At 38.2% G+C, this 72,089-nt stretch overlaps 2 protein-coding genes across 2 annotated transcripts; both read right to left on the bottom strand.

The window, feature by feature from the left end:
* Window positions 1-15,143: 15,143 nt before the first annotated feature.
* LOC148192218 (uncharacterized) lies at window positions 15,144-27,542 on the bottom strand. The gene is made up of 6 exons (XM_088100053.1): window positions 26,198-27,542; window positions 25,722-25,981; window positions 25,566-25,647; window positions 24,909-25,456; window positions 16,370-16,766; window positions 15,144-15,679 (listed from the first exon to the last, which is right to left on the bottom strand). Exons 1-6 carry the CDS (start codon window positions 27,540-27,542, stop codon window positions 15,144-15,146), a joined length of 3,168 nt encoding a protein of 1,055 aa, XP_087956179.1.
* A 15,584-nt stretch (window positions 27,543-43,126) lies between these two features.
* On the bottom strand, window positions 43,127-47,365 carry LOC148192217 (uncharacterized). The gene is made up of 3 exons (XM_088100051.1): window positions 45,936-47,365; window positions 44,029-44,372; window positions 43,127-43,812 (listed from the first exon to the last, which is right to left on the bottom strand). The coding sequence occupies exons 1-3, from the start codon at window positions 47,363-47,365 to the stop codon at window positions 43,127-43,129; spliced, it is 2,460 nt and encodes an 819-aa protein (XP_087956177.1).
* Window positions 47,366-72,089: the final 24,724 nt, after the last annotated feature.

Genomic DNA, 72,089 nt, shown 5'->3' with positions numbered 1-72,089 from the left:
GCAGTTGTGCAAGTGTTTTTGTAAGAGTCTCCAGTTGTTGAGTTAGTATCTTGTTCTGTGCTAGCAAGGCATCATTGGTTTGTAACTGTAGAACTCCTTTTTGTTGAATAGGAGCTCCTCTTTCACTGTTCAGCTCATTATCACTTGTAGCCATATTTTCAATGATTTCTGTAGCTTCCTCTGGAGTTTTCCATTTGATATTTCCTCCTGCTGGGGCGTCAAGCATCATCTTGGTTTGTGAACCAAGACCTCCAAGGAAGATTAGGACTACTTCCACTTCGTCAAATCCATGCGTGGGAGTCTTTCTTAATAAGCTTTTATATCTGTCCCATGCATGACCCAGTGATTCCTCCATGCCTTGCCTGAATGATGAAATCTCTTGCTTTCCTTTATTTACCTTTGATTGTGGAAAGTATTTGTTTAGGAACTTTGTCACCATTGCTTCCCACTCTGTAAAGCTTCCTTCTGGAAAAGAATTCAACCAAAGCTTAGCTTTGCCTCCTAATGAGAATGGAAACAGGCTAAGTTTGATTGCTTTGTCCGACACCCCATTTATTTTCACCGTGTTGCAGATCTCATTAAAAGTTGTGAGGTGCTCATATGGGCTTTCGTGAGACAACCCATTAAATTGATTACTCTTCACTAGTTGGATTAATGCCGGTTTCACCTCCATATTAGCTGCATTGACTCTTGGTCTTGCTATGCTATTGAAATGCTGAGGTCCAGCTATATTAGTGTAATCTGCAAGAGTTCTTCTAGCATTATTATTCTTCATATTCTCAGTGCTATGGTCAGAACTTTGTGGTGATGGTTGTAACAGAGTTTCCGGAGAAGGAAAAAGTTCTCTAGATGTACAGATTCTTCTCCTCCGTCTACTCTCGTCTAAACCTTCAAGAAGAGGTTCTGTAATTTTCTTGCTCCTAGTTCGGATTGCTTCCTGCATACACAAGAAAATAAATCCCTAGAAAAATTGGTTAGCACAAAAAGATATAGAAGAAGATATAAGATCAGACATAAGAAGATAAAATAAAAACAGAAAAAAATAAAAACAGAAAAATAAAATAAAAATAAAAAAATAAATAAAAACAAAAATTCAAATTTCAAAATTCAAAATTCAAGTCAAAGATAATCAATAATCACACAAATGAACTAGTTAAACCACGAGTCCCCGGCAACGGCGCCAAAAACTTGATGACAAATTTATGAACACCAAAAAACGGCGCCAAAAACTTGTTTAACCCTCGGCAAGTGTGACCGAATCATATCAAGTAATAAAACTAGGTAAGACCAAGTATCGTTTTCCCAAAGGACTCACGGCCTAGTTAGCTATATGATTTGTTGATTATTTGAGACTTGTAAACAATTAATTGTAGGTTTTAAATGCAAAAGACAATAATTAAACATGTATGCATGAATTTGATCAATGGAAAAGAGGAATATAAACACTTTAATGAATTAGATGGATGAGTATGTTGTTAGGGTTATCAATTTCATCTTATCCACTCTCATATACTTTTGGGAATTCATCATTCTTTTCATCAATGTAAACGACACTCTCTAAATCATTCTTTTCATCATTCCTAGCATCCCTAATAATTAATTCTGAAGTGCAGAAGCTTAACGACAACCAATATGCTATTGGGAGAAATTCCCTGGATCTAGATTTCCCCGTACGTTCCCATATTGACAAAATCAATAATCATGGCATTGAATGAGTTAAACAAAGCAAGCTTTAAGCAAAGAGGAAAAACCTTAACTAATGATGAAATAAAGCATATATCTTAAAATAAGATGTTAAAACACAAATTCCATATATGAGAGTTTTACAAGACTACATTGATTCCCCAACAACAATACAAGGTTTAGTTTACCATATTAATGGTGAAACTAGATGAACAATAATGAATGAAAGAAAGATAGAACCCTAGAAAGATGAAGAGGTAGCCTGAGCATCCAAGATCTTCCTTCAAGGGGTGGAAAAGTGAGTGTTTGCTTCGTCCTAGCCAAATATACAAACCCTAGGAACACCTAAAGCTTATATACTATTCGTAATATTACAGAAAATTAGGCCCAAGCCCAAAATAGTGCCGCTCAGCGGTATGTGCGTGAGTTGTTTCTTCTCCTCAGCGTCATTTTCACCCCTCAGCGGAACCAACGTGGGTTTCTGAGTGCCGCTCAGTGGTAAACTGCCGCTGAGCGGTAGTTGCGACTTCTCCTTTTGCACTTTTTGAGTTCTTTTCTGATTCCATATCTATCCTTCTTCACTTCTTTCACCAAATTCACCTTAAAACCTACATAAAACACTGAACAAAAGTATGATTCCAAGCTAGTTTCTAAGTATTAAAGGTTGCTTTTAGTATCAATTTTAAGCATGAAAATTACAGTTTTTCAACTCTTATCACTCTCCACCACCGCTGCTCTCCACCACCGCTGCTCTCCACCACTGCTGCTCTCCACCATCGCTGCTCTCCACCACCGCTGTTCTACACCACCGTTGCTCTCCACCATCGCTTCTCTGTTGCAATCCACCACTGTCCACTTTTGAGCCTTTCCAACAAGCTCAACTTTTCCGGCGATCGATTGCAAAGTTGATTTTTGCGATTAGGAACATTTCTCTTACAAATCTGAGAATTCCAGAGAAACTCTCCATGATTCCCTATGATTTTAACTATTGAAAATAAATTGGTTGTTTGATTCTTTGGAAATTAGTTTGTTACTGGCGTGATGCTTTTTTGGTGGCGGAGGTCATGAAAACGAAAAAAAAATGACAGAGAGGAAGGAAGGAAGGAAGAAGAAGAAGAACCAGATCGCGGTAATTGCCGACGGATTTACCGAAGGCCAGAAGCCTTCAGTAATTACCGACGGCTTAACCGAAGGTCAAAAGCCTTCGGTAATTACCGACGGCTGAAATATTCGTCGGTAAAGGTTACCGACAATGTTTTTACCGACGGTATTTTGACCGTCGGTAAGTCATCGGTAAACGATAATTACCGAATGATTTGATACATTACCGATGAATTAGGACCGTCGCTAATATCAATTATTCTTGTAGTGATTTAATTTTACTATATTAGTTAATTTTTATTAATCTTGAATTTATTATCTTATAGCAATGATGACATAATATATCACTTTTGCATTTAATGTATAATAGTATGACTATTATGATAAATGTTGGTTTTGCAAAGTTTTAATAATTATTGCAAATTGATTCCTTTCTTATTTTTCTCCATCTATAACTTCAAATACTTATTTTTCACTAATATGACTAAAAGAGATAAAATAATTTACAAGATTTAAAGGTGTTTTTGCTTAAGTGGGATGAAGATCTCCGACTAATGTCTTCTTGTCGCGGCCGAGCGTCCTCCTGTCGCGGCCGAGCGTCCTCCTATCGTTGTCGAGCGTCTTGCTGTCACTGCCTAGCGTCCTGCTTCTCCAAGTTCCAGTTATCCGAACATCGAAAGGGGGGATGACTTGCAAAAGACCCTCTGACGCTTAAGTCAGAATTTTCTTTGTAGGCCTTTTATAATTTTGTAGTGAGTAAAACGTAAGTTTACCTCGAACCTAAACCCTTATTTATAGAGTTTAAAGGAATCTGACCAATTAATTTACCTCTTAATGGTCATTAATACAAACCTAAATTGTTTAACGATAGCCGTTATCACATTTATTTGTGCATTAACTCTGCTCAACAGTTGTCGGGACCGAACGGTTGAGAGTGTCTTTCTTGCACGTTGACCGTTCGGTTCTTTAAGGTCGTATGTTGTAACATCCCAAAATACAGTAATTACCATAATCAGAATTAATTACATTAAAACAGTAAAACAGTGCAGTCTTTATAATAATGGATCAAGGTTCAAAAGCCGAACGGCTTGGTTACAAAAATAACGAACGAAAAACATGAACAGGGATAAACTGGGACGAACGGTTTTACAAAATATTTAACCGAACGTCAAAACTGAAATTAACATCTACAACCCTAATCTAAACTAGCGCTCTAGGGCTCGGCCTTGACTTCCACCTCGACAAGATTTTCTTCTTCAATGACGTCCTCCAGAGTGGCCTCGCCTTCTGCTCACATCCACACGGATGATCATTGCAAGACAGGACGTACGTACATAGACAGTTTGACAACACAAGGAAAAACGAAAGGGTAAGCTTAAGTACTTTAATTTATACATCAAACATACAATAAACATTTCATTTCACACAAGCACAGAGTTTAACATATAACATCATCCAAATTCTATATGTATATATATATATATATATAAGACGACCGTCCGGACTGTATGAATCTGTGTAGTTACAAGCGTCCTTGCACCCGAGTGATGTAGTAACTGGGATACACCAAACAGCTGCCACTCGAGGTTAGTCCGTTCTTACGTCGCCCATGTTAACTGATGGACTAAGGATCTCCTGCCGTTCCCACACATGAACTATCCTCTTCTACGTGAAGATGAGTATCACGGAACATCAGGATGGACAACGAGTCTTAACTTATCCACAGTCATACTTTACCAAATTTAATATTGAATATATGTAAGAGTCGTTCCTCCCTGGAACGCTCGTCCAAAATCCATAATCATAGAATCACTCAATGTAGTGTTCACACTGTAATTTCTTATAATTTATCATCATTCTCATCTTTAGATTTAAGAGCATAAAAAGACGAACGTTCAGTCCTTTAAAGAATTAGGACGAACATCCAAATAAGGTACTGGATGGACGAACATGACTATCTGTTTGGTCAGTTAAATGAAATGACTCGATTGAAGGTATACTGGTACTTAGAAAAATTTCATAATAAAGATCTTGGACCAGATTTAATGAAAGAAGGATAGTCAATAATACTTAGAATTTTCTTTGTAAAGTTTTGTATATGGTAGAGCGATGCCAGTATTTGAACGAACGTAAGAAAATGAATATTTTAATACTTGAACGAACGCTATTTTATCAAATGGTTATTCAACATTACGAGCGCTTGGTATGAGACCGAGCACCGCTTATGACGAACGCTAAGTATAAGACCGGGCGCTATTTAGGACGAACGCTTGGTATAAGACCGAGCGTTACTGATTTTAAAGTTTAAAGTATTTATATACAACTGAGCTGAACCGAACGCTCAGACAATAATTCAAATGAGGACGCTCGTTCTCGATCAGAATTCTTTCCGAATGAAAGAATTCCACTCTAAGTCAATTTCAGGAAAACCGTACGGTGTAAGACCATACGATGACGAACGTAATTTATCATGGGAAGAATTATCATATCCAGATTTTTCAGCTATCTTAACTCAACATTTCTCTTGTGATTCATACTTTGTAAATTCATATCCATTATTAATTCTCATACTATACAGATTTCATCATATTAATAAATCAAACTATACTATAGTCATACACCTTTCATACGTATCAAAATCAACATTCATTTCAACCAACAGAAAACATATTTAATATCATTGATCGTTCATCGCAGCTCAATCAGCATACTTTTCATGCATCCAATTTATATCATACAACATGCACGTATAAATTAAATTACTAAGCTTCCCTTACCTAGATAGCAGTGTACTCCCCAAAAAGACAAGGTTTAGTTCGTCCTCTAACAGAGTTCTACCCTCAGGTTTCGCTCAACAGCTTCCACTTAATCTAAAACACCAGAAATCAGAAGCAACTCAGACCTATAACCCATGCATGCAACCAAACTAGGGTTCGCATGAAACCAAATGGACGAACGGTTAGCGACTAGAACTTACCAGTTCCAATCCCAATTCTGTTCGGTCCAGAATGACGTTCACGTCTCCAGGAACGTTTCTACGGTTCTTAAACGTGATCGGAGAAGAAGGTGATGAGTTACAGTAGAGAGAAGGTGAAGATTTCTAGAGAGAAGGTAGAGAAAATGAAAAGTTGAGTTTCGTGAGGAAGAAGGTGAATGCAGAGAGTGAGAAGAAATGTTTTCAGAAAAATCATTTTTCTTCCCAACGTCAAACGGACGTGCACTCTCATGCGGACACCTGTTTTCCACTGCAGATTCAGAATGTTCTAACGTGACAAATGGCAGGCGTGCAGCAGAGAATATGAGTACGTTTTAATGAGACTGAGGGTGTGGCACGGTGCATTTAAAGAAGCAGCCAGGTGATTCAGCAGTGCATTAATAACAGATTAGACATGATAATTATGGTTTAATTTTCCGAGGTCTCACATTCCTCCTAACTACAAAAATTTTCGTCCTCGAAAATTAAGGCTTACCCGGAAATAAACGAGGGTACAAGTCCTTGATGGACAAATTTATGAACACCAAATTATGATGTCACAAACTTGTTTTCAATCGGCAAGTATGACCGAATCGTTCAAGTAATAAAACTTGGTAAGACCAAGTATCGTTCTTCCCAAAGGACTCACGGCCTAGTTTAGTTATGTGATTTCTTAATTAACTAAGACTTACAAACAAATTAATTGAGGTTTAAAATGCAGGACAGAAAATAAACATGTATGCATGAATTGTGATCAATGGCAAAAAGCAAAAGATAAACACTTTCAATGAAATTTATGTATGGATATGTTGTTGGGGTTCAATTTCATCTTATCCACTCTCATATATTTTAGGAATTCAACGATCAAATCACCATTGTTAATGCCACTCTCTAATGTACCTTTCCAGAAGGCTTCTCCCTAATCACGAGTTCATACAATTCCTAGCATTCCTAATGATTAGTTCATAAGTTCAGGAGCTTAACGACAACCAATATAAAATTGGGAGAAATTCCCCGGATCTAGACTTCCCCGTACGTTCCCGTATCGACAAAACCAATAATCATGCATCGAATGAGTTAAACCATGCAAGCATTAAACAAAGAGGAAAAACCCTAACTAATGATGAAAGAAAGCATAAGTCTTAATTAAAAGATGTAAACACAGATTCCATATATGAGAGTTTCACAAGACTACATTGATTCCCCAACAAACATAAAGAGGTTAGTTCGCCATATTCATGGTGAACCTAAATGAATTACAATGAAAGAATGAAAGCCTTAGCATCCAAGATCCTCCTTCAAAGGGGTGGAAGAGAGAGTGTTTGCCTCGTTCCTGCCAGAGATCCTTAACCCTAGGAAACCCTAAAGCTTATGTATCATTCGTAAATTACAAAAAGTCAAGTCCAAGCCCATTAAAGTGCCGCTCAGCGGTAAAATACCGCTCAGCGGTGAGTGCGTGACTTGTTTTCTCCCCTCAACGGCCAATTTGCCCCTCAGCGGACCTCCCGCAAACTCCTGAGTGCCGCTCAGCGGTAAACTGCCGCTGAGCGGTGACTTCGGCTTCTCCTTTTGCACTTTTTGTTGTCTTTTCTGATTTCATCTCTCTCCTTCTTCACTTCTTTCACCAAATTCACCTTAAAACCTGCACAAAAACACTGAAATCAAGCATAAACCTGTCCGGCTCTCTTATTTCCAAAAATATAAAGAAAAGCATGATTTCAAGCTAGTTTCTAAGTGTAAAGGTTGCTTTTAGTGTCAATTTTAATCATGAAAATAACAGTTTTTCAACTGTTATCACAACTCCAAACTTAAAACTTTGCTTGTCCTCAAGCAAATAAGATGTAACTCTATCTTCAACCAATTCATATGATGATTCACTTCATTCAAAAATCTTCTTTTCAAGATAAGCAAAAACTTCACTCAAACTTATGACCAAGAGTTCAATCAAGATGTGCACATGCTTTAGTGTTCACAAAGTCATTTAAATTCCAACAAATGCTATTTTCATGAATGATCAATCAATTAAACATGGATGTTCATGTGTTCATGTGATATTTCCTCACTAAGTCAAGTGTTTCACTCACACTCAAGTGTATAAGAGATGATCACTCATTCACTCTACTATCACAATGTTACATGAATCAACTTTGCCTTTCATTTTACCACAATCAAAAACATTCACAAGCATGCATCATCACAAGGACTTTTCAATGGCTTATAATGTGGCTGGGCTAACAAGAAAATTGGTTTTTCTGGATCACAAAATCCTTGAGTTAATAGAATCATAACAACACAATCATCTTATTCATTCCCAACTTTCTTTTGCCTTTGCATTGAGCTTTGCTTCTTTTTCTTTTATTTTCTTTTTCTTTGCATATTCTTTTTTTTTTTTCTTTTTTTTAACTCTTAGCTCAATGCTTTTCATGTTTTCCCAACAACCCCAAACTTGAACATTTAACAATACCACACAAGATCTTCTACTTAACTCAAGGTAAAGATTTTCAACTAAGGGTTTTCAGTGTATATTCAAGGCTAAGGGTTCAAAAGGATTGAACACAAAGTGTTCTCTTTTAGTGGGCTAATTTTATGAATTTGGCCAATAAAAAAGGTTTTCAACAAATGGCCTTGATCACATGATGCAAAACAAGCAATTGATTCAATCATAGAAAACCTGGGCAAAATCATTCATGCTTTCAAAGTAATAGCATTCAACAATAACAACTCTGGAGCTCAAAATCTCACACATAAGCTCATTCACATTTAACATACACATCCTGCTTAATTTCACAATCACAATCATGATATCATGCATTTGTTCACAAAACTTGTGAATCACCTGTATAAGCATTTTAATGTGCACATCATCTCAACATCAGTTAATCATAAGCATCATTCAGAATTACTTATCACAACATCACAGTTAATAGCAAACCATCACAAGAAACCAGGTTTCAAATAGAGTACATCAGCCCTAATCTAAAAACAAAAACAAATAAGTTCAGAAAACTTAAACCACAAAGCATAAACACATGATAGCATTCATCAGTAAATGCTATTTCAGCTCCTCATCAATCTGAGCTGTCCTCTGTATCTTCCTCTTCCTCCTCATCCGCATCATCTTCAAATGCATCATCCTCATCAGCTTCATCTTCTTCCATATCTCTAGCTGAAGCTTCAGCTGCTCCAGCTCCTCCTCCATGCATTGGCTCCTCTGGCCAAGCTACCACATTATGGAATTCATCCATAGTCCACCTGTGGGCTGGAGGTGTATCATACATCCCCATAATCATCTCAGCAGTGGCCACCTGCCCTCTGTGAATGGACTGCAACTGAGCCCCTATAAGAGACATATACATGTCCCTCATCTGGAATGGCTCTGCTTCATGTGTCTCAGCAGATGTCTGGCTCTGTGCTGGCCCTCTCTCTCTACGAGCACGGCGTGGTGGAACTGGCTGAGCTTCATCATCACCTCCACAGTACTGTCTATAGTAGGCCTCATCAATAGCTTTTCTTGGCCTCTCAAAAGGTGGAGCAGAAGTGTCCACCCTAGCTATCTTGCAAAGGTGCGTGATCAAAGAAGGATGTCCTAGTGGTGCTTTGTTGTTTGAAGTATTAGCGCACACACTAATCTCATCAGCTATCACCTGCCCAACATTAACATTCAAGTTTCTGATAGCACAGTAGATGAAGAATGCCCTGCTGAGAGTAATATCTGACACATGTGAACATGGCTGAATGTTGGCATGAGAAAACGCCATCCAATACTTTGCAAGAGGAGTCAAATCTGTCCTCCTAATGTTAACCACTGAGCCAGATCTATTCCTTTGGAAGTGTCCTCCAGGTATACACAGTACTCTCTCCACATCCTCATAATCAGCACCTTCCTCCATGCAAAGAGCAAACTGGCACTGCTCACCAGCCCATACAGTGTCCAGAAAGTTATTAATTGAATCAGGATCATACCTGATAGCATGGCCTCTAACATAGCTCAAATAATTCTCAGCTGGATAATCACCAATCTTCTTTGCATTGGTGTAAAATTCCTTAACCACAGCTATGTTGGCAGGTGCAGGATAAGTGGCTAGCTTTCCCCAATCATTCCCTAACACTTGCTCTCCAAATTGAGGAGCAAAGTTAGGTATCATTCCAACCTTTCTCTCCATCAGAAGTCTCCTGTCCTGAACCACTTTAAAGTGCTTCTCATGTTTCCTAGAGAGGAACCTACTAGAGTGGGGTTGCTCTGGTTCCTTTTCCTTGCTCTTGTTTGCCATGGTTTTCAATCTTTTTCCGGATGAGGATGCCATTCCTACATTCAAAACACAAAACCAAACCACAGAACATGATGTTAATCATTAGTAAAACACAGAACACAACTCCTTTCGAAGCTAAACCACCGCTGAGGGCCAGAATTTCCCCTCAGCGCCACCAATACCACAGTTCAGATCACAAAAAACCAGAAAAACCAAATCTGGCAAAGTGCCGCCCAGCGGCAGTTTACCCATCAGCGGTAACTCTGCAGATTCTTGAAAAATCTATTTTAAAGCTTTCCTAACTCCACCCAAATGCAATTTTCAGTTTTCCAGTTCATAATCATGCAGTTTAATCGGTTCAAATATCAAATATATCATCAAATCATGCAAAGAAATCAAAACCCCTAAATCTTCATGCTTTGACAATCATATTCAAAATCAAAAACCCTAGAATGAACAAAATGCATTTTACTTACTTGGGTGGAGATACTAGATGCAATGAGAATGCTTCCAAGCTAGAATGCTCTCTTCCAACCCCAAACTTTGATGGCACACTAGTGAAAAAGTGAGTGGAAGAGAAATTTTCTTAAGAGGGAAGAGTGAAAAGATGTGGAAAACCTTGGAGAAGGTATGTGGGAGTGTTTGTGCAAAGAAAAGTCTGAAAGTATGAAAGAATGCGCAGTTTAGGGTTTAAAAATACCCTAATGGGCTCGGGTCCCGCTAAGGGGAACAAAAACCCTATTCTGCGAGAGTACCGCTCAGCGGTAAAGTACCGCTCAGCGGCACTTTCGTGAAGTGCTCTTCTCCTTCTTTTCTTAACCTACGTGCCTCCTAGACATGCCCCTCACTGGCTCCCTTCAATTCAATGTTCAAAATGCTTATGCAAACCCTAACTAAAACAAACAAACAGAAATATTCAATCAACTGGGTTGCCTCCCAGGTAGCGCTTGTTTAACGTCACGAGCCTGACCCAAAATCCACCAACACCCATCAGTAGGTGTTACAGCCATTGTATCCTTCAGTAGATACTTAACCACCTAGCATCCTTTAGTAGATGCTATATCCAACAAAATAAATACAGAAATAATGTTCAAAAATTACAAATTACAAAGCCAAATTAAAAGTTTTTAAATTCACTGGGTTGCCTCCCAGCAAGCGCTCTTTTAATGTCATTAGCTTGACCCGATAAAGTTCAAGTTCCATCTTCTTTGTAATTGATGTTGTTATTCCACCAACTCCTCAGCTGTTTTCTTTGAACTGTTTTGGTTCTTCTAGAACATGGAGACTCTATCTCTATCATCTCCTTCTCTTTAAAGCCCTTCACAACCCACAACTTGTTCTTGATTCTAACAGGTGTGCCAAGTTGGAGTCTTCTTTTCTTCCAGTCTCTAGGAATTTCTTCTCCTCTTCCAATCTCTTCTACCTTGGGTACCTGAAACAACAAACAATGGTTACCTGAAACCTCAAGATTTTCATCTTTACGGCTAGTCATGGGTGCATCTCGAAATGCAGCTTTATAACTAGCTTCTTCCTCCTTTGCTTGCATCTCATCTTTGAAAACATCTATCACCACTCTCTCCTCTCTATCCTGGAGCACCACTATACCTTCATTTACATCTATGATAGCCCTGGCCGTTTTCATAAACGGTCTTCCAAGTATGATAGGTATCTTCTCAGTCTCCATCTTCATCACCACAAAGTCTGCCAAGAACTGAAGTTTGCCAACACAAACTATAATGTCCTCTACAATCCACATGGCTCCTTTGAAGATCCATCGGCCATTACTATTTTAATCTTTGCATGTTTCATTTTAACTTTGCCGATTTGCTCCAGTAAAGAATAAGGTATCAAGTTAACACTTGAACCTAAATCAAGGAGAGCTTTCTTTACTTTTTTCTTCCCTATAGTAGAAGGGATAGAAAAACTACCTGGATCTGACGCTTTAGGAGGGAATGACTCTTTCTTAACAGTTATACACTCCTTTGCCTCATCATCTCTACGTCTTTTCTTTGTAGAAATTTCTTCATCAGATTTTGTGTAAACTGCAATTTTCTGTAAAATCTGTTCCCAAGGTGCTTTATTATCCACCATTCTGAATAATTTTGTGAAATCCATTTGTTTCTCTTGATTTATTGGAAAAGGAAAATTATTTTTGCTCTCTATTTCTCTTCTTTCTTCTGTTTCTCCTTCTTCTAACTCAATTATCTCTTCATTCACACTCTTTACCACTTTGCACTCTTCTCTAGGGTTAACCTCAGTATTAGCCCCAAAATTTCTATTTGGCCTTTCTTCCAATTGCTTGGTAATCTGACCCATTTGAATCTCCAAATTCTTTATAGCAGCTTCAGTGCTCTTTTGAGAAGATTCGGTTTTCTGTATGAATTGCTGAAGAGTTTCTTCCAACCTTGTTGATTTTTCATTAAGCATAGATAACTGTTGCCAAAAGGTTGGTTGTTGCTGCTTATTATATTGATTTGCTTGCCCAGTTTGTCCTTGACCAATGCTTGGATGTGGTTTCCACCCTTGATTGTAATTCCCTTGACGGTATGGAAATTGATTAGCCATGAAATTAACATCCTCCAAGGCCTCCACTGGAAAAGCACATTGACCATTGATATGATCACCTCCACATAATTCGCACAACTGAGTTTGCACCTGTGCAGCAGTTTTCAACTCTTTAGGTAATTGTGCAAGAGTTTTAGTCAGAGTCTCCAGCTGTTGAGTTAGAATTTTATTTTGAGCTAGCAAGGCATCATGTGTCTGTAATTGGAGAACCCCTTTTTGTTGCATAGGAACTCCTCTTTCGCTGTTGAGTTCATTATCACTAGTAGCCATGTTGTCAATAATTTCTATAGCTTCCTCTGGAGTTTTCCATTTAATATTGCCTCCTGCTGAGGCATCAAGCATCATCTTGGTTTGTGAACCAAGCCCTCCAAGGAAAGTTAAGACTACTTCCTGTTCTTCAAAGCCATGCGTGGGTGTTTTTCTTAGCAGACTTTTGTATCTATCCCATGCATGCCCCAGTGATTCTTCCATGCCCTGCTTAAATGAAGATATCTCTTGCTTGCCTTTTGTCACCTTTGATTGTGGAAAGTACTTGTTCAGAAACTTTGTTACCACTGCTTCCCACTCTGTGAAACTTCCTTCTGGAAAAGAGTTCAACCAAAGCTTAGCATTGCCTCCCAATGAGAAAGGAAACAAACTAAGTTTGATTGCTTCGTCTGGCACCCCATTGATTTTCACTGTGTTGCAAATTTCATTAAATGTAGTCAAGTGCTCATATGGGCTTTCATGAGATAACCCATTGAATTGATTACTCTTCACCAGTTGGATCAATGCTGGTTTGACCTCCATATTGGCTGCATTGACTCTAGGTCTAGCTATGCTGTTAAAATATTGAGGTCCAGCTACATTAGTGTAATCAGCAAGAGTTCTTCTGATATGATTATTCTCCATATTTTCTGTGCTATTGTCAGAACCTTGTGGTGATGGTTGCAACAGAGTTTCCGGAGGAGGGAAAAGTTCTCTAGATGTTCTGATTCTTCTCCTCCGTCTACTGTCTTCTAATCCTTCAAGCAACGGTTCTGTTGTCTTCTTGCTCCTAGTTCGAATTGCCTCCTGCATACACAAGAACACAAAACCCTAGAAGATTTGGTTAGCACAAAAAGATATAAAAGAATATAAGATTCAGAAAATAAAGACAAAAAACATAAAAAATAAAATAAAATAAAAATTCGAAATTTAAAAATAAAATAAAAAAAATAAGTCAAAGATAATTAATAATCTCACAAATTAACCAGTTAAACCACGAGTCCCCGGCAGCGGCGCCAAAAACTTGATGGACAAATTTATGAACACCAAATTATGATGTCACAAACTTGTTTTCAATCGGCAAGTATGACCGAATCGTTCAAGTAATAAAACTTGGTAAGACCAAGTATCGTTCTTCCCAAAGGACTCACGACCTAGTTTAGTTATGTGATTTCTTAATTAACTAAGACTTACAAACAAATTAATTGAGGTTTAAAATGCAAGACAGAAAATAAACATGTATGCATGAATTGTGATCAATGGCAAAAAGCAAAAGATAAACACTTTCAATGAAATTTATGTATGGATATGTTGTTGGGGTTCAATTTCATCTTATCCACTCTCATATATTTTAGGAATTCAACGATCAAATCACCATTGTTAATGCCACTCTCTAATGTACCTTTCCAGAAGGCTTCTCCCTAATCACGAGTTCATACAATTCCTAGCATTCCTAATGATTAGTTCATAAGTTCAAGAGCTTCACGACAACCAATATAAAATTGGGAGAAATTCCCCGGATCTAGACTTCCCCGTACGTTCCCGTATCGACAAAACCAATAATCATGCATCGAATGAGTTAAACCATGCAAGCATTAAACAAAGAGGAAAAACCCTAACTAATGATGAAAGAAAGCATAAGTCTTAATTAAAAGATGTAAACACAGATTCCATATATGAGAGTTTCACAAGACTACATTGATTCCCCAACAAACATAAAGAGGTTAGTTCACCATATTCATGGTGAACCTAAATGAATTACAATGAAAGAATGAAAGAATAAACCCTAAAAAGGTGAAGCGGAAGCCTTAGCATCCAAGATCCTCCTTCAAAGGGGTGGAAGAGAGAGTGTTTGCCTCGTTCCTGCCAGAGATCCTTAACCCTAGGAAACCCTAAAGCTTATGTATCATTCGTAAATTACAAAAAGTCAAGTCCAAGCCCATTAAAGTGCCGCTCAGCGGTAAAATACCGCTCAGCGGTGAGTGCGTGACTTGTTTTCTCCCCTCAGCGACCAATTTGCCCCTCAGCGGACCTCCCGCAAACTCCTGAGTGCCGCTCAGCGGTAAACTGCCGCTGAGCGGTGACTTCGGCTTCTCCTTTTGCACTTTTTGTTGTCTTTTCTGATTTCATCTCTCTCCTTCTTCACTTCTTTCACCAAATTCACCTTAAAACCTGCACAAAAACACTGAAATCAAGCATAAACCTGTCCGGCTCTCTTATTTCCAAAAATATAAAGAAAAGCATGATTTCAAGCTAGTTTCTAAGTGTAAAGGTTGCTTTTAGTGTCAATTTTAATCATGAAAATAACAGTTTTTCAACTGTTATCAGTCCTTCATGGCGCTCTCTACTTCCCACGTTGAATCGCCAGTCTTCTCGTCCCACACCATTTTAACTAGACGAACGTCTTTACCTTTGTATAACTTGGTACGGCTACCATCTACTCGAACCGGTTGTAACCCCAGCGTTCGGTCGTGACGTAGTGGAACGTCTTCCAACTCCAATACATGAGAAGGATTGGCTATGTACTTCCGGAGTTGGGAAACGTGGAAGACTGGATGGATGTTCGACAGTTGAGGCGGCAATGCAAGCTCGTACGCTACTGGTCCAATCTTCCTCAGGATTTGATACGGTCCAATGAATCTGGGAGATAGCTTCTTTGGACGAACGGCTCGGCCTACTCCAGTGATCGGATTAAGTCTTAAAAAGACATGGTCTCCTGCAGCGAACTCCAAAGGCCTTCTTCGTCTATCAGCATAGGACTTCTGCCGGCTCAGGGACGTCTTCAATCTCTCTTGGATTAGCTTTACTTTCTCAGTTGTTTGCTGTATGAGCTCAGGTCCGGTCAGTACGTGTTCCCCTTCTTGAAACCAACAAAGTGGCGTTCGGCATTTTCTCCCATAAAGAGCTTCAAACGGCGCCATACCAATGCTAGACTGGAAGCTGTTGTTGTACGTGAACTCCACTAGCGGCAAGATTTCATCCCAAGCGCCTAAGTGATCTAGGACGCACGTCCTCAATAAGTCCTCGAGCGTCTGGATGGTTCGCTCAGATTGGCCGTCCGTCTAGGGATGATAGGCTGAACTCATCTGCAGTTTGCTTCCCAATTCGCCTTGTAACGATTGCCAAAACCGAGATGTGAATCTCGTGTCTCGGTCGGAAATGATGCTTGAAGGCACTCCATGCAGACGAACGATCTCCTTAATATACAACTTAGCTAAATTTGTCATTGACATCTTCAAGTTAACGGCCAGGAAGTGGGCGTTCTTCGTTAATCTATCCACGATCACCCAAATCGAATCATGATTTCTGACCGTACGTGGTAGATGGGTCACGAAATCCATGGATATGCTATCCCAATTCCATTCAGGAATTTCCAATTGCTGCAGTAGGCCGCCAGGTCGTTGGTGTTCCGCCTTTGCTCGTTGACAGGTTAAGCATGACGCTACAAAACGAGCGACATCGTTCTTCATTCCGTGCCACCAAAATGATTTCCGGAGGTCTTGATACATCTTAGTCATGCCAGGGTGCATGCTAAGACGACTATGATGACCTTCCTCCAGAATAATTCTTTTCAGTTCGCCATCGTTGGGAACGCACGTCCGACCCATGTATCGTAATAGGCCGTCTGTTCCAGTGTTGAAATGTTGGGCCTGATCAGTACCGAGCGCGCTTAAAATCTTTGCCAAGTCATCGTCCTCGCGTTGCTTCATCATGATACGGTCAAACACGTTGCTGGATATTCTAAGGTTACAACACTTAATACTGTTCGGCTCCAACTCAAATTGTAACCTTAGATCTCTAAAGCTTTCCACCAGGCTGAGTTCCTTTACCATCATAACCGAGACGTGAACTGCTTTCCTGCTTAGGGCGTCCGCCACTACGTTAGCCTTTCCCGGATGATAAAGCAGCTCAAAGTCATAGTCTTTCAAGAACTCCAGCCAACGTCTCTGCCTCATGTTCAACTCCTTTTGATCAAATAAGTATTTGAGGCTCTTGTGATCACTAAAGACTTGGAACGTAGACCCGTACAAGTAATGCCTCCAAATCTTCAGTGCAAAGACGACCGCTGCCAATTCCAGGTCATGCGTTGGGTAATTTCTCTCATGAATCTTCAGTTGACGAGACGCGTACGCTACCGCTCGCTTCTCTTGCATAAGCACACAACCCAACCCTTGGTGAGAAGCGTCGCAGTATACTTGATAACAGTTGAAAAACTGTTATTTTCATGCTTAAAAGTGATACTAAAAGCAACCTTTAGACTTAGAAACTAGCTTGAAATCATGCATTTTGTTTATATTTTCAGAAATAAGAGAGCTGGACAGGTTTATGCTTGATTTGAGTGTTTTTGTGCAGGTTTTGAGGTGAATTTGGTGAAAGAAGTGAAGAATGAGAGAGAGGACATTAGAAAAGACAAGAAAGAGTGCAAAAAGGAGAAGTCGAAGGCACCGCTCAGCGGCAAACTACCGCTGAGCGGCACTCAAGAGGTGGCGTTGGAACCGCTGAGGGGCAAATGGCCGCTGAGGGGAAGAAAGAAGACGCGTAACCACCGCTGAGCGGTAAATGGCGCTGAGCGGCACTTTTTGGGCTTGGACTTTTATAATCTTTTGTAACTCTAGATTAGTATTTAAGGGCTTGCACGTCCTTTAGTTAGTATCTTTGGCAGAAACGAGGCAAACACTCTCTCTTTCACCCCTTTGAAGGAGGATCTTGGATGCTCAGGCTACCTCTTCACCTTTATTGGGTTTATTCTTTCATACTTTCATTGTTATTCATCTAGGTTCACCATGAATATGGTGAACTAAACCTTGTATGTTTGTTGGGGAATCAATGTAATCTCTTGAAGCTCTCATATATGGATTTGTTGAATACATCTTTGAATTAAGACATATGCTTTCTTTTCATCATTAGTTAGGGTTTTTCCTCTTTGCTCAATGCTTGCATTGTTTAACTCATTCTAATGCATGATTATTGGTTTTGTTGATACGGACACGTACAGGGAAATCTAGATCCGGGGAATTTCTCCCAATATTTTACTGACAACATTATATTGGTTGCCTTAAGCTCCTGCACTCATGAACTAATCATTAGGAATGCTAGGAATTGTATGAACTATTTGATTAGGGAGAAGCCATCTAGAATGGTACATTAGAGAGTGGCATTAACAATGATGATTTGAAAGAGGAATTCCTAAAATATATGAGAGTGGATGAGATGAAATTGACCCCCAACAACATATTCATTCATTTAATCCATTGAAAGTGTTTATCTTATGTCTTTGCCATTGATCAATTCATGCATACATGTTTATTTTCGTCTTGCATATTAAAATTTCAATCATTGTTTTCTTAAGTCTTAGCTAATCAAGAAATCACATAACTAAACTAGGCCGTGAGTCCTTTGGGAAGAACGATACTTGGTCTTACCAAGTTTTATTACTTGAACGATTCGGTCATACTTGCCGATTGTGAAACAAGTTTGTGACATCATATTTTGGTGCTTACAAATTTGTCCATCAAGTTTTTGGCGCCGTTGCCGGGGATTCATGGTTTAACTGGTTAATTTGTGTGATTATTGATTACCTTTGACTTATTTTTTTTATTTATTTTATTTTAAATTTCGAATTTTTATTTTATTTTATTTTTCTGTTTATATTTTTCAGTTTGTATTTTATTTGATTTTATTTTATTTTTCTGTTTTCTGTTTTTCTGTTTTCTGTTTTTTATTTTTAGGTTAGATTTTATTAGATTTGATTTTTATCTTTTAGGTTAGATTTTATTTTTATCTTTTTAGATTAGATTTTATTTTGTTTTCGAATTTTTATTTATTTTTTTTTTTTTTATTTTATTTTTCTGTTTTCTGTTTTTCTGTTTTCTGTTTTTTAGGTTAGATTTTATTAGATTTTATTTTTATCTTTTAGGTTAGATTTTATTTTTATCTTTTTAGATTAGATTTTATTTTATTCTTATTCTATCTTTTAGGTTAGGTTAGATTTTATTTTATTTTATCTTTTAGATTAGATTTTATTTTTTTTAGATTAGGTTTTATTATATTTTATTTGATTCTATCTTCTAAATCTTTTATCTTCTTATATCTTTTCAATCTTTATTTTCTTCTATATCTTTTTGTGCTAACAAATCTTTTCTAGGGTTTTGTTTTCTTGTGCATGCAGAAGGCAATTCGAACTAGAAGTAAGAAAACAACAGAACCACTACTTGAAGGACTAGACGAGAGTAGAAGGAGGAGAAGAATCAGAACGTCCAGAGAACTTTTCCCTTCTCCTGAAACTCTCCTACAATCATCACCACAAGGTTCTGTTCACAGCACAGGGAGTATGGAGAACAATAATAATGCTAGAAGAACTCTTGCAGATTACACTAATCTTGCTGGACCTCAGCACTTCAATAGCATAGCTCGGCCTAGAGTCAATGCAGCCAACATGGAGGTCAAACCAGCATTAATTCAACTGGTAAAGAGTAATCAATTTAATGGGTTATCACATGAAAGCCCATATGAGCACCTTACAACATTTAATGAGATCTGTAACACGGTCAAGATCAATGGGGTGCCAGACGAAGCTATCAAACTTAGCTTGTTTCCTTTCTCATTGGGGGGCAATGCTAAGCTTTGGTTGAACTCTTTTCCAGAAGAAAGTTTCACGGAGTGGGAAGCAGTGGTTACAAAGTTTCTAAGCAAATACTTCCCACAATCTAAAGTGACTAAAGGAAAGCAAGAGATATCTTCATTCAAGCAGGGCATGGAGGAATCACTGGGACATGCATGGGACAGGTATAAAAGCTTGTTACGTAAAACTCCCACGCATGGCTTTGAAGATCAAGAAGTAGTCCTAACTTTCCTTGGAGGGCTTGGTTCACAAACCAAGATGATGTTGGATGCCTCAGCTGGAGGCAATATCAAATGGAAGACTCCAGAGGAAGCAACTGAAATTATTGAAAATATGGCTACAAGTGATAATGAGCTTCACAATGAAAGAGGCGCCCCTATGCAACAGAAAGGGGTTCTTCAATTACAAACCCATGATGCTCTGCTAGCACAGAATAAGATTCTAACTCAACAGCTGGAAACTCTGACCAAAACTCTTGCTTCACTACCTAAAGAGTTAAAATCTGCTGCACAGGTACAAACCCAGTTGTGCGAACTATGTGGAGGTGATCACATCAATGGCCAGTGTGTTTTTCCAGTAGAGGCCTTGGAGGATGTTAACTTCATGGCTAATCAGTTTCCATACCGTCAAGGGAATTATAATCAGGGTTGGAAACCACATCCAAGCATTGGCCAAGGACAAACTGGGCAGGCTAATCAGTTTAATAAGCAGCAGCAGCAACCAACTTTGTGGCAACAATTATCTATGCTTAATGACAGATCAACAAAGTTGGAAGAAACTCTTCAGCAATTCATCCAAAAAACTGAATCTTCTCAAAAGAGCACTGAAGCTGCTATAAAGAATCTGGAGATTCAGATGGGTCAGATCACCAAGCAATTGGAAGAAAGACCCAACAGAAACTTTGGGGCTAATACTGAGGTTAACCCCAGAGAAGAGTGCAAAGTGGTCAAGAGTGTAAATGAAGAGATCATTGAGTTGGAAGAAGATGAAACAGAAGAGAGAAGAGAAGAAGAAAGAAAGGACACTTTTCCTTTTCTAACAAATCAGGAGAAACCAATGAATTTCACAGATTTATTCAAAATGGTTGATAATGAAGCTCCTTGGGAACAAATTCTACAGAAAATAGCAGTTTACACCAAATCAGATGAAGGAACCTCTACAAAAAGAAGACATAGAGAGGATGAGGAAGAAAAGTGTATAACTGTTAAGAAAGAATCATTCCCACCAAAAGCAGCAGATCCAGGCAGTTTTTCTATCCCTTGCATTATAGGGAAGAAAAAGGTAAAGAAAGCTCTCCTTGATTTAGGCTCAAGTGTTAACTTGATGCCTTATTCTCTATTGGAGCAAATTGGCCATGTTGAAATAAAACCTGTAAAGGTTAATCTTGTAATGGCTGATGGATCTTCAAAGGAGCCATGTGGGATTGCAGAAGACATTGTAGTTTGTGTTGGCAAACTTCAGTTCTTGGCAGACTTTGTGGTGATGAAGATGGAAACTGAGAGAATACCTTTCATACTTGGAAGGCCGTTTATGAAAACGGCTAGGGCTATCATTGATGTGAATGAAGGTATAGTGGTTCTCCAAGACAGAGAGGAGAAAGTGGTGGTGGATGTGTTCAAAGACGAGATACAAGCAAAGGAGGAAGAAGCCAGTTATAAAGCTGCATTTCGAGATGCACCCATAACTAGAGGTAAAAATAAAAATCTTAAAGTTTCTGATAACCATTGTTTGTATTTTCAGGCACCCAAGGTAGAAGAGATTGGAAAAGGAGAAGAAGTTCCTAGAGACTGGAAAAAATTAAGACTCCAACTTGGCACACCTGTAAGACTCAAGAACAAGTTGTGGGTTATTAAAGGCTTTAAAGAGAAGGAGATGATAGAGATAGAGTCTCCATATTCTAGAGAATCTAAGACAGTCCAAAGGAAGCAGTTGAAAGGTTGGTGGAAGGACTACGTCAACTATAAAGAAGATGGAACGTGAGCTTTAACAGGGTCAAGCTAGTGACGTTAAAGAAGCGCTTGCTGGGAGGCAACCCAGTGGATTTACAAACTTTTGATTTGGTTTTGTAATTTATAATTTGTGAATATTATTCTGTAATTATTTTTGTTGGATTTAGCATCTACTGAAGGATGCTAGGTGGTTAAGTATCTACTGAAGGATACTAAGTTTGTAACACCTACTGATGGGTGTTGGTGAGAAGATTTTGCACCTACTGATGGGTGCTGGTAAGTTTGAAACACCTACTGATGGGTGTTGGTGGATTTTGGGTCAGGCTCGTGACGTTAAACAAGCGCTACCTGGGAGGCAACCCAGTTGATTGATTGTTTTCTGTTTGTCTATTTTAGTTAGGGTTTGCATAAGCATTTTTAACATTGAATTGCAGGGAACCTATGAGGGGTATGCTAGGAAGGCACGTAGGTCAAGAAAAGAAGGAGAAGGGCACATCATGAAAGTGCCGCTGAGCGGCATTTACCGCTGAGCGGTACTAACGCAGATGGGCTTAAGTTCCCCTTAGCGGAACCCGAGCCCATTGGGGTATTTTTAAACCCTAAGCTGCGCGTTTTTACACTCTTTCAAGTTCTTCTCTGCATAAACACTTCCACACCTCTTCTCTTAGGTTTTCCACATCTTTTCACTCTTCCATCTTAAGAAGATTTCTCTTCCACTCACTTGCTCACTAGTTTTCCATCTAAGTTTGGGGTTGGGAGAGAGCATCATTGAAGGGGCTGATTTCTTCATTGTGGTTTACTAATGCTTAACAATGTATCTTTTGGTTTTGTGAATTATGTTTGATGCAGGGATGGCCTCCTCATCGGGCAAAAAGAATCAAGACTATAAGATCCAAGAAGAAGGAAGATACAGAGGACAGCTCAGATTGATGAGGAGCTGAGATAGCATTTACTGATGAATGCTATTATATGCTTATGCTTTTGTGGTTTAAGTTTTCTGAACTTAGTTATTTTTTTGTTTTAGATTAGGGTTTGATGTACTCTATTGAACACCTGGTTTGTTATGATGGTTTGCTATTAACTGTGATTATGTGATAAGTAATGCTTGATGATGCTTATTGATTGATTGATGTTGAGATGATGTGCACATTAAAATGCTTATACAGGTGATTCACAAGCTTTGTGAACAAATGCATAATATCATGATTGTGATTGTGAAATTAAGCAGGATGAGCATGTCAAATGTGAATGAGCTTATATGTGAGGTTTTGAGCTCCAGAGTTGTTATTGTTGAATGCTATTACTTTGAAAGCATGAATAACTTTGCCCAGGTTTTCTATGATTGAATCAATTGCTTGTTTTGCATCATATGATCAAAGGCCGTGTTGTTGAAACCCTTTTTATTGGCCAAATTCATAAAGTTAGCCTTCTAAAAGAGAACACGTTGTGTTCTATCCTTTGAACCCTTAGCCTTAAACATACACTGAACACCCTTGATTGAAAATCTTTACCTTGAGTTAAGTAGAAGATCTTGTGTGGTATTGTTAAATGTTCAAGTTTGGGGTTATTGGGGAAACATGAAAAAGGAAAAAGCATTGAGCTAAGAACTAAAAAGTAAGAATATGCAAAGAAAAGAAAAGAAAAAGAAGCAAAGCTCAATGCAAATACAAAAGCAAAGGCAAAAGAAAGTTGGGAATGAATAAGAAGATTGTGTTGTTATGACTCTCTTAACTCAAGGATTTTGTGATCCAGAAAAACCAATTTTCTTGTTAGTCCAGCCACATTATAAGCCATTGAAAAGTCCTTGTGATGATGCATGCTTGTGAATGTTTTTGATTGTGGTAAAATGAAAGGCAAAGTTGATTCATGTGACATTGTGATAGTGGAGTGAATGAGTGAAACACTTTACCTCTTATACACTTGTGTGTTGAGTGAAACACTTTACCTAGTGAGGAAATATTCCATAAGCACATGAACATCCATGCTTAATTGATTGATCATTCATGAAAAATAGCATTTGTTGGAATTTAAATGACTTTGTGAACACTAAAGCATGTGCACATCTTGATTGAACTCTTGGTCTTAAGTTTGAGTGAAGTTATTACTTATCTTGAAAAGAGAATTTTTGAATGAGTGAACCATCATATGAATTGGTTGGAGATGGAGTTACATTTTGTTTGCTTGAGGACAAGCAAAGTTCTAAGTTTGGGGTTGTGATAACAGTTGAAAAACTGTTATTTTCATGCTTAAAAGTGATACTAAAAGCAACCTTTAGACTTAGAAACTAGCTTGAAATCATGCATTTTGTTTATATTTTCAGAAATAAGAGAGCTGGACAGGTTTATGCTTGATTTGAGTGTTTTTGTGCAGGTTTTGAGGTGAATTTGGTGAAAGAAGTGAAGAATGAGAGAGAGGACATTAGAAAAGACAAGAAAGAGTGCAAAAAGGAGAAGTCGAAGGCACCGCTCAGCGGCAAACTACCGCTGAGCGGCACTCAAGAGGTGGCGTTGGAACCGCTGAGGGGCAAATGGCCGCTGAGGGGAAGAAAGAAGACGCGTAACCACCGCTGAGCGGTAAATGGCGCTGAGCGGCACTTTTTGGGCTTGGACTTTTATAATCTTTTGTAACTCTAGATTAGTATTTAAGGGCTTGCACGTCCTTTAGTTAGTATCTTTGGCAGAAACGAGGCAAACACTCTCTCTTTCACCCCTTTGAAGGAGGATCTTGGATGCTCAGGCTACCTCTTCACCTTTATTGGGTTTATTCTTTCATACTTTCATTGTTATTCATCTAGGTTCACCATGAATATGGTGAACTAAACCTTGTATGTTTGTTGGGGAATCAATGTAATCTCTTGAAGCTCTCATATATGGATTTGTTGAATACATCTTTGAATTAAGACATATGCTTTCTTTTCATCATTAGTTAGGGTTTTTCCTCTTTGCTCAATGCTTGCATTGTTTAACTCATTCTAATGCATGATTATTGGTTTTGTTGATACGGACACGTACAGGGAAATCTAGATCCGGGGAATTTCTCCCAATATTTTACTGACAACATTATATTGGTTGCCTTAAGCTCCTGCACTCATGAACTAATCATTAGGAATGCTAGGAATTGTATGAACTATTTGATTAGGGAGAAGCCATCTAGAATGGTACATTAGAGAGTGGCATTAACAATGATGATTTGAAAGAGGAATTCCTAAAATATATGAGAGTGGATGAGATGAAATTGACCCCCAACAACATATTCATTCATTTAATCCATTGAAAGTGTTTATCTTATGTCTTTGCCATTGATCAATTCATGCATACATGTTTATTTTCGTCTTGCATATTAAAATTTCAATCATTGTTTTCTTAAGTCTTAGCTAATCAAGAAATCACATAACTAAACTAGGCCGTGAGTCCTTTGGGAAGAACGATACTTGGTCTTACCAAGTTTTATTACTTGAACGATTCGGTCATACTTGCCGATTGTGAAACAAGTTTGTGACATCATATTTTGGTGCTTACAAATTTGTCCATCAATACTTCAAAGGGCTTGGACGTGTTAGGAATGATCAACACTGGAGCGCTCGTCAATTTATGCTTCAGCTCTTGAAAACGTTCCTCACACATATCAGTCCAGGCGAACGGCTGGTCTTTCCTGGTCAACTGAGTTAGAGGAGCTACTATCTTAGCAAATCCTTCAATAAAACGCCTATAGTAGCCCGCGAGTCCCACAAAGCTACGCACCTCAGTAACCGAACGCGGACTCTTCCAATCCAACACCGCTCGTACCTTAGCTGGATTTACTGAAATACCTCCAGCCGACACCACATGTCCCAGAAACTGTACCTCCTTCATCCAGAATTCACACTTGGACAGCTTTGCATATAACTCCTTGTCTCTCAACACGGTCAGTACTGCCCTCAAGTGTTCTTCATGTTCGGCTTGCGTCTTGGAGTAGATGAGAATATCATCTATGAAGACGACTACAAATTTGTCCAGATACGGCCTGAATATCCTATTCATATAATCCATGAAGATTGCTGGTGCGTTCGTCACACGGAACGGCATCACTACATACTCGTAGTGTCCGTAACGAGATCTGAAAGCAGTCTTCTGGATGTCGTCCTCCTTCACTCTGATTTGATGATATCCAGACCGCAAGTCAATCTTAGAAAATACCGTTGCCCCATGTAGCTGGTCCAGCAAATCGTCTATGCTTGGCAACGGGTACTTGTTCTTGATGGTCAGCTTGTTCAATTGTCTGTAATCAATGCATAACCGAGAGCTGCCATCTTTCTTCTTCACTAAGAGCACAGGCGCTCCCCATGGAGATACGCTCGGCCTGATAAATTGCTTATCCATCAGCTCTTCAATCTGTTTCTTAAGTTCAACCAACTCTGCAGGCGCCATACGGTATGGTTGAACTGAGATAGGTGCTGTTGTCGTCACCAAATCAATGGTGAATTCAACTTCACGAGCAGGAGGTAGTCCAGGTATTTCTTCCGGAAAAACGTCCGGAAATTCGTCCACAACCGTTCGTTCTTCACTGCCAACACCGGACGTTCGTTCTTGCTTCAAACCTCCGAACTCCTGGTCTTCATGCGTCATGATTAGAAAACAGCTCGCACCTTCCATTATGTCCTCCTTTAACTGACCGAGCGTTACAAATAATTCTTCTTCTTCTTCATCCGGAAACACCAACTCCTTCTTCCCACAATCTATGAGAATGTGATTGGTAGCCAACCAATCCATTCCTAAAATCACCTCCAACCCTTGAAGAGGTAGGCAGATGAGGTTTACTTTATACTTACGCCCTTCTACTTCTATAGGACATTGGACGCACATAGTGGACGTTCTAACCTCTCCAGCCGCTGGGGTTGACACCACCAGATCGAACTGCATTTCACTCACCTCTAACACGCAGCAAGATGTACCATACACAAAGCATGTACTAATGATGAGTGTACCTGAGCTAGCTGCCTCCGCCCCAGTTATGGCGTACACACGTCCCACTGCTTGGGCTCGTCCTCCCCTCGGCTGATTCCTTCCCGCATTCGGTGGCCTCATCACTGCTCGTCCACCCATGTTGCACTCGTTCTCCAAGTGCCCATTCCGTCCACATCGGTTGCAGTGTTTTCCTCCCACCAGTTGAGGACAGGACGAGCGGTAGTGTGGTCCTCCACACCGGAAACACGTAACGTTTCCTTGTCCAGATTGTGCAACAGGAACCAGCGCTTGCGACCCACTTGTATTTGATGGTTGATTCGGACGAGCGTATGGAGTTTTCCTCTGACTAACATTTCCCCTGGAGACGATCGGTCCCCTAACCACTTGTTGTTGCTTCTTATGTTGCTCCGCCTCCGCCATATTCTTCTCCAATACCTTGGCCCTCTCTACCATAGCAGGGAACGTTCGGATACACAAGCTGGAAATTAATACTTTCAGATCACTACGCAGACCGTTCTCAAACTTCCTGCACTGCCACTCCTCACTGGTGGCCATCGTATTGAAACGAACCAAGTGTTTGAACTTGTTCGTATACTCAGAAACGGACATTCCCCCTTGGACGAGCTGCAGAAATTCAACCTCCTTGGCAAAGCGGACGCTATCAGGAAAATATTCTTCATAAAACTTGCTTCTGAATACCTCCCAAGTGATCGGAATTTGAACGTCCGCCAGAATAGCTCTCGCGCTCGCCCACCAGTGGCTCGCTTCTCCAGTCAGTAAATACTCAGTGTACGCCAACCTGTTTTCATCTGGACATCTCTTGGCGTTGAAAATCCTTTCCATGTCCCTTAGCCATTGGTCTGCCTCGTCAGGGAGGCCCTTACCATTGAATTTAGCAGGATGATGCTGGAGGAAACTCTCCAAACTCCACTCAGCAGCAGGTTGGGAAGCGTTGGAAGAGGACGCCCCCGGAGTGTGCCTGGTTGCTGCCAGAATTTCCATCAGCTGTCTTTGAGTCGTTTCAGAGTTGGCATGAGAGGCCTCCAAACTCTGCATGGCGCTCTGATTCTGCTGCATCAGAGTGGCGTTCTGCTCCATTAAAGTGGTGTTTTGTTGATGCAGTCTTTCAACCACTGTTTCCAACAATCTAGTGTTGTTGGACGTATCAGACTCGTTCAGTTGCGGAGGAGGAGGGAGTCTAGGCGCCATTAGTTCTCTGGACCAGAGAAAAACGAGCGTTAGAAATGTTTAAGAGTAAAAAAAAACAATAACTCACCAAACATATAATAAGCACACAGCAAAAACACAGTGCACTCATAACCTACAGTGTCCTTTTAATAGAACAAAACTGCTCTGATACCACTAATGTAACATCCCAAAATACAGTAATTACCATAATCAGAATTAATTACATTAAAACAGTAAAACAGTGCAGTCTTTACAATAATGGATCAAGGTTCAAAAGCCGAACGGCTTGGTTACAAAAATAACGAACGAAAAACATGAACAGGGATAAACTGGGAGGAACGGTTTTACAAAATATTTAACCGAACGTCAAAACTGAAATTAACATCTACAACCCTAATCTAAACTAGCGCTCTAGGGCTCGGCCTTGACTTCCACCTCGACAAGATTTTCTTCTTCAATGACGTCCTCCAGAGTGGCCTCGCCTTCTGCTCACATCCACACGGATGATCATTGCAAGACAGGACGAACGTACATAGACAGTTTGACAACACAAGGAAAAACGAAAGGGTAAGCTTAAGTACTTTAATTTATACATCAAACATACAATAAACATTTCATTTCACACAAGCACAGAGTTTAACATATAACATCATCCAAATTCTATATGTATATATATATATATAAGACGACCGTCCGGACTGTATGAATCTGTGTAGTTACAAGCGTCCTTGCACCCGAGTGATGTAGTAACTGGGATACACCAAACAGCTGCCACTCGAGGTTAGTCCGTTCTTACGTCGCCCATGTTAACTGATGGACTAAGGACCTCCTGCCGTTCCCACACATGAACTATCCTCTTCTACGTGAAGATGAGTATCACGGAACATCAGGATGGACAACGAGTCTTAACTTATCCACAGTCATACTTTACCAAATTTAATATTGAATATATGTAAGAGTCGTTCCTCCCTGGAACGCTCGTCCAAAATCCATAATCATAGAATCACTCAATATAGTGTTCACACTGTAATTTCTTATAATTTATCATCATTCTCATCTTTAGATTTAAGAGCATAAAAAGACGAACGTTCAGTCCTTTAAAGAATTAGGACGAACGTCCAAATAAGGTACTGGATGGACGAACATGACTATCTGTTTGGTCAGTTAAATGAAATGACTCGATTGAAGGTATACTGGTACTTAGAAAAATTTCATAATAAAGATCTTGGACCAGATTTAATGAAAGAAGGATAGTCAATAATACTTAGAATTTTCTTTGTAAAGTTTTGTATATGGTAGAGCGATGCCAGTATTTGAACGAACGTAAGAAAATGAATATTTTAATACTTGAACGAACGCTATTTTATCAAATGGTTATTCAACATTACGAGCGCTTGGTATGAGACCGAGCACCGCTTATGACGAACGCTGAGTATAAGACCGGGCGCTATTTAGGACGAACGCTTGGTATAAGACCGAGCGTTACTGATTTTAAAGTTTAAAGTATTTATATACAACTGAGCTGAACCGAACGCTCAGACAGTAATTCAAATGAGGACGCTCGTTCTCGATCAGAATTCTTTCCGAATGAAAGAATTCCACTCTAAGTCAATTTCAGGAAAACCGTACGGTGTAAGACCATACGATGACGAACGTAATTTATCATGGGAAGAATTATCATATCCAGATTTTTCAGCTATCTTAACTCAACATTTCTCTTGTGATTCATACTTTGTAAATTCATATCCATTATTAATTCTCATACTATACAAATTTCATCATATTAATAAATCAAACTATACTATAGTCATACACCTTTCATACGTATCAAAATCAACATGCATTTAAACCAACAGAAAACATATTTAATATCATTGATCGTTCATCGCAGCTCAATCAGCATACTTTTCATGCATCCAATTTATATCATACAACATGCACGTATAAATTAAATTACTAAGCTTCCCTTACCTGGATAGCAGTGTACTCCCCAAAAAGACAAGGTTTAGTTCGTCCTCTAACAGAGTTCTACCCTCAGGTTTCGCTCAACAGCTTCCACTTAATCTAAAACACCAGAAATCAGAAGCAACTCAGACCTATAACCCATGCATGCAACCAAACTAGGGTTCGCATGAAACCAAATGGACGAACGGTTAGCGACTAGAACTTACCAGTTCCAATCCCAATTCTGTTCGGTCCAGAATGACGTTCACGTCTCCAGGAACGTTTCTACGGTTCTTAAACGTGATCGGAGAAGAAGGTGATGAGTTACAGTAGAGAGAAGGTGAAGATTTCTAGAGAGAAGGTAGAGAAAATGAAATGTTGAGTTTCGTGAGGAAGAAGGTGAATGCAGAGAGTGAGAAGAAATGTTTTCAGAAAAATCATTTTTCTTCCCAACGTCAAACGGACGTGCACTCTCATGCGGACACCTGTTTTCCACTGCAGATTCAGAATGTTCTAACGTGACAAATGGCAGGCGTGCAACAGAGAATATGAGTGCGTTTTAATGAGACTGAGGGTGTGGCACGGTGCATTTAAGGAAGCAGCCAGGTGATTCAGCAGTGCATTAATAACAGATTAGACATGATAATTATGGTTTAATTTTCCGAGGTCTCACATATGTCGTCCTAACCGATCGGTAGTATATGAGCCCAAAGTAAGGTAGAGACTCTCCTGTACCTTTACCGTTCGATCGGAAATGAGTCTATAGTAACATAAGCCCCTAAGCCCTACCAAAATTTTCGATATTGCATTGGGTTTGTCAAGTTATACCGATCGACACAGGATTTTACCCGATTTCTGCTATCATGATGATTCATACAATAGAATGCGTTCCTTACCGATGATAACGGTCGAAAATACCGTTATTTATGATGTAATTTTGATACTAAATGCACCCTTTTTGACTTAGAAACTTGCTTTAACTCATGTTTTTGCATTAGTTTTGTGTATAAGAGAGTTAAGGTTATACTTGATGATTTTATCACTAAATTCCCTTGATTTTGTAGGCTATTGGAATGATTTGAAAGAAGAGTTAAAGTACCAAATAGTTGGAATGCAGAAAAGTCAACCAAAATGCAGAAAAGTGAACAAGTGTGCATAAAAGTCAATCAGAGTAGAAAAAAGTCAACGAGAATGCAGAAAAGTAAACCAGAGTGCCAGTTTTCTTCCTACACCACGCCCAGGCGCCTCTCTGTGGGCGTTGAGCGCCAGTTTTGACTCGTACGATGACCGAGCGCCCTTTCAGGGGTGTTCAACTCTAGTTTCGTGGGCTTGGACCTGTTTTCTGTTATTTTTATGTTCTATTTAAGGACTTGGACGTCCTAGGGATTGTATCTTTTGATGGCTTGAGCACAGAAACACACTTTTCACCCCTTGGGGGTAGATTTTGGGGGATGTGGCAGCTATCCTCTTCCTTGAGGGTAGATTTGGGGATGTGATTGCTCTCCTCTTCTCTTTTTAGGATTTTTCTATCTCTTTAATTCTTTCATTGTTCATCTAGTTTCTCCATGATGATGGGGAACTAAACCTTGTTTGTTATTGGGGAAAAGATGTAACCTCTTGAACTCTCATGTATTTTGAATTGATTCTTAATTATTTATGCTTCTTTCATTAATTGTTAGAGTAATTCTTCTTTGTGTAATGCTTGCTCTGTTCAACTCATTCAGTAGCATGACGTATGATTTGCATGATTATCGGAAGGTATCTTACAATTCATGATCCGGAGAATTATTCCCAAAAGTAGTATTGCTCAGGAATGAGGGTATGAGTTCTGGTTGTCTTAAGCTTCTATTATTCAGAATTAGTTATTAGGAATGCTAGGAATTGTATGAACTAATAGTTAAGGATAAGCTTTCTTCGTTGAGGAATCAGGTTTTAAGTATTTTAGAGAGTGATATTGACATTAATGAAGAAGTAGAATTCGTATATACATGAGAGTAAACTTAGTGAAATCTCAACCCCAAAAACATATTCATCTCATATTATCAACTTCATCCATCCATTCTAGTGTTTAGCCTCAATTGATCAAATTGCATTCATGTTTATTTTTATTGCATTTGCATTCAAAAACCCCAAAAATTGTTCTTCTTAAGTCTTAATTGGTTAAGCAATTACATAACTGTTTAGTGTCGTGAGTCCTTTGGGATACGATACTTGGTCATACCATTTTATATTACTTGATACGATTCAGTACACTTGTCGGAGTCTTAACAACCGACTGAGCGGTTTTTTCACTAGGAGTTCCCTGGAAGCGTTCCCTAGGTCACAAATGCTAAGGTGAGATCCACGAAAGCATCGCTCACCAAACGATGGATCTAGGAGTCCAAACATTTCCTAGATCGAAGAAGCTCGGGTGAGCACTACAGATACGTTCCTCACCGTTCAGTTTAGATCTTAAGAGTTCACTAGGAGCGTGCCCTAAGATCAAGGTGAGAGTTCACGAGGAGCGTTCCTCACTGTTCCGTTTAGATCTTAGGAGTTCACTAGGAGCGTGCCCTAAGTTAAATGTGAGAGTTCACGAGGTGCGTTCCTCACCGTTCGGTTTACATCTTAGGAGTTCACTAGGAGTGTGCCATAAGATCAAGGTGAGAGTTCATGAGGAGCGTTCCTCATCGTTCGGTTTAGATCTTAGGAGTTTACTAGAAGTGTGCCCTAAGATCAAGGTGAGAGTTCACGAGGAGCGTTCCTCATCGTTCGGTTTAGATCTTAGGAGTTCACAAGGAGCGTGCCCTAAGATCAAGGTGAGAGTTCACAAGGAGCGTTCCTCATCGTTCGGTTTAGATCTTAGGAGTTCACAAGGAGCGTGCCCTAAGATCAAGGTGAGAGTTCACGAGGAGTGTTTACCCCTCGGCAAGTGTAACCGAATCATATCCAGTAATAAACCTAGTAACACCAAATATCGTTCTCCCAAAGGACTAACGGCCTAGACAATTATGTAATTTATTGATTAGCTAAGATTTGTACAAACAGTTACTTGAGATTTCAATGCAAACTACTGAAAAATAATTAGGTATGCATGTATTGATCAATGGGCAAGAAGAAACAAAACACGTAATTTGAATTATATGGATGAATATGTTGTTGGGGTTTATCAATTTCATCCTATCCACACTCATGTATTAAGGAATTCATCATTCTTTTCATTAATGTTAATGTCACTCTCTAAATTACCTTAAACCCGATGTCTTGGTGAAGAAAGCCTAATCATAACATCGAATGAGTTAAATAATGCATGCTATGAGCAAAGAGGAAAAACCCTAACATTTAATGAAAGAAAACATGGATCTTATAAAAGATCTTGAAGAACAAATTCCATTACATGAGAGTTTCTAAGGATTTACATTGATTCCCGAACAAAAAAATAAGTTTAGTTCACCATATTCATGGTGAAACTAGATGAAATACAATGGAAGAGTGAAGGATAGAACCCTAGAAAGTTGAGAAAAGAGCCTTAGCATCCAAAATCCTCTTCCAAGGGGTGATAAGGTGTGTTTTTGCTTCGTCCCAGCGAAAGATCCCTGACCTAGGTTAACTAAAACCTTATATAATATTCTAAAAAGTTAGAAAAGTAGGCCCAAGCCCAGAAAAGTGGCGCTCAGCAGTAGTAGCGTGTGATGAATTCTTCCCCTCAGCGGCATTTCTCCCCTCAGCGGTGCCAACGGGTCATTGAGAGTGCCGCTCAGCGGTAATTAGCGCTGAACGGTAGTTGTGGCTTCTCTTCTTTTGCAGTTTTTGTGTCCTTTTCTGATTCCATTTCTGTCCCACTTCACTTCTTTCATCAAATTCATCTCAAAACCTGCAAAAACAAGGAAATCAAGCATAAAACCTGTCCAACTCTCTTATTTCCAAAAACATAAGCAAAAACTTGATTTCAAGCTAGTTTCTAAGTCTTAAAGGTTGCTTTTGATATAAATTTTAAGTGTAAAAATAACAGTTTTTCAACTGTTATCACAACCTTAAACTTAGAACTTTGCTTTTCCTCAAGCAAACAAGATATAACTCAATCTTCCAGCAATCCATTCAATGGTTCACCACATTCAAAAATCCTTTTTTCAAGATAAGTAAATACTCAATTTAGCTCATCACCAAGACTTCAATCAAGATGTGCACATGCTTTTAGTGTTCGCTCAATCACATAATATCCAACAAATACTATTTTCATGAATCATCAATCAACTAAGAAAATATGTTCTTATGTGTTCATGGAATCTATCCTCACTAGATAAAGTGTTTCACTCAAACACACAAGTGTATAGGAGGTATTCACTCATTCACTTTACTATCACAATATCACATCAATCAACTTTGCCTTTCATTTACCACAATCAAAAACACTTACAAGCAAGCATCATCACAAGGACTTTTCTATGGCTTATAATGTGGCTGGGCTAACAAGAAAATTGGTTTTTTTGGATCACAAAACCCTTGAGTTAAGAGAATCATCTAAACACAACCATTCTTACTTATTCCCAACTTTGTTTTGCATTGAGCTTTTCTTTTTCTTCTTTTCTTTTCTTTTTTTCTTTTTCTTTTCACATGTTTAACTTTTAGCTCAATGCTTTTCGTTTTCCCTTTCTAAACTTCCCAACAACCCCAAACTTGAACATTTATCAATACCAAAAGATATTTTCAACTCAACTCAAGGTAAAGCTTTTCAAAAAGGGTTTTCAAATCATGTTCAAGGCTAAGGGTTCAAAGGATAGAACACATAGTGCTCTCTTTTAATGGGCTAAATTCATGCATTGGGCTAACAAAAGGGTTACCAATAAATGGCCTTGATCATATGATGCAAACAAGCAAGTGATTCAATCATAGAAAACCTAGGCAAAGTCATTCATGCTTTCAAAGTAATAGTATTCAATCACAAAAACTTTGGAGCTCAAAACCTCACATATAAGCTCATTCACATTCCACATACATATCCTGCTTAACATCATAATCACAATCACAACATCATGCATTTGTTCACAAAGCTTGTGAACCACCTGTATAAGCATATAATGTACACATTCTCAACATTAATCAAGATCAAAACATCATCAAGCATTACTTATCACACAATAGTCACAAGCAAACCATCATAACAAACAAGTTTCAAATTGAGTACATCAACCCTATTATAAAAACAAAAGTAAATAAGTTCAATATTACAAAACCAAAGATAGAAAAGATCCTGCTCTAGTGCTGATAGCATCCATTAGGAAATGCTATCTCAGCTCCTCATCAGCCTGTGCTGTCATCTGTATCTTCCTCCTCTTCATTATCTTCAACATCCTCAAATGCGTCATCATCATCATCATCATCTTCATCCATAGCTAAAGCTTCAGTTGCTCCAGCTCTGCTACCCTGGGCGTTCTCCTCTGGCCATGCCACCACGTTATGGAACTCGTCCATAGTGCACCTGTGTGTTGGGGGTGTATCATACATCCCAATGATCATCTCAGCAGTAGCCACCTGCCCTTTGTGGATGGACTACATCTGGGCATCTGTGAGAGACACATACATGTCCCTCATCTGGAATGGATATACCTCATAAGTCTCTGCAGATGCCTGACTCTATGCTAATCCTCTCCCTCTATGAGAACGACGTGGTGGAACTTGCTGAGCTTCCTCCTCACCTCCACAATACTGCCTATAATAGGCCTCATTAATGGATTTCCTCCTCTCAAATGGTGGAGCAGAAATATCCACCCTAGCTATCTTGCACATGTGCGTAATCAAGGAAGGATGCCCTAAAGGTGCCTTGTTGTTCATCGTGTTGGCACACATCTATATTTCATTGGCAATCACTTGGCCAATGTTAATGCTCATATTTCTGAGCACACAATAGAGGAGAAGTGCCCTACTGACAGTGATGTCTGAAACATGAGAACACGACTGAATATTGGCATGAGAGAATGCCATCCAATATTTTGCAAGGGATGTCAAATCAGTCCTCCTAATGTTAACCACTGCACCATTTCTGTTCCTCTAGAAACTGGCACTGCTCTCCAACCCATTCAGTACCCAAAAAGTTGTTGATAGAGTTAGGATCATACCTAATAGCGTGGCCTCAAACATAGCTTAGGTAAGCCTCAGCCGGATAATCACTCAACCTTCTTGCGTTGGTGTAAAATTCCTTTACTACTGCTATATTGGCTGGTGTAGGGTATGTGGCTAGTCTCCTCCAATTTCTTCCCATCAGTTGCTCTCTAAACTGTGGAGCAAAGTTAGGTATCATTCATGCTTTCCTCTCCATCAAGAGTCTCCTATCTTGAATAATCCTAAAATTCTTCTCATGTTTGCGAGATAAGAACCTACTAGAATGGGGTTGTTCTGGTTCCTTGTCTTTCCTCTTGGAAGCTGTAGTCTTCAATCTTTTTCCTGAAGAGGATGCCATCCCTACATCAAACACAAATTACAAAACCACAATACATGTTGTTAATCATTAGTAAACCACAAACAACACCCCAAATCCATGCTAAACCACCGTTGAGGGTCACAAGAACCCCTTAGCGCAACAGTGCACCAAGCCAGCAAGAAAAAGAAGCCAAAAACAAAGTCTTTAGGGGAAATTTCTATTGAGCGGCGATTCTGCAGTTTTTGAAAAATGCATTTTTAACACTTCCTAACTCCACTGACATGCAATTTTCATACTTCCAGACCAAAATCAAGCATTTTAATCGGTTCAAACATCAATTAATTCATCAAATCATGCATAGAAATCAAAATCTCTAAAAAATCATGCTTTGAACATCACATTCATACAAATTCATGCTTTTAAGAACCCTAGAATGAAAAATGTTTGACTTACTTGGGTGGAGATGCTAGATGCGTAGAAAATGCTCTAAAAATGTGAAGAACTCAGCCCCAACAACAATGCTCTCTCCAAACCCCAAACTTAGATGGAAAACTAGTGAGAAAGTGAGTAGAAGAGAGATTTTGTAAAGGGGAATGAAGGGAAGAGTGTAGAGAACTCTTAGAAAAGTGTTTAAAAGTGTGTGAGAGGAAAGAAATCTGAAAATCAAACCAAAACCGCACCCTAGGGTATAGAAATACTCTAATGGGCTCGGGTCCCGCTCAGGGCAACCCGAAAAACAAATATGCAGTGATACCGATCAGCGGAAATTTCCGCTGAGCGGCACTTGCGTGACATGCTCTCTTTCTTCCTAGCTTACCCTAGGTGCCTTCTACTCATGCCTCTCACTCACTCCATGCATTTAAGTTCTCATATAACTCATACATTCACTCCCTACCATGCAACTAAAGCAAAATCAAAACAAACAATACAGACAAAGTAAATTAACTGGGTTGCCTCCCAGGTAGCGGTTGTTTGACGTCACGAGCCTGACCCAAAATCCACCAACACCCATCAGTAGGTGCAACAAACTTGGTATCCTTCAGTAGATACTTAACCACCTAACATCCATCAGTAGATGTTATACCCGAAAATTTACATAAAACAATGTCCAAAGTTTATAGAATTACATCACCAAAATGAAAAATAAGAATTAATGTTCTGAAACCACTGGGGTGCCTCCCAGAAAGCGCTCTTTTACTGTCATTAGCTTGACCCAATAAAGTTCAAATTCTTTCTTCCATGTTGGTGGTCATCTTTTTGTCATCACACCAACTCATCAGCTGCTTCCGGTCCACCTCCTTGATTCTTCTTGAATGTGGAGACTCAATTTCTATCACTCTATCTTCTTTATAATCTTTCACAACCTCAACTTTTTTTTGAATCTCACATGTTTACCAAGTTTGGGTTGTACTTGCATTGAATGAACCGTTTTTCCTTTGCCATCTTTTTCTTCTTCCCTAACCTGAAACAAGAAACAATTTTTACCTTTAAAGTTCGGCTTTGCATCTTTAGGACTAGTCATGAGTACATCTTGATATGTAGCTTTATAACTAGTCTCTGTCTGTTGTTCCTCTTTGAAGACATCAACAACCACCCTTTCTTCTCGGTCTTGAAGCACCATTATTCCTTCATCTACATCAATGATGACTTTGGCCGTTTTCATAAACGGTCTTCCGATAATAATAGGAACCCTTTCATCCTTCATCTCCATCACCACAAAGTCCACCAAGAATTTTAGTTCTCTAACACAAACCATAACATCCTCTGCTATACCATAAGGATTCTTTCAAGAGCCATATGCCATTAACAAATTCATCTTTATAGGCTTGACTTCAAGATCACCCATTTGTTCACGTAAAGAATAAGGAATTAAATTAACGCTTTACCCTAAATCAAGTAGGGCTTTATTCACCTTTTTCTTCCCTATGATGCATGGAATGGTGAAACTTCCTGGATCTTTCACTTTTGAAGGGAGTGGCTTCTTCTTGACCGCTTTGTAATTATTTGTCTCCTCTTCTCTATGTCTTTTCTTTGTGGAGACTTGTTCCATGGGCTTTGTATAATCTGCAATTTGTTGCAATATCTCCTTCAAAGGTAAATCACCCTCCAATTGTTTGAATATTTCTGTAAAAAGCCCACATTGTCTCTCTTTCTCTAATCTCTCATAATTTGTTGGAAAAGGAAGAATATCTTCAATTTTTATCTCTTCTCTCTCTTCTTTCTCTTTTCTCTTTACTCTCTCTTCTTTTTCCTCTACTCTCTCTTCTTTTTCTTCTTTTCTCTCTAACTCAACTCTTTCAACATCGACACTCACTAAAACTTTACATTCTTCCTTAGGGTTAACCTCAGTATTAGCCCCAAAACTCTTATCAGGCATTTCTTCCAACTTCTTAGCTAGTGATAACAGTTGAAAAACTGTTATTTTCATGCTTAAAATTGACACTAAAAGCAACCTTTACACTTAGAAACTAGCTTGAAATCATGTTTTTCTTCATATTTTCATAAATTAGAGAGCTGGACAGGTTTATGCTTGATTTTAGTGTTTTTGTGCAGGTTTTAAGGTGAATTTGGTAAAAGAAGTGAAGAAGGAGAGAGATGGAATCAGAAAAGACATCAAAAAGTGCAAAAGGAGAAGCCGAAGTCACCGCTCAGCGGCAGTTTACCGCTGAGCGGCACTCAGGAGCTTACGGGAGGTCCGCTGAGGGGCAAAATGGCCGCTGAGGGGAAGAAACGACTCACGCACTTACCGCTGAGCGGTACTTTACCGCTGAGCGGCACTTTTATGGGCTTGGACCTAATTTTCTGTAATTTACGAATAATATATAAGCTTTAGGGTTTCCTAGGGTTAGGTATCTTTGGCTGGAACGAAGAAAACACTCTCTCTTGCACCCCTTTCAAGGAGGATCTTGGATGTTGAGGCTTCCTCTTCACCTTTTTAGGGTTTTATCTTTCATTCTTTCATTGTTATTCATCTAGGTTAACCATGAATATGGTGAACTAAACTCTGTATGTTTGTTGGGGAATCAATGTAATCTTTTGAAGCTCTCATATATGGAATTTGTTTTTACATCTTTTATTTAAGATCTATGCTTTCTTTCATCATTAGTTAGGGTTTTTCCTCTTTTCTTAATGCTTGCATTGTTTAACTCATTCGATGCATGATTATTGGTTTTGTCGATACGGGCACGTACGGGGAAGTCTAGATCCGGGGAATTTCTCCCAATAATATATTGGTTGTCGTTAAGCTCCTGCACTTATGAACTAATTATTAGGAATGCTAGGAATTGTATGAACTCGTAATTAGGGAGAAGCCTTCTTGAAAGGTACTTTAGAGAGTGGCATTAACAATGATGATTTGAATGTTGAATTCCTAAAATATATGAGAGTGGATCAGATGAAATTGACCCCCAACAACATATTCATACATATATTTCATTGAAAGTGTTTATCTTTTGCTTTTGCCATTGATCAAAACTACATGCATACATATTTAATTTTCGTCTTTTGCATATAAAAATCCAAATATTTCGTCTTTAAGTCTTAGCTAATCAATAAACCACACAACTAAACTAGGCCGTGAGTCCTATGGGAAGAACGATACTTGGTCTTACCAAGTTTATTACTTGAACGATTCGGTCATACTTGCCGATTGAAAAACAAGTTTGTGACATCATATTTTGGTGTTCATAAATTTGTCCATCAGCTAGTTGGCCAATTTGCATCTCCATATTTCTCATGGTTGCTTGAGTGTTGTTATGATTGGATATGGTTACCTGCATAAATTGTTGAAGAGTTTCTTCCAACTTTGTCTGTTTTTCAGTGAGTGTAGACATCTGTTGCCATAATGATGGTTGTTGTTGTGGTCTGTTAAATTGGCCTGATTGCCCAGCTTGTCCAGTTTGTCCCTGACCCTGACCCATGCTTGGGTAAGGTTTCCACCCTTGGTTGTAATTACCTTGGCGGTATGGAAATTGATTAGCCATGAAATTTACATCTTCCAAGGCTTCTACTAGAAAAGTGCATTGACCATTAATATGGTCACCGCCACATAGTTAACACATATGTTGTTGAACCTGTGCAACTCCTTTTAGCTCCTTTGGCAATTGTGCAAGCGTCTTTGTTAAACTCTCCAATTGTTGAGTTATGATTTTATTCTGAGCGAGCAAGGCATCATTTGATTGAAATTGTAGAACCCCTTTCTGTTGAATAGGAGTTCCTCTTTCAGTATGCATTTCATTGTCATTAGCAGCCATGTTCTCTATCAATTTTGTTGCTTCCTCTGGAGTCTTACATTTAATATTACCTCTAGCTAAGACATCTAACATCAACTTGGTTTGTGAACCAAGACCTCCAAGTAGAACTACTGTTGCTTCATTAAAACCATGCGTGGGAGTCTTTATCAACAAATTTTTATACCTATCCCATGCTTGGCCTAATGTTTCCTCCATGCCTTGTTTGAAGGAAGAGATCTCTTGCTTCCCTTTGTTGACTTTAGATTTGGGAAGTACTTGTTCAAAAACTTTGCAACCACAGCTTCCTATTTTGTAAAACTACCTTCTGGAAAAGAATTCAACCATAACTTAGCATTGCCTCCCAATGAGAAAGGAAACAAACTAAGCTTGATTGCTTCATCCGGTACTCCATTTATCTTCACGGTGTTACAGATCTCATTGAAGGTGGTGAGATGTTCATACGGACTTTCATGTGACAGCCCATTAAACTGATTACTTTTCACCAATTGTATCAACGCTGGTTTCACCTCCATGTTTGCAGCATTGACCCTTGGCCTTGCTATACTGTTAAAATGTTGAGGGCCAACCATAGTGGTGTAATCTGCAAGAGTCCATCTACCATTATTCTCCTTCACCATCTCCTCAGTGCTATGGTAAGAACCTTGTGATGAAGGTCGTAAAAGTGTTTTTGGAGGAGGGAAAAGTTCTATAGACATACGAATTCTTCTCCTCCGTCTACTCTCATCTAAGCCTTCAAGAAGAGGTTCCGAGGTTTTCTTGCTTGTAGTGCGAATTGCTTCCTGCATACACCAAAAAACAAAACCCTAGAAAAATTTGTTAGCACAAAAAGATAGAAAAGATATAAAGAATAAAAGATACAAAGATAAAATAAAAAAAATAAAAAATAAAATAGAAACAAAAAGATAACAAATAAAAACAGAAAAATCAAATCAAAAATCACACAAATAGACTAGTTAAACCACGAGTCCCCGACAACGGCACCAAAAACTTGTTTACCCCTCGGCAAGTGTTATCGAATCGTATCAAGTAATAAACCTGGTAAGACCAAGTATTGTTCTCTCAAAGGACTCACGGCCTAGACAATTATGTGATTTATTGATTAGCTAAGATTTGTACAAACAATTACTTGAGATTTCAATGCAAACTACTGAAAAGTAAATATGTATGCATGCATTGATCAATGGGCAAGAAGAAACGAAACACGTAATTTGAATTATATGGATGAATATGTTGTTGGGGTTTATCAATTTCATCCTATCCACACTCATGTATTAAGGAATTCATCATTCTTTTCATTAATGTTAATGCCACTCTCTAAATTACCTTAAACCCGATGTCTCGGCGAAGAAAGCCTAATCATAATCACTAGTTTAATATGTCTTGTCTGCCTAGCAATTAATCATGCATTATAGTTAACAAAAGCTTAAAGGCAACCAACCATCATACTCCTATGTCTAGGTTTATACTACTATTGGGAGAGATTCCCAGATCTAGATTTTCCCGTATGTGTCCATATCAACAAAATCAATTATCATGACATGGAATGAGTTAAACAATGCATGCTATGAGCAAAGAGGAAAAGCGCTAACAATTAATGAAAGAAACCATGTATCTTATAAAAGATCTTGAAGAACAAATTCCATTACATGAGAGTTTCTAAGGATTTACATTGATTCCCCAACAACAAAACAAGTTTAGTTCACCATATTCATGGTGAAACTAGATGAAATACAATGGAAGAGTGAATGATAGAACCCTAGAAAGTTGAGAAAAGAGCCTTAGCATAAAAAATCCTCCTCCAAGGGGTGAAAAAGTGTGTTTCTGCTTCGTCCCAGCCAAAGATCCCTGACCTAGGTTAACTAAAACCTTATATCTAAAAAATAGAAAAGTAAGCCCAAGCCCAGAAAAGTGGCCCTCAGCGGTAAATACCGCTCAACGGTAGTAGCGCGTGATCAATTCTTCCCCTCAGCGGCATTTCTCCCCTCAGCGGTGCCAGCGAGTCTTTGAGAGTGCCGCTCAACATAATTGGCGTTGAACGGTACTTGCGGCTTCTCTTCTTTTGCACTTTTTGTGTCCTTTTCTGATTTCATCTTTGTCCCACTTCACTTCTTTCATCAAATTCATCTCGAAACCTACAAAAACAAGTAAATCAAGCATAAAACCTGTCCAACTCTCTTATTTCCAAAAACATAACCAAAAAACTTGATTTCAATCTAGTTTCTAAGTCTTAAAGGTTGCTTTTGATATAAATTTTAAGTGTAAAAATAACAGTTTTTCAACTGTTATCAAGGAGCGTTCCTCACCGTTCAGTTTAGATCATAGGAGTTCATAAGGAGCGTGCCCTAAGATTAAAGTGAGAGGTCACGAGGAGCGTTCCTCACCGTTCGGTTTAGATCTTACGAGTTCACTAGGAGCGTGCCGTAAGATCAAGGTGAGAGTTCACAAGGAGCGTTCCTCACCGTTTTTGATGACTGATGCAGAGTAGCTGATCTACTGATCCGAGAGATCTGATTCAACGGAGCTGTGCTGAACTTCGAGAATTGCACCTCGAGCTTCAACTGAGAATAATTCTCGGTAGCTCCAGCGGAGGTCTGGAAGAGATGTTAATGGCAGCGGAGGAAGTGTATGGTGAGTTTAATGAAACTGGATGATATGCTCAGTGAATGACTACAACTCAGGCAGCCGTCCATACAAGGAAGGAAGTTGCAGGGAAGGTTTAAGCAAGTAATGACTTTCGGAGGGAGAATTGGCAGCAGCAAATCTCAACAGAATTTCATTTATCCAAAAGTGACTTTACAAGTGTAGCTACCATGAATTTATATGTGATCCATGGAGCTGTAGCTATGATGGAAAGCGTGACCCATGTGCAAAAGGTGAAAGAAATATGAAAAACGTGCTAAAAGCTAAAGCAACACGTGAATTGGTGGAATTGAAGGACGGAAGTGCTGCCGTGATGTGTTTAGTAAGGCCTGGTGGTGCAGCTAGCAACTTTGACCATCAACTGGACAGTTTTACCCTTCTCTTGGTGTCTTCAAATTCCACTTAAATTGAAGGAAAAGAACGCGCCCTGTTGTGTCCATATCTTCAAGCTCTTCTTGAATTCTTCTAGCCATACTTCTAGTAATGGGTCCATGCCCTAAGTCATCATCTCCTTCCCCTTGAAGAGGATTTGTCCTCAAATCTAAATCATCATCTGTATCAAATCCTGCAAAAGGACGAAGATCAGTAACATTAAAAGTAGAATGGACACCATATTCTGATGGAAGGTCTAACTGATAAGCATTATTGTTGACCTTCTTAAGGATTTTAAAAGGACCATCCCCTCGAGGACTTAATTTGGACTTCCTTTGAATAGGAAATCTTTCCTTTCGAAGGTGAAGCCAAACCAAGTCACCTTCATTGAAAATGACTTCCTTTTTACCCTTATTATGATACTTAGCATATCTCTCACTTTGTAGTTGTATTTGATTACTAATCCTCTCATGAAAATTTTTAATGAATTTGGATTTAGATATTCCCTCTTGATGAACAAACTCATGTGAAGAAGGTAAGGGAATCAAATCCATAGGTGTGAGAGGATTAAAACCGTATACAGCTTCAAAGGGAGATATTTTAGTAGTTCGATGAACTACCCTATTATAAGCAAACTCCACATGTGGAAGATACTCATCCCAAGATTTGTGGTTACCCTTGAGGACTACTCTTAATAGAGTGGATAGAGATCTATTTACTACTTCAGTTTGACCATCTGTTTGAGGATGGCAAGTAGTAGAAAAAGACAGCTTAGTCCCTAATCGAGACCATAAGGTTCTCCAAAAGTGACTAAGAAATTTTGAATCTCTATCAGAAATGATGACTCTAGGTAGTCCATGAAGTCTAACCACATCTCGAAAGAATAACCTAGCCACATTACTTGCATCATCTATCTTGTGGCATGGTATAAAATGAGCCATTTTGCTAAAACGATCCACAACCACAAAAATAGAATCAAAACCCCTTGCTGTTTTGGGTAGTCCTAAGACAAAATCCATGCTAATATCTTCCCAAGGAGTTGAAGCAATGGGTAAGGGAGTGTAAAGACCATGAGGCATTGCTCTAGATTTGGATGTTAAACAAGTAATGCACTTGAAACAATGCCTTTGGACTTCTCTCCTCATGTGGGGCCAAAAGAATTTCTCTTTTAGCATGCTTAAGGTTTTATCAACCCCAAAATGCCCCATCAACCCTCCCTCATGCATTTCTTTGACAAGAAGTTTTCTTTGTGAGCCTTGGGGTATACAAATTTTGCCTTCTTTGAAAAGATACCCATCTCTCACATAGAATCCTCCTTGTGGCTTTTGCAAACATTCCTCATATAAGGTGGCAAAGTCACTATCCTGAGTATACAATTCTTTTATGTTATCAAACCCAAGAATTTGAGCTCCTAAAGTGGCTAGTAAGATATTTCTTCTTGACAAAGCATCTGCCACTATATTAGCCTTCCCTTTCTTGTATTTGATAACATAAGTGAACTGTTCAATGAATTCCAACCACCTAGCATGTCTCTTTTGCAACTTGTGTTGGCTCTTCAGATATTTTAGTGATTCATGATCACTATGAATAATAAACTCCTTGGAAACAAGATAATGTTCCCAAGTTTGAAGAGCCCTCACAAGAGCATAGAGCTCTTTATCATAGGTGGGGTAATTACAAGAAGCACCATGAAGTTTTTCACTAAAATAAGCAATTGGGTGTCCTTCTTGTAATAACACAGCACCTATTCCGTGTCCAGAAGCATCACATTCTAACTCAAAAGTTTTGGCAAAATTTGGGAGAGCTAGAATGGGAGCTTGAGTGAGCTTCTCTTTAAGTAGCTCAAAAGCCTTTTGTTGTTTGTCTTCCCAAATGAATGTAACATCCTTTTTCACCAACTCATTGAGAGGTGAAGCTAGACTAGAGAAGTTAGGCACAAATCTTCTGTAAAAGCTGGCCAATCCATGAAAACTCCTAACTTCTCCTACATTCTTTGGGATGGGCCATTCTTGGATAGCCTTTACTTTCTCAGGGTCAACATGGACCCCACTTTTATTGACTACAAAACCAAGAAAGATGACACTATCAACACAAAAGGTGCATTTGTCAAGATTTGCAAACAATTTATTGGTTCTAAGAATTATTAGAACAGCTTTCAAATGTTTTTCATGATTTTGCAAATCTTGACTATATACCAATATGTCATCAAAATAAACAACTACAAACTTCCCAATGCAATCCCTTAACACATGATTCATAAGTCTCATGAATGTACTTGGGGCATTTGTAAGACCAAAAGGCATTACTAGCCACTCATATAACCCAAACTTAGTCTTAAAAGCAGTTTTCCACTCATCACCTTCTTTGATTCGAATTTGGTGATATCCGCTCTTAAGATCTATTTTGGAGAAAATTTGAGCCCCATGTAATTCATCCAACATATCATCAAGTCTAGGGATGGGATGTCTATATTTTATTGTGATGTTGTGGATAGCCCTACAATCACAACACATGCGCCACTTCCCATCCTTTTTGGGTACCAACAACACCGGTACAGCACAGGGGCTTAGGCTCTTTTGAACCAAACCCTTATCTAGTAATTCTTGGACTTGTGACTCAATCTCTTTGGTTTCTTGGGGATTAGTCCTATAGGCAGGCCTATTAGGAAGAGTTGCCCCTGGAAGGAAGTCAATTTGATGTTCTATTCCTCTTAATGGTGGAAGCCCATTTGGAATTTCTTTGGGAAATAGATCATCAAATTCCTTCAAAAGTTTTTGTATTGAAAGAGAAAGAGTAGTAGTTTGAGACTCACTAGATGTGCAAGTGAGTGTTCCTTGGCAAAGAAGAAGGTATGAAGGTTGCTCAACTTGAAGTGTGTTGTTTAAAGTCTTTTTATTTAAAAGTACTTCATGTTGAGTGACCTTGTGGGAAGGAACACTGGACTCTATCACCTCTTTTTCTCCACTCTTTTGTTTTGGAATTTTTTTCTTTTTCTGTTTCTTTTCCTGATCCCTAGCGGACTTCATTTGTGCTTGATCTTGTGCCACTTGGTTAGGTGTCAAAGGTTGAAGCACAAATTTCTTGTCTTGTTTGTGCACAGTTATGGTATTGGTAAGACCATGGTGTATAGTGTTATGATCAAATTGCCATGGTCTACCCAATAGCACATGGCAAGCTTCCATGGGAACTACATCACAAATAACTTCATCTTTGAAGTTCCCTATGGATAGAGCCACTTTAACTTGATTCTTGACTGTAATGTCCCCATCTTCATTTAGCCAATGAAGTCTATAAGGTTTGGGATGGGGTATTACAGCAAGATTCAGCTTTTCAACTAGTCTGGTGCTACAACAGTTGCAGCAAGACCCACTATCAATAATGAGAGAACAATAGTTTTCTTGAATTTTACACCTTGTATGAAAAATGTTCTCTCTTTGTGATAGTTGTTCCAGACTTGGTTGACTGCTAAGCACCCTTCTCACCATGAGAAGTTGACAATCATCCGCAAATACTTCCTTTTCTTTTTCCGTATCACTCTCACTATCACTGGTGGGGGATTCACTTTCACTGTTATATATGTCCTTTCCTTTTAAAAGAATGGTTCTTTTAGTAGGACATTGAGCAGCTATATGACCCCTACCTAAACACTTGAAACACTTTATGTCACTTGTGCGAGTGTGTGAAGAGGATTCTTTGTTTGGTTTCTCAACTATTTTGGCTAGAGGTTTGAGGGGTTCTTTTGCTTTAGTAAATTTCTGATCAAAGGGAGACTGAAATCTTTTGGCAGAAATTTTCCGCTGATTTTGTTGTTCTACCTTTATACACATTTGAACAAGTTCATTCAAATCTCTATAAGGTAGAAGTTCAACTTTATCCCTTATTTCCAAATTTAACCCACTCAAAAACCTAGCTAAAGTAGTTTCCTCTGCCTCTGTGATCCCTGCTCTCATTATGTATAGCTCCATTTGTTGTCTATAGCCTTCAACAGACATAGACTTTTGTTGTAACCTTTGGAGCTTATCCATGAGTTCCCTTTTATAGTAAGAGGGAATGTGCCTTTTCTTGAGAGCAGCTGTGAGTTCATTCCAATATTTAATGGGAGGAAGTTGTTGTCTCAGTCTCTCTTTGACTAGAGCAGTCCACCAATACATTGCATACCCTTGAAAACTAAGGGTAGCTAGAGAGACTTTCCTTTCCTCCGACACTTGTTGACAAGCAAATATTTGCTCTACTTTCATTTCCCAGTCAAGGTAAGCCTCAATGTTATCTTTCCCATGAAAATGAGGCAATACCACATTGACTTCCTTAGGAGGAGGAGGAAAAGTTTCATAGTCACGCCTATGCTTCTTGATGAAGAAGGATAGTAATCTCCTACTCTTAAGTTTTCTTGCTCACCTTGGGATTCTCCACTCATGCTTCTCTCCCTATATTGAACTTGTTCATCTCTTAGCATTTTCAACTCATTAGTAACCATGGCATTGTGCAATTCTCTTTGAATCTTTTCTTGCCCTATTTTCCTTTCAATTTCTTTGAGTTGATTGACAAGAGTTTGAAAACAAAATTGTTCTTTAGGCTCCTCATTAATTCTAGGGGAGTGTCTTCCAGACATTTTATGAACTTAAAAATTTTCTTGAAGTAAAGACTAAGAGAGTTCACTTGAGGACAATATTCCAGGTAAGAGAGGTGGACCTTGTAGGTCACTTAAGTACCAAGTCTTGCCTTGCCAAATATGTCCTTAGTTACTTACTAGAAGTCTTTAAATCAAAATCACTTCTAAATTCACTAAATATATAGAGACACAAACAAACACAAAGAAAGAAAACCTTAGACTCTAATGTCGGACTCTAAGACTTCCTAGGCGAAACTTGCAAAATAAAAAGAAATTAAAGGTGAGGTCTCCTAGGTGAGGCTTAGAAATTTTGGAATCTAAGACACACTCACTGTCTACCAATTTTAAAGTGATGAGACTTTAAGTCAAGTTAGCAACTGAGGGAAGAACACTTATGAGCTCTTCCACTTCACTTGCTTGAAATGGCCAACTTACAAAAAAAATGGAAAAGAAAAACAAAAGCAATACAATGGAAACAACAAAATTTGGTGGAACAAGAATGTAGTTTAATGTGGCAGCTTTGGTTGCTCTCAAACAAGTAATGAATCAGACTAGATTCATGCAATTCTCTCAGCTGCAAAGTGACTCTCTCCTAAGCTGGAACCGTGAAGAAAATCTGCTGTGAAATTGCTGTGAATTCTGCTGTGAATTTGTTGCAGCAGCCACACCACTCTACCACTCCGTCAGCTTTACTATGTTGGCTTGTCTAACCATTCTCCTTACTTCCTTTGATGCCTCCTTGTATGTATAGAGTCTAAGTTGTACCACACCTACACAGCAGTCCAGTTCAGAACTTACAGTTTCTCCTCATACTGCCAGTAATTACCAAAATATTGACACCAACACAGAACCTTTTATCAAACAGGTTATGTGCAAGAATTCCAAAAAATTTTAAAATCAATGAATTAAGCAGGTGGTAATCACGGTGGCACTTCAAATGGATCCTAAGAATAGTTCAAGAATAGATTGGACACACAGTAATGACAATCAGCTAACAATTGGATCAAAAAAAACATTATCCGGCATATGTCACAAACTGTTTGTGAATTTGCCTCAAAGAATAGTCAGCAATTATGCAGAAATGACAAAAAAATGTTGTTTCAACAGTTCACACTATTGGATGCATTGGTCCTTTCAGCTTTTTACTTTGCTTTTCTGATATTTTGGATTTTGTGTATCAGCTGTATGTTATGAAACCAAGCTTCTACTACATCCAAATGTATTAACTAATCAAACACATTTTCTATGATAATTCCACCAAGTTACTGCACTGCTACTGTTTTAAAACAGACTTTTGACCCAAAAATTGAACTAGTCACATATCCTTTTTGCACAGAACAGCTACTGCCAAAATTCACTTCATTCAATCATGTTTAAATGATTAAAACAAACTTGTTGAACCACAATTTGATTCAAAATTCTTTATATATCCAAAATTGAAAGTAGCAGTTCTGATGCAAGCAATTTGAAGTAACTGTGCTAGTTAAATTTTGCAGCTAGCAATGAATCAGCTCAAACAGCACAAAAGTACACTTAAGACAGTCAAAGAAATTTGCTCAAAATGGCAGGATGTGATTTAGATGGCTGGACATAATCTAAAACATTCAGCCACTGGACACGCAGAAAAAAAACTGACTAAGCCAATTGCAGCTCGGTTAACTGCCAATATTAACACCACATGACTTTGCATAAACACTCCATGTTTAAAATCAGATGTCTATGGCTAGTTTCCATGTAAACAACACAATACTTATGCAGGAACTAGTCTCATAGCAGTTGCAGCCAATGAAACAGTCATTTCAGATTTTTTTCAAAATTGATGCAGAATTTTCTGTATTGATATACTGGACTCTCCAAACATTGTTACCAATTCATGCACATGAGCTCATTATCTCAATTGTCATTGCTCATATATTATGCATAAGAATCATGAATCTTACAAAATTTCCAGTACAGATGCAGATTACATGGTATTTAACCAGAATTTTTGACAAAATCGGGATTGCACATAACATATGACATAGAATGGATGTTCAAATTAAAATGACTCAAACAAAAATTTCAACCGATTAAAATGAAAAGACTGAATCAAAAAAGCAATAGCACGGTTCAAGACTCAACAATCCTAAAGATATGAAAAATTTCCAATGACATAGTAACAGAAACAGCAGAGACAGTGAAGGAATGGTGATGACAGAATTTGAATTATAGAATGAAGACTTATCTCACGGATCCAGTAACCTTGCTCTGAATACCACTTGATGACTGATGCAGAGTAGCTGATCTACTGATCCGAGAGATCTGATTCAACGGAGCTGTGCTGAACTTCGAGAATTGCACCTCGAGCTTCAACTGAGAATAATTCTCGGTAGCTCCAGCGGAGGTCTGGAAGAGATGTTAATGGCAGCGGAGGAAGTGTATGGTGAGTTTAATGAAACTGGATGATATGCTCAGTGAATGACTACAACTCAGGCAGCCGTCCATACAAGGAAGGAAGTTGCAGGGAAGGTTTAAGCAAGTAATGACTTTCGGAGGGAGAATTGGCAGCAGCAAATCTCAACAGAATTTCATTTATCCAAAAGTGACTTTACAAGTGTAGCTACCATGAATTTATATGTGATCCATGGAGCTGTAGCTATGATGGAAAGCGTGACCCATGTGCAAAAGGTGAAAGAAATATGAAAAACGTGCTAAAAGCTAAAGCAACACGTGAATTGGTGGAATTGAAGGACGGAAGTGCTGCCGTGGTGTGTTTAGTAAGGCCTGGTGGTGCAGCTAGCAACTTTAACCATCAACTGGACAGTTTTACCCTTCTCTTGGTGTCTTCAAATTCCACTTAAATTGAAGGAAAAGAACGCGCCCTGTTGTGTCCATATCTTCAAGCTCTTCTTGAATTCTTCTAGCCATACTTCTAGTAATGGGTCCATGCCCTAAGTCATCAGTTTTGTTTAAATCTTAGGAGTTCACAAGAAGTGTGCCCTAAGATCAAGGTGATAGTTCACGAGGAGCGTTCCTCACTGCTCGATTTAGATCTTAGGAGTTCACAAGGAGCGTGCCTAAGATCGAGGTGAGAGTTCACGAGGAGCATTCCTCACCATTCGGTTTAGATCTTAGGAGTTCACTAGGAGCGTGCCCTAAGATCAAGGTGAGAGTTCACGAGGAGCGTTCCTCACCATTTGGTCGACACTAGGAGTTCACTTTGAGCGTGCCCTAGGTCAAAGATGCCAATGTGAGCAGTTGACAAGAGTTCTCTTTAGAGCTTTTTAGGACCCTTTCTTTGAGTTGGACGGTTGATTGGAGTTCTCTTTAGAACTTTTTCCTTTGGTCGAACGGTTGACATAACTTGCTCAATTCGTTGGAAATGATTTGATAGTAATATCAGATTTGCAAATTACATCACACTTTTTAAACTGGAAAAAAGCAAATAGAAAGCTTAGCTTTATTCTTGCCACAACTATGTTGTTGCCCGAGTGGCATGAACAGGACATGCAGGACTTCTCCGGGTGGGACGAAGATCTGCGCCGAACGTCCTCCTATCGTGACCGAGCGTCCTCCTATCGTGACCGAGCGTCTTGCTGTCGCTACTAAGCGTCTTGTTGTCGCTGCCGAGCGTCTTGTTGTCGTTGTCGAGCATCTTGTTGTCGCTGTCGACCGTCCTGCTTCTCCAAGCTCCAGTTATCCGAACACCGAAAGGGGGGGCGACCTGCAAAAGACACTCCGACGCCCAAGTCAAAATTTTTCTCTATAGGCCTTTTATATATTTGTAGTGAGTAAAACATGAGTTTACCTCGAACCTAAACCCTTATTTATAGAGTTTAAAGGAATCTGACCAATTAATTTACCTCTTAATGGTCATTAATGCAAACCTTAACTGTTTAACGGTAGCCGTTATCACATTTATTTGTGCATTAACTCTACTCAACGATTGCGGGACCGAATGACAGAGAGGCTCTTTCCTGCACGTTGACTGTTCGGTTCTTTAGGGTCGTATGTCGTCCTAATCGATCGGTAGTATATGAGCCCAAAGTGAGGTAGAGGCTCTCATGTACCTTTACCGTTCGGTCGGATATGAGCCCATAGTAACAAAAGGTAAAAAGAATATTAAATTTAAAACTATTTGTGATGAGTGAAGTTAATTGGTATTTTTAAAAGAATAGAATTTGACATTATTTTATTTACTTGGAATCGATGTTTGTTATTAGTAAGTTTTGAGTGAAAGATGGTTTTATACTATTTAATCAATTCACTAAAATTTAAATATGTATGAAATAAGAAATTATTAAATTAATTACATGAATTAAATATGTACGAAACTACGTTTTCTTTTCACGAACGTGGCAAATTATTATTATAAGGTCTTATAAATCTGAAACTGATCTATGTTGATTGAAAAGTAAATAAGATTCTATTAAAAAAAATTTATCAAAAATTGAATTCCGATAATATCTAAGGAGCTTGTCCTTGAATTTAATAAGTCTAATGATGAATAAAAGCAAAAACCATGACGTTTTCAAACAAAAAGAACTAATATTGAAAGATAGGAATTTCATTACATGAGTTATTTATTGATATGAATATATTCTAATATTTTAGGAACAACTTTTGTGAGAACCTGATAATTAATACACACTAATTCATTCTCTGATCACTATTTTAAATGCACCGTGACACGTCAAAATGCACTCACACTTCCACTGCATGCGCCTGCCATGTGTCACGGTTTGAGCATTCTGAGAATGGTTAGTGGGAGACAAGTGGCGTGTGGAGGTTGGGGAGTTTATTCTGCATAGGAAGAGAAAAAAATAATTCTGGAAACTCTCCCTCTTCCTCCTGCATGCTTCATCTCCTTCTCAGAATTTCTGTTTTCGATTTCTCTGCTTTTCTCTAAACCGTGTTCATCTTCTCCCTAAGATCACTCATTATCAATTCCTCCAATCCTATTTCAGACACCATAGAAGCCTTCCCTGCACTGTGAACCTCATTCTGATCCGAACAGAATTGAGAACTGAACTGGTAAGTTCTCATCTCTGCATCTTCGTCCATTTGGTTCATGCAAACCAAAATTGTGGTTGCATGCATGAGTTAGAAGTCTGATCTGCTTACGGTTTTGGTGTGTTAGATTAAGTGGAAGTGGTTGAGTGAAATTCTGATAGAAAGCTGTGAGAGCACGAGAGAAACTCTAAACAATTGAAGTGAACTGCTTGATAAGGTAAGGGAAGCTTATATGTTTAATTCATACTGCTTGATTTTATAATCTGAGTTGCATGTATATGAAATCTGATGTTTGAGCCTTATGAACGTTTACTGATATGGGATATGAATTCTGGTTCATTTGCATGTTGCTTTGGATACGTATGAAAGGTGTATGAATGTTATAGAATTGGAATGAGTGGATTGATTGAATCTGTCATGAATGAATACTGATATATGCATTATACAGGTTGTGGTTGATTTGATTCAAATGCATGTTGATTTGATTATGTATGAATGGAATATGTTGATTGTATAGTTGGAATGATTCATATGTTGAATTCTGTATGATTTTAATGTATTAAATATGGAAGGAAAGTTGTAAAGTTCATAAAGTTGAAATCTGGAAAAAATTCTGCTAAAGTTGAAAAATCTGGAAATTACTCTTTCCCACTGATGAAGGACGTTCGTCCCTGTACGGTCTTTAACCGTTCGGCTTTCAGTAAAATTACTTAGATTGGAATTCTTTCATTTGGAAAGAATTCTGCTCGAGAACGAGCGTCCTCAGTTGATGGTCTGAGCGTTCGTCTAGCTCAGCAATGTTTAAATATTTAAGACTTTATAAATAAGTGACGTTCGGCCTTAAGTCGAGCGTTCGTCCTTAATGTCGTTCGACCTTATGTCGAACGTTCGTTCTACAGAGCGTTCATTCTTATACTGAACGTTCGTCCGAACTGGCGCTCGGTCCTATACCGAAGCGTTCGTCTTAAATAGCGCTCGGTGTATATCCAGCGTTCGTTTTAATTCGTGCTCGGTCATTGACCTAGCGTTCGTCTAAAGCAGGGTTCGGTTTCTAACTGAACGCTCGTCCTTATTATTGAATTCTGAGCGAACGTAATTGACGTTCGTCCAAAGTAAATTTCTGAACGTTCGTTCATTGACAGTAAGAGTTGTTTTCTGTACTTTAAATATTCTGGGTGTTTATCTAAGTTATTCTGTAAGATGTTTATTTCTCTTGATTCAACCTAAAGTTCTTGTACTCAACATCTTCTAAGTATTATTCTGAACTTCTAAATTCAATCTCATTTAAATTCTTTAAGAATTCTTAACGTCCATCAATGAATAAGAGTTCGTTTCTTTTGTTCAGAAACGTGAAATCAAAGGTTCTGTAATAAGTTCGTTTTATTTGATTAAAGAATGCATGACGTTAATGTTAAGAGAGTGGAACACAGAATGGAAAGATTATAACTATGAAAGGATTTGATGGTTGAACACTATGTGATATGATTATACGATTATGGAATTGAAAGAGCGTTCCAGGGAGGAACGTCTCTTATATGATTGAATATTGAATTGGTAAAGTATGACCGTGGTTAGTTAATGCTGGCTTGGTCCATCCTGATATTCCGTGATGCTCATCTTCACGTAGAAGGGGGTAGTCATGTGTGGGAATGGCAGGAGGTCTTCGTATCCCTCACTTAGCAGGGGCGAAGGATTAACCTCAAGTGGAAGCTGATTAGGTATATCCCGGCTATTACACCACTTGTGTGCAAGGACGCCTGTAACTACATGGTTCATACAGTCCGGACGGTCTGTCTTATATATATTTCTATGTTAAATTATATGATTAAGTTACTTGAGGTATGTGTGAATTGAATTATGAACTGTATGTGTGTTGTATTAATTAAACAATATAAGCTTACCCTTGCATTTTCCATTGTGTTGTTTACTGTCCATGTATCTCCGTCTTGTCAAAATGCAATGATCATCCGTTGTGGATGTGAGCAGATGGAGGGGCGTCCCTTGAGCAAACGCTGGAAGAAGAAAATTTGGATGAAGCTCATCTGGTGGACGTTGAAGTGAAGGCCGAGCCTTAGAGTGGTTGTTAGTTTAGTACTGTAAATGTTAGTATAGTTTGAACGTTCGGCTAGATGTTTTGTAAGGCCGTTCGTCTTAAGTATCTATTCCTCTATAATGACGTACGTTAGTATTTATCTAAGAACGTTCACTCTTGGATTTTCCCTTGTATGCGCTTATGCGCGTTCTTTTGTACTGATGCCGTTCGATTTTAAATCCAGTTTCAATGCAAAGACTGTTTATGTTACTGTTAATTGTAATTAATTCTGAATTATGGTAATTACTGTATTTTGGGATGTTACAACTTTAATTATCAAATAAGTTAGGTTAATTTAATTAAATTCATTCATAAAGAAATTTGCAGTTTGACGGCAATGCCGACACTAGGAAGATTGGCATTTGAGTTCACATTCAAGTATGAGAAAGTTGAACATTACAACTGTTATTTCCTTTGTCGTGTGGCACGACAATGTGGTCTCTGCTTCATAACTCGTTTGTTTGTGGAGATAATAAAGGCACAGGTCATATCGTGGTCCACTGATTTAAGGACATGTGGGGATTTTATTTTACAATATAGTTGCTTTGTTGTTTATTTTATTCATAACTATTTTGCGTATTAGTAAGAGGGATTAGTTCTTTATTTCCTTATATGATGACAAATTACAAAATCATGATATATACACACATGTGCTTAATGCTTCATTGATTTTTGAGATTTCTTACACGCAGTTGATTATAATAGGTAAACTATATGGTCCTATGTTATCATCTGGCCACCAATTAGTTTGTTTTTATCCGACAACAAGTTGACTTATGTTATATGTTAACAAATTGGTTTGTTCCTCCTTAGTCATATGTTGTCTTATTCGTACTGAACTATAAATTAATATGACATAGTCACAAGTTAATATGTTTTTACTCGATCACAAGTTAGTCTGTTTGTATCCAACTACAAGTCGGTCGGTTTGTATTCAGTCATAAACTTGTCTGTCTAATACTTTTTGGACACTAACAAAGTTAATGTTGTGTTATTCTTTAACTTAGCATAATTTAAATTAAAGATAAATGGGTCACTAGGTCCATCCTAACCCATATGGGTAAAAGCCTACAAATGTTCATAATTATCCTATAAATAGTACGACTATTGAGATAAACAATTTATATTTAATATTACAACATTAACTATTATATGATGCACTTGATTAATTTGGACATCAAGCATACATTCATTTAATTCTAGAAGGATAAATACCAAGAAAAGGAAGAAAAGAATACTTAGCCTATAAAAGATTAAGAAATTTGAAAAATTCATCTTCACATTATATTTGAGTCTGTATATTAAGATAAAGTAAGAATTAAAAAAAGTATAGTACACCTTCCACTTGTCATGCATGTCTTTTATTTTTAAAGTGATAAATATTTTATAAGAGTTTTTGCTTTCCAAATTATGAGACCCATGTGATATAATCCATTTTTTATTCTTTTTTTTTTCTTATTTTTTTCTTTATTTTTCACATATACTTCTGAGACATTTTTGCTAGTTTTCTCTCCGTTCTAAACTTCTTAACATCATTTCAAATTCTATTTCACATTCTAAGTAAGCGTGTTTTCATCTAATATATATTTTATTTCATTTATAATGTAAGTATTTGACAATTTTATAGTTGAGAAAAAAAATTTCAACTAGTTCATCTTTTGATGTAAGTTTTGATTATCTTTTTAAACAAAATAATGGATTGCTTACTTGGAATGAGAATAGAAAGTTCAATGTATAGAATACATTAAAATTACTTTAATGGGATATGAAATATGTTGAATAGAGTGAAAAACTATGTATGAGATTAATCTCCCTTATATTAAATATACACATAGGGTCTTTTATTTATAATAGAAGAAAGGGTGTTGCTCCCTCCACCACCATCCCTTGCTCCCTCCACCACACCATTCTTGTTTTACCCTTCTCTTTATTTTCTCATTCCTATTTTACCCTTAGTAAAATTTTTGGGTTAATATTTTTAACCTCTACCAACTCCAATCCTCTACATGTATGTAGCGACAACTCTCCTTCCTCTTTATCGTTCGTCCCTTCATTGTTTCATTGTGCTCTTCTTCCTCTTTTCACATTCCACTTCTTCCTCTCATTATTTAATTGTGATAGGACTTTCATTAGTTGGTGTGCTTAGTGAGAGATTGCAAGTGATGCTGGAAGCAATTGATCAGCCATGCCAAGATCGGTGTGTGGTGGTGGTGCTTGAAGGATTCGTTGTGAAGGTGCATAATAAACCCTAAAAAAATAAACATATAATCTTTAAACGGATGTGAGCATCATTCAACGGATGTCAACATCCGTTTAAAGGAAAATGGATGTCGATATCTGTTTTGCCTTAAACGGATGTTGACATCCGTTGACAGATGCTCACATCCATTTAAAGTTACATGTTTATTTTCCAGTTTATTTTTATTAGTTTATTTTTTTATATTAATTTTGGAGATATTTTAATAATGTAATTTATGTTTTGATGTATTATTTTTTAATATATTTTTGATGTATTTTAATAATGTATTTTTGAAGATCTTTGTTGTTATTAGTTTATATTTATATTTTTTTGTATTTTGCAGTTATATATAACTAGTTTTTTGTTTTAATGTTTTTGCATAATATATATTTTTTATATATGGTTTTTGTATTCTTTAACAATTTTATAATTATATAAAAAATTATTTATTAGTTTGATTATATGAAATATATAATTTTATTATATTAATATTTTTGTAATTATAACAAACAGATGTGTTGAATTAGGGGGTGAGAATATGAAAAGAGAGAGAAGGAGAGTTGGGAGGTGGGGCTGAGTGAAAAGTAAAAATGGGTAGAAAGATAGGGTTTGAGTTTAAAGTAAATGAATAGGGTTAAAAGTAAAAAAGGTTATTTTTGTAATTAAAATTTTTTTGTAGAAGGTTGGGGAGGTGGAGGGAGAAGTGGTGGTTGTGGAGGGAGCAACACCCTAGAAGAAATATGGGTTAAGCCCAAACACAAATAAGAAACAATAACAAACTAACTAAAGATAAAAGATTAATATAAAATAAAGATAATATATCTAACACTCCCCCTCAAGCTCGTGCATACAAATCGTATGTACCAAGCTTGTTACTAATATAATCTATAAAGACTTAATGAAAATATCTACTTTTGCACTCGAGTGACACAAAATTGCTAATGATTTCCAATAAGACATAGAAGATGAAATACCAACCCAAAAGACTCACCTGAACAACACGTTTGGGAGGTTGCTCAATGTAAATCTCTTCTTGCAAATCGCCGTTGAGGAATGCCACCATTGGATAAAGAGGTAATTGTTGGAGAGCCACCACTACTATAAATAAACTAATAAAAAACCATCTTTTTCATGCAAAAAAAGCAGATATGGATAGACCAAACAATATGGTGACAAAAGAGAGGTCAGAATAAACAGCAACGGAAGAAGCCATGGATTAATCGGAGAGAGAAATCTTAAAAAATCCAAGATTCTCCAATCAAGGTACCTGAAAAAGGAAAAAGAGCAACCTCGATGCTTTGAATAGCTGCCTGAGAGGAAACGAGGCGTGAACAAAACACGGTGAACCTGAAAGCGAAAAACGAGCGATCTGGACGCTTGATGGACAAATTTATGATCACCAAAATATGATGTCACAAACTTGTTTAACAATCGGCAAGTATGACCGAATCGTTTCAAGTAATAAACTCGGTAAGACCAAGTATCGTTCTCCCAAAGGACTCATGGCCTAGTTTAGTTATGTGATTTTTATTGATTAGCTAAGACTTAAGAACAAAATAATTGGAGTTTAATATGCAAAAGACGAAAATAAACATGTATGCATGAGGTTGATCAATGGCTAAAACAAAAGACAAGCACTTTCAATGAAATATATTGATGAATATGTTGTTGGGGGTCAATTTCATCTTATCCGCTCTCATATATTTTAGGAATTCAACATTCAAGTCATCATTGTTAATGCCACTCTCTAAATTACCTTTCAAGAAGGCTTCTCCCTAATTACGAGTTCATAAAATTCCTAGCATTCCTAATAATTAGTTTTTTTAGCACAAGAGCTTAAGGAAACCAATATACTATTGGGAGAAATTCCCCGGATCTAGACTTCCCCGTACGTTCCCGTATCGACAAAATCAATAATCATGCATTGAATGAGTTAAACAAAGCAAGCATTAAGCAAAGAGGAAAAACCCTAACTAATGATGAAAGAAAGCATAAATCTTATATTAAGATGCAAGCACAAATTCCATATATGAGAGCTTCAAAAGATTACATGGATTCCCCAACAAACATACAAGGTTTAGTTCACCATATTCATCGTGAACCTAGATGAACAATAATGAAAGAATGAAAGATAAAACCCTAGAAAGGTGAAGAGGTAGCCTGAGCATCCAAGATCCTCCTTCAAAGGGGTGGAGAAGAGAGTGTTTGCTTTGTTTCTGCCAAAGATACCAAACCCTACGACATCTAGGTCTTTAAATAGGACATAAAAATAATAGAAAACGGGTCCAAGCCCAAACAGATCATAAAAATCGCAGAAAACTGGCCCAAAACTCGTATGGTTGACTTTTCTGGTTTCTGGTTGACTTTTCTGATTCCATCTTTCTCCTTCTTCACTTATTTCACTAAATTCACCTTAAAACCTGCACAAAAACACTGAAATCAAGCATAAACCTGTCCAGCTCTCTTATTTCTGAAAATATGGATAAAAGCATGACTTCAAGCTAGTTTCTAAGTGTAAAGGTTGCTTTTTGTGTCAATTTTAAGCATGAAAATAACAGTTTTTCAACTGTTATCACAACCCCAAACTTAGAACTTTGCTTGTCCTCAAGCAAACAAGATGTAACTCAATCTTCAACCAATTCATATGATGGTTCACTCATTCAAAAATCCTCTTTTTCAAGATAAGTAACAACTTCACTCAAAATTATGACCAAGAGTTCAATCAAGATGTGCACATGCTTTAGTGTTCACAAAGTCATTTAAATTCCAACAAATGTTATTTTTCATGAATGATCAATCAATTAAGCATGGATGTTCATGTGCTTATGGAATATTTCCTCACTAGGTAAAGTGTTTCACTAAACACACAAGTGTATAAGAGGTAAAGTGTTTCACTCATTCACTCCACTATCACAATGTTACATGAATCAACTTTGCCTTTCATTTTACCACAATCAAAAACATTCACAAGCATGCATCATCACAAGGACTTTTCAATGGCTTATAATGTGGCTTGGCTAACAAGAAAATTGGTTTTTCTGGATCACAAAATCCTTGAGTTAAGAGAGTCATAACAACACAATTATTCTTATTCTTCCCAACTTTCTTTTGCATTTGCATTGAGCTTTGCTTCTTTTTCTTTTCTTTTCTTTTTTTTTTCTTCTTCTTTGCATATTCTTACTTTTTAGCTCTTAGCTCAATGCTTTTCCTTTTTCATGTTTTCCCAACAACCCCAAACTTGAACATTTAACAATACCACACAAGATCTTCTACTTAACTCAAGGTAAAGATTTTCAATCAAGGGTTTCAGTGTATGTTCAAGGCTAAGGGTTCAAAGGATAGAACACAAAGTGTTCTCTTTTAGTGGGCTAACTTTATGAATCTGGCCAATAAAAAGGGTTCCAACAAATGGCCTTGATCATATGATGCAATACAAGCAATTGATTCAATCATAGAAAACCTGGGCAAAATCATTCATGCTTTCAAAGTAATAACATTCAAACATAACAACTCTGGAGCTCAAAACCTCACATATAAGCTCATTCACATTTGACATACACATCCTGCTTAATTTCACAATCACAATCATAATATCCTGCATTTGTTCACAAAGCTTGTGAATCACCTGTATAAGCATTTTAATGTGCACATCTATCTCAACATCAATCAATCACTAATCATCATCAAGCATTACTTATCACACAATCACAGTTAATAGCAAACCATCATAACAAACCATGTTTCCAATAGAGTACATCAAACCCTAATCTAAAACAAAAAATAAATAAGTTTAGAAAACTTAAACCAACAAAATCATAAGCATATGATAGCATTCATCCGTAAATGCTATCTCAGCTCCTCATCAATCTGAGCTGTCCTCTGTATCTTCCTCTTCTTGGATCTTATAGTCTTGATTCTTTTTGCCCGATGAGGAGGCCATCCCTACATCAAACATAATTCACAAAACCAAAAGATACATTGTTAAGCATTAGTAAACCACAATGAAGAAATCAGCCCCTTCAATGATGCTCTCTCCCAACCCCAAACTTAGATGGAAAACTAGTGAGCAAGTGAGTGGAAGGGAGATTTTCTAAAGAGGGATGAGGGAAAAGTTGTAGAGAACCTTTGAAAAGGTATGTAGGAGTGTGTGTGCAGAGAAGAGCCTGAAAATAAAAGCATTTGCGCAGCTTAGGGTATAAAAATACCCTAATGGGCTCGGGTTCCGCTAAAGGGTAACCAAAGCCCATCTGCGAGAGTACCGCTCAGCGGTAAGTTGCCGCTCAGCGGCACTTTCGTGATGTGTTCTTCTCCTTCTTTTCTTATCCTACGTGCCTCCTAGACATGCCCCTCACTGGTTCCCTGCAATTCAATGTTTTAGAATACTTATGCAAACCCTATTATGCAGCTAAAATGAAACAAACAAAAACAATCAATCAACTGGGTTGCCTCCCAGGTAGCGCTTGTTTAACGTCATGAGCTTGACCCAAAATCCACCAACACCCATCAGTAGGTGTTACACACTTACCAACACCCATCAGTAGGTGTTAAAAACTTACCAACACCCATCAGTAGGTGCAAAATTTTCTCACCAACACCCATCAGTAGGTGTTATACACTTAGCATCCTTCAATAGATGCTATATCCAACTAACATCCTTCAGTAGATGCTATGTTCAACAAAATATTCACAAAATCATGTTCAACAGATTAAAAATTACAAACCAAAATAAAATTAAAAGTTTTTAAATCACTGGGTTGTCTCCCAGCAAGCGCTCTTTTAACGTCATTAGCTTGACCCAGTAAAGCTCAAGTTCCTTCTTTATAGTTGATGTTGTCATCCCACCAACTCCTCAGCTGTTTCCTGTGAACTGTTTTGGTCCTTCTAGAATGTGAGACTCTATCTCTATCATCTCCTTCTCTTTAAAGCCCTTCACAACCCACAACTTGTTCTTGATTCTTACAGGTGTGCCAAGTTGGAGTCTTCTTTTCTCCCAGTCACCAGGAATTTCAACTCCTCTTCCAATCTTTTCTTCCTTGTGTACCTAAAACAACAAACAATGGTTACCTGCAACCTTGAGATTTTCATCTTTATGGCTAGTCATGTGTGCATCTTGAAATGCAGCTTTATAACTAGCTTCTTCCTCCTGTGCTTGCGTCTCATTTTTGAAGACATCTACAACCACTCTCTCCTCTCTGTCTTGGAGCACTACTATACCTTCATTTACATCAATGATAGCTCTGGCCGTTTTCATAAACGGTCTTCCAAGTATGATAGGTATCTTCTCTGTCTCCATCTTCATCACCACAAAGTCTGCCAAGAATTGAAGTTTGCCAACACAAACTATAATGTCCTCTGCAATCCCACATAGCTCCTTTGAAGATCCACCGGCCATTACTAGATTAACCTTTACAGGTTTCACTTTAACATTGCCGATTTGCTCCAGTAAAGAATAAGGTATCAAGTTAACACTTGAACCTAAATCAAGGAGAACTTTCTTCACCTTTTTCTTCCCTATGGTACAAGGGATAGAAAAACTGCCTGGATCTGTTGCTTTAGGAGGGAATGACTCTTTTTTAACAGTTATACACTCCTTTGCCTCATCATCTCTACGTCTTTTCTTTGTAGAGATTTCTTCATTAGATTTAGTGTAAACCGTAATCTGTTGTAGAATCTGTTCCCAAGGTGCATCATTATCCACCATTTTGAATAATTCTGTGAAGTCTAGTTGTTTCCCTTGATGGATTGGAAAGGGAAAAGTGCTTTTGCTCTCTTTTTTTCTCCTTTCTTCTGTATCTGACTCAACTTTCTCATCATCAACACTCTCTACCACCTTGCACTCTTCTCTGGGGTTAACCTCAGTATTAGCCCCAAAATTTCTATTTGGCCTTTCTTCCACCTGTTTGGTGATCTGCCCCATCTGAGTCTCCAAATTTTTGATAGCAGCTTCAGTGCTCTTTTGGGTAGACTCAGTTTTCTGTATGAAATTGTTGAGAGTTTCCTCCATCCTCATGGACCTTTCATTAAGCATAGATAACTGTTGGCATAAGGTGGGTTGCTGCTGCTGCTTATTATATTGACCAGCTTGCCCAGTTTGCCCTTGACCAATACTTAGGTGTGGTTTCCACCCCTGATTGTAGCTCCCTTGACGATACTGATTGGTCATGTAGTTTACATCCTCTACGGCTTCAACTGGAAAGGCACATTGACCATTGACATGGTCGCCTCCACACAATTCGCACAATTGGGTTTGTACCTGTGTAGTAGTTTTCAACTCTTTGGGTAATTGTGCAAGAGTTTTGGTTAGAGTCTCCAGCTGTTGAGTTAGAATTTTGTTTTGAGCTAGCAGGGCATCATGTGTCTGTAATTGGAGGACTTCCTTTTTGCATAGGAGCTCCTCTCTCATTGTGTAGCTCATTATCACTAGTAGCCATGGTTTCTATAATCTCTATTGCTTCCTCTGGAGTTTTCCATTTAATATTGCCTCCTGCTGAGGCGTCCAACATCATCTTGGTTTGTGAACCAAGCCCTCCAAGGAAAGTTAAGACTACTTCCTGATCTTCAAAGCCATGCGTGGGTGTTTTTCTTAGCAAGCTTTTGTATCTGTCCCATGCATGCCCCAGTGATTCTTCCATACCCTGCTTAAATGAAGAAATCTCTTGCTTGCCTTTTGTCACCTTAGATTGTGGGAAGTACTTGTTTAAAAATTTTGTGACCACTGCTTCCCACTCTGTGAAACTTTCTTCTGGGAAAGAATTCAACCAAAGCTTAGCATTGCCTCCCAATGAGAAAGGAAACAAGCTAAGTTTGATAGCTTCGTCTGGCACCCCATTAATTTTGACTGTGTTGCAAATGTCATTTAACGTAGTGAGGTGCTCATATGGGCTTTCATGAGATAACCCATTAAATTGGTTGCTTTTCACTAGTTGAACCAGTGCTGGTTTGACCTCCATATTAGCTGCATTGACTCTAGGTCTAGCTATACTGTTAAAGTGCTGAGGTCCAGCTATATTGGTGTAGTCAGCAAGAGTTCTTCTAACATTGTTGTTCTCCATATTTTCTGTGCTATGAAAAGAACCTTGTGGTGATGATTGTAAGAGAGTTTCTGGAGAAGGGAAAAGTTCTCTAGATGTTCGGATTCTTCTCCTCCGTCTACTCTCGTCTAGACCTTCAAGCAGAGGTTCTGTTATTTTCTTGCTCCTTGTTCTAATTGCTTCCTGCATACACAAGAAAACAAAATCCTAGAAAAGATTTGTTAGCACAAAAAGATATAGGAGAAGATATAGATTCAGAAGATAAAAGATTCAGAGGATAAGATAAAATAATATAAAATAAAATAAAATCTAATCTAATCAAATCAAATAAAATCTAATCTAATCAAATCAAATAAAATAAAATAAAATCTAATCTAATCAAATCAAATAAAATCTAATCTAATAAAATAAAATAAAATAAAATAAAATCAAATCAAATAAGATAAAATAAGATAAAAATAGAAAATAAAAACAGAAATTCAAAATTAAAGTCAAAGATAATCAATAATCACACAAATTAACCAGTTAAACCACGAGTCCCCGGCAACGGCGCCAAAAAGTTGATGGACAAATTTATGATCACCAAAATATGATGTCACAAACTTGTTTAACAATCGGCAAGTATGACCGAATCGTTTCAAGTAATAAACTCGGTAAGACCAAGTATCGTTCTCCCAAAGGACTCACGACCTAGTTTAGTTATGTGATTTGTTGATTAGCTAAGACTTAAGAACAAAAAAATTGGAGTTTAATATGCAAAAGACGAAAATAAACATGTATGCATGAGGTTGATCAATGGCTAAAACAAAAGACAAGCACTTTCAATGAAATATATTGATGAATATGTTGTTGGGGGTCAATTTCATCTTATCCGCTCTCATATATTTTAGGAATTCAACATTCAAGTCATCATTGTTAATGCCACTCTCTAAATTACCTTTCAAGAAGGCTTCTCCCTAATTACGAGTTCATACAATTCCTAGCATTCCTAATAATTAGTTTTTTTAGCACAGGAGCTTAAGGCAACCAATATACTATTGCGAGAAATTCCCCGGATCTAGACTTCCCCGTACGTTCCCGTATCGACAAAATCAATAATCATGCATTGAATGAGTTAAACAAAGCAAGCATTAAGCAAAGAGGAAAAACCCTAACTAATGATGAAAGAAAGCATAAATCTTAGATTAAGATGCAAGCACAAATTCCATATATGAGAGCTTCAAAAGATTACATTGATTCCCCAACAAACATACAAGGTTTAGTTCACCATATTCATGGTGAACCTAGATGAACAATAATGAAAGAATGAAAGATAAAACCCTAGAAAGGTGAAGAGGTAGCCTGAGCATCCAAGATCCTCCTTCAAAGGGGTGGAGAAGAGAGTGTTTGCTTTGTTTCTGTCAAAGATACCAAACCCTACGACATCTAGGTCTTTAAATAGGACATAAAAATAATAGAAAACGGGTCCAAGCCCAAACAGATCATAAAAATCGCAGAAAACTGGCCCAAAACTCGTATGGTTGACTTTTTCCGTATTCTGGTTGACTGGTTGACTTTTTGGTTGACTGGTTGACTTTTCTAGTTGACTGGTTGACTTTTCTGGTTTCTGGTTGACTTTTCTGATTCCATCTCTCTCCTTCTTCACTTCTTTCACTAAATTCACCTTAAAACCTGCACAAAAACACTGAAATCAAGCATAAACCTGTCCAGCTCTCTTATTTCTGAAAATATGGATAAAAGCATGATCTCAAGCTAGTTTCTAAGTGTAAAGGTTGCTTTTTGTGTCAATTTTAAGCATGAAAATAACAGTTTTTCAACTGTTATTAACGCTATGAATTACGACTAGACTTGCCGCCATGCACGGCGAAAAAGGGAGCAAATCCATAACTTCAAAAGGCACTGAGAGTGCGTAGAAGCTCTAATGAAGGCGTCGTTAATGACATGATGGTTGCCTAACCGAGACGATTGATGAGTCGTTATTTCTTGAATTATATTTAGTTTATTGCAATTAAATAAACCAGGGAATTGTGTTTAATTGTTTGTTATTTCCCCGTTTTCCGAATTCTGCTTAATTTGGTCGGAAATTTGTAATTGTGCTAATTTGGGTTTTCTGAGCTGATTAAGTGCATTTTTGAAGTGCAGGAAAATTTTGGAAATACACTTTGGGACATCAGGAAGAGTGCCAAATAAATTCAAGGCTCTCCATATAGACATTTTAGAATTAATTAAATTGTAATTCAGTAGTTTAGAATTTCTGTATCAACTTTTACATTTTGGGACAATTTTTGGTACAGTAGACTAGACCCAAAATGTGAAGGAAAAATGACTTGGCACCTTAGGGTTTTTGTGTGGACCCCATGATAACAGTTGAAAAACTGTTATTTTCATGCTTAAAAGTGATACTAAAAGCAACCTTTAGACTTAGAAACCAGCTTGAAATCATGCATTTTGTTTATATTTTCAGAAATAAGAGAGCTGGACAGGTTTATGCTTGATTTGAGTGTTTTTGTGCAGGTTTTGAGGTGAATTTGGTGAAAGAAGTGAAGAATGAGAGAGAGGACATTAGAAAAGACAAGAAAGAGTGCAAAAAGGAGAAGTCGAAGGCACCGCTCAGCGGCAAACTACCGCTGAGCGGCACTCAAGAGGTGGCGTTGGAACCGCTGAGGGGCAAATGGCCGCTGAGGGGAAGAAAGAAGACGCGTAACCACCGCTGAGCGGTAAATGGCGCTGAGCGGCACTTTTTGGGCTTGGACTTTTATAATCTTTTGTAACTCTAGATTAGTATTTAAGGGCTTGCACGTCCTTTAGTTAGTATCTTTGGCAGAAACGAGGCAAACACTCTCTCTTTCACCCCTTTGAAGGAGGATCTTGGCTTGCACGTCCTTTAGTTACTCTCTCTTTCTTTAACGTCACTAGCTTGACCCTGTTAAAGCTCACGTTCCATCTTCTTTATAGTTGACGTAGTCCTTCCACCAACCTTTCAACTGCTTCCTTTGGACTGTCTTAGATTCTCTAGAATATGGAGACTCTATCTCTATCATCTCCTTCTCTTTAAAGCCTTTAATAACCCACAACTTGTTCTTGAGTCTTACAGGTGTGCCAAGTTGGAGTCTTAATTTTTTCCAGTCTCTAGGAACTTCTTCTCCTTTTCCAATCTCTTCTACCTTGGGTGTCTGTAAATATAAACAAAATGCATGATTTCAAGCTGGTTTCTAAGTCTAAAGGTTGCTTTTAGTATCACTTTTAAGCATGAAAATAACAGTTTTTCAACTGTTATCACAACCCCAAACTTAGAACTTTGCTTGTCCTCAAGCAAACAAAATGTAACTCCATCTCCAACCAATTCATATGATGGTTTACTCATTCAAAATCCTCTTTTCAAGATAAGTAATAACTTCACTCAAACTTATGACCAAGAGTTAATTCAAGATGTGCACATGCTTTAGTGTTCACAAGGTCATTTAAATTCCAACAAATGTTATTTTTCATGAATGATCAATCAATTAAGCATGGATGTTCATGTGCTTATGGAATATTTCCTCACTAGGTAAAGTGTTTCACTCATCACACAAGTGTATAAGAGGTAAAGTGTTTCACTCATTCACTCCACTATCACAATGTCACATGAATCAACTTTGCCTTTCATTTAACCACAATCAAATACATTCACAAGCATGCATCATCACAAGGACTTTTCAATGGCTTATAATGTGGCTGGGCTAACAAGAAAATTGGTTTTTCTGGATCACAAAATCCTTGAGTTAAGAGAATCATAACAACACAATCTTCTTATTCATTCCCAACTTTCTTTTGCCTTTGCTTTTGCATTTGCATTGAGCTTTGCTTCTTTTTCTTTTCTTTTCTTTGCATATTCTTACTTTTTAGCTCTTAGCTCAATGCTTTTTCCTTTTTCATGTTTCCCCAATAACCCCAAACTTGAACATTTAACAATACCACACAAGATCTTCTACTTAACTCAAGGTAAAGATTTTCAATCAAGGGTGTTCAGTGTATATTTAAGGCTAAGGGTTCAAAGGATAGAACACAACGTGTTCTCTTTTAGAAGGCTAACTTTATGAATTTGGCCAATAAAAAGGGTTTCAAAAACACGGCCTTTGATCATATGATGCAAAACAAGCAATTGATTCAATCATAGAAAACCTGGGCAAAGTCATTCATGCTTTCAAAGTAATAGCATTCAACAATAATAACTCTGGAGCTCAAAACCTCACATATAAGCTCATTCACATTTGACATGCACAACCTGTTTAATTTCACAATCACAATCATGATATTATGCATTTGTTCACAAAGCTTGTGAATCACCTGTATAAGCATTTCAATGTGCACATCATCTCAACATCAATCAATCAATAAGCATCATCAAGCATTACTTATCACACAATCACAGTTAATAGCAAACCATCATAACAAACCAGGTGTTCAATAGAGTACATCAAACCCTACTCTAAAAAAAACAAAAACAAATAAGTTCAGAAAACTTAAACCATAAAAGCATAATCATATGATAGCATTCATCAGTAAATGCTATCTCAGCTCCTCATCAGTCCGAGCTCTCTGTATCTTCCTCTTCCTCTTCATCATCATCTTCATCAAATGCATCCTCCTCCTCTGCTTCATCTTCCTCCATATCTCTGGCTGAAGCTTCAGCTGCTCCAGCTCCTCCATATACTGGTTCTTCTGGCCAAGCTACCACATTATGGAATTCATCCATAGTCCACCTGTGTGCTGGAGGGGTATCATACATCCCCACTATCATCTCAGCCGTGGCCACCTGCCCTCTGTGGATGGACTGCAACTGAGCACCTATAAGAGACATATACATGTCCCTCATCTGGAATGGTTCTGCCTCATGAGTATCAGCAGAAGTCCTGCTCTGTGCTGGCCTTCTCTCTCTACGAGCCTGGCGTGGTGGCACTGGCTGGGCTGCCTCCTCCCCTCCACAGTACTGTCTGTAATAGGCCTCATCTATAGCTTTTCTTGGCCTCTCAAATGGTGGAACAGAAGTGTCCACCCCAGCTAGCTTGCAAAGGTGAGTGATCAAAGAAGGATGTCCCAGTGGTGCTTTGTTGTTTGAGGTGTTAGCACACACACTAATCTCATCAGCTATCACCTGCCCAATATTAACATTCAAGTTTCTGATAACACAGTAGATGAATAGTGCCCTGCTGAGAGTAATATCTGACACATGTGAACATGGCTGAATGTTGGCATGAGAAAACGCCATCCAATACTTTGCAAGAGGAGTCAAATCTGTCCTCCTAATGTTAACCACTGAGCCAGATCTATTCCTTTGGAAGTGTCCTCCAGGTATACACAATACTCTCTCCACATCCTCATAATCAGCACCTTCCTCCATGCTAAGAGCAAACTGGCATTGTTCACCAGCCCACACAGTGTCCAGAAAGTTATTTATGGAGTCAGGATCATACCTGATAGCATGGCCTCTAACATAGCCCAAATAATTCTCAGCTGGATAATCACCAATCTTCTTTGCATTGGTGTAAAATTCTTTCACCACAGCTATGTTGGCAGGTGATGGATAAGTGGCTAGCTTCCCCCAATCATTCCCTAACACTTGCTCTCCAAATTGAGGAGCAAAGTTAGGTATCATTCCAACCTTTCTCTCCATTAGAAGTCTCCTGTCCTGAACCACCCTAAAGTGCTTCTCATGTTTCCTAGAGAGGAACCTGCCATTATGGGGCTGCTCTGGTTCCTTTTCCTTTCTCTTGGTTGCCATGGTTTTCAATCTCTTTCCTGAAGAGGATGCCATTCCTGCATGAATCCAAAACCACAGAACATGATGTTAATCATTAGTAAACACAAAACAAAACTCCTTTTGAAGCTAAACCACCGCTGAGGGCCAGAATTTCCCCTCAGCGCCACCCGTGCCACATTCCAACACGCAAAAATCAGAAAAAACCAAATCTGGCAGAGTGCCGCTCAGCGGTAATTTACCCCTCAGCGGTAACTCTGCAGATTTTTGAAAAATCAGTTTTAAAGCTTCCCTAACTCCACCCAAATGCAATTTTCAGTTTTCCAGTTCATAATCATGCAGTTTAATCGGTTCAAACATCAAATATATCATCAAATCATGCATAGAAATCAAAACCCCTAAATATTCATGCTTTGACAATCACATTCAAATTCAAGAACCCTAGAATGAACAAAATGCATTTTACTTACTTGGGTGGAGATACTAGATGCAATGAGAATGCCTTCAAACTAGAATGCTCTCTTCCAACCCCAAACTTTGATGGTACACTAGTGAAAAAGTGAATAGAAGAGAGATTTTCTTAAGAGGGAAGAGTGAAAAGATGTGGAAAACCTAGGAGAAGGTGTGTGGAAGTGTTTGTGCAGAGAGAAGTTTGGAAATAAACCCTAAAACGCAGCTTGGGGTATAAAAATACCCTAATGGGCTCGGGTCCCGCTAAGGGGAACTTAAGCCCCTCTGCGATAGTACCGCTCAGCGGTAATTGCCGCTCAGCGGCACTTTCGTGAAGTGCTCCCCTCCTTCTTTTCTTGACCTACGTGCCTTCCTAGCATACCCCTCATAGGTTCCCTACAATTCAATGTTAAAAATGCTTATGCAAATCCTAACTAAAAATAAACAAACAAAAACAATAAATCAACTGGGTTGCCTCCCAGGTAGCGCTTGTTTAACGTCCCGAGCCTGACCCAAAATCCACCAACACCCATCAGTAGGCGTTTCAAACTTACCAGCACCCATCAGTAGGTGCAAAATCTTCTCACCAACACCCATCAGTAGGTGTTACAAACTTAGTATCCTTCAGTAGATACTTAACCACCTAGCATCCTTCAGTAGATGCTAGATCAAACAAAATAATATCCAGAATAATATTCACAAATTATAAATTACAAAACCAAATCAAAAGTTTGTAAATCCACTGGGTTGCCTCCCAGCAAGCGCTTCTTTAACGTCACTAGCTTGACCCTGTTAAAGCTCACGTTCCATCTTCTTTATAGTTGACGTAGTCCTTCCACCAACCTTTCAACTGCTTCCTTTGGACTGTCTTAGATTCTCTAGAATATGGAGACTCTATCTCTATCATCTCCTTCTCTTTAAAGCCTTTAATAACCCACAACTTGTTCTTGAGTCTTACAGGTGTGCCAAGTTGGAGTCTTAATTTTTTCCAGTCTCTAGGAACTTCTTCTCCTTTTCCAATCTCTTCTACCTTGGGTGCCTGAAAATACAAACAATGGTTATCAGAAACCTTAAGATTTTTATTTTTACCTCTAGTTATGGGTGCATCTCGAAATGCAGCTTTATAACTGGCTTCTTCCTCCTTTGCTTGTATCTCATCTTTGAACACATCCACCACCACTTTCTCCTCTCTGTCTTGGAGAACCACTATACCTTCATTCACATCAATGATAGCCCTAGCCGTTTTCATAAACGGCCTTCCAAGTATGAAAGGTATTCTCTCAGTTTCCATCTTCATCACCACAAAGTCTGCCAAGAACTGAAGTTTGCCAACACAAACTACAATGTCTTCTGCAATCCCACATGGCTCCTTTGAAGATCCATCAGCCATTACAAGATTAACCTTTACAGGTTTTATTTCAACATGGCCAATTTGCTCCAATAGAGAATAAGGCATCAAGTTAACACTTGAGCCTAAATCAAGGAGAGCTTTCTTTACCTTTTTCTTCCCTATAATGCAAGGAATAGAAAAACTGCCTGGATCTGCTGCTTTTGGTGGGAATGATTCTTTCTTAACAGTTATACACTTTTCTTCCTCATCCTCTTTACGTCTTCTTTTTGTAGAGGTTCCTTCATCTGATTTGGTGTAAACTGCTATTTTCTGTAGAATTTGTTCCCAAGGAGCTTCATTATCAACCATTTTGAATAAATCTGTGAAATTCATTGGTTTCTCCTGATTTGTTAGAAAAGGAAAAGTGTCCTTTCTTTCTTCTTCTCTTCTCTCTTCTGTTTCATCTTCTTCCAACTCAATGA

The sequence above is a fragment of the Vigna umbellata genome, chromosome 10 (assembly GCF_029865625.1).
Source record: "Vigna umbellata cultivar VRB3 chromosome 10, Vumbellata_1.0, whole genome shotgun sequence".
Classification (NCBI taxonomy): Eukaryota; Viridiplantae; Streptophyta; class Magnoliopsida; order Fabales; family Fabaceae; genus Vigna; species Vigna umbellata.
The sequence above is the reverse complement of the archived record's forward strand: the minus strand, read 5'-3'. Positions and strand labels throughout refer to the sequence as shown.

Coding starts and splice junctions, on each gene's coding strand:
- LOC148192218 (XM_088100053.1), bottom strand. CDS start 27,542: ATGGCGCCTAGACTCCCTCCTCCTCCGCAACTGAACGAGTCTGATACG. Junction 25,982..26,197: donor TCCTATAGAAGTAGAAGGGC/GTAAGTATAAAG, acceptor TGACGCATGAAG/ACCAGGAGTTCGGAGGTTTG. Junction 25,648..25,721: donor AGCAATTTATCAGGCCGAGC/GTATCTCCATGG, acceptor CATTGATTACAG/ACAATTGAACAAGCTGACCA.
- LOC148192217 (XM_088100051.1), bottom strand. CDS start 47,365: ATGAAAGTAGAGCAAATATTTGCTTGTCAACAAGTGTCGGAGGAAAGG. Junction 44,373..45,935: donor CTCACTTGCACATCTAGTGA/GTCTCAAACTAC, acceptor AGGCTCACAAAG/AAAACTTCTTGTCAAAGAAA. Junction 43,813..44,028: donor CCACAAGATAGATGATGCAA/GTAATGTGGCTA, acceptor TATTAAGAGTAG/TCCTCAAGGGTAACCACAAA.